Below are 72,089 nucleotides of genomic sequence, written 5' to 3' on the forward strand. Positions count from 1 at the left end.
GTGCCAGCAAGGATCAATCAGTCCTTACAGAATTTTGATTGCCAACCAATTATCAGACGATTGTGTTGTAGTTCTTTCAGCCTCAATGAAGAGGACTTTTACTGGTGGCTTGATTTAGGAGAATTTAAGCACAAGAACAATTAAATAAAGAACAATTGAAGCATTTCATTAGTGTAAAAAACTTACAATGATCCAAACTTAGCCTCGTAGAGGTTTACAGCGACAATCTACTTGAAACTACTCCTATGAATGAAGTGCAGTGCAGGAATTTAAAGTACAGGAATGTAAAGAACAGGAAATATAAAAACTGGAACGAAATATGTAAAGTAAGACTGGTTTCTTGGATCTGAATCTGGGGGCTTTTTCTGGGGTCTTCCCTACTATTTATACTCCTCAAAGATGACCATCGAACTATGCTTCAAACTGTCGAACTGCTCCTCCGTGATCACTGATCATGCTGCCTTACAAGTAGTTCCACTACGCCATCACTTGCAGTTAAGCTTCCCTCCTATATTTGAATTTGAATGTGAGTAACTGCTGAAGCCACGTCACCTTGCATCTCTTTGCTGATCCAATGTTACTCGGACCACACAATAGACAATATCAACTGTCACGTGTACGATCAGGATCGAAGATTTGAACAGTCTTCCTATATTACCCTTACTCTGCCACGTGTCGAATTGTAATTGGTCTTTTACAAAATATGTAGTCAACAGAACATAATTTCAATTTTAGAGAGAGAGAGAGAGAGAGAGAGAGAGAGAAAAGTCATAGCCAAACATAATATAAGGCATAACTAAAGAACCCATGAGTCATAATTAAAAAAGAAAATTAGTCATAACTAAAGAAGAAAATGACATAATTAGGGGTATATATGATACACTATTTTTAAATGGATATATATTAGAATATCCCCAAACGTACTTCTCTCTCTCTCTCTCTCTCTCTCTCTCTCTCTCTCTCCCTCCCTCTATACAGTAGTATGTATGGGGTATTTTGGGAAGATGGTTCAAAGCTAACTTTCTTTTTTTTTTTTTAAATGTATAAAAAATGTAAGAGATGATATGACCAAAAATAGCTTAAAAGTTGGGAAGTGACTTTTAACATACTTCCCAAAAGAGTCCTCTGTATCAGTGTATTATGTATTTATAGATTGAGGAAAATATTTGAGGGATAAGCTCCCTTATACCTCTTCATACCCTTTTAATGGGTTTCAATTCGGACTTGCACTGATAATCTGAACCGTTTATCTCGTAAACCCTGCAATGAAAGTCATCAATCCAAAAAATTAGTTTCATCGGACAACTATAAACATGGGGATAAATCGCATTTTGTTTCATAAAAATGGATGGTTTAAATTTAATTATATTTACCGTTTATTTTATAATAAAAAAAATGCGATTTATTCTTATTTTTATAATTATTCGATGAAGTTAATTTTTTGTATGAATAACCTTTATTACGGGGCCTACAAGATAGACAGTTTAGATCATTAATGAAGGTTTAAATTGAAATCTACAAAAAGAATGTGGAAAGATATGAAGAGATAAGATATAGATAAGAGCTTATCTCTACAATTTTTCGCAATTGATTTCAAGTATAAAGGGAAAAAGTTATCTCACTTGAAATAGTATAGGATAGAAGTAATAAAAATAAAATAAAGATCTTAAATAACAATAATAATAGGACGGAAGAAAAATTAATAATAAGACTGAAAAAAAATAAAAAAAAAAATAAAGGGGTAAGGGTAAATTACACTTTGTCTTTCTATATTTGGCCACTTTCTCATTTAGTTTTTAAAATTTATTTTTTTCCACTTTGGCTTTTCGTATTTCAAAATTTTCCCATTCTACTCCTAAAACTAATTTCTATTCAAAATTAGACAAAAGCTATCATAATAACTGTCACATATTAGAGTTTAAATTTATGTCAGAGGTGTAAATTACATATAATAAAATATTTTTATGCTATGTGATTGTCAATATATCATTTTATATCTAATTTTTAACAAAAATTAATTTTAAGAGTAAAGTAAACAAAAAAAAAATTAAAATATGAATGGTCAAAGTAAAAATAATAATAATAAATTTTAAAATCTAAAATGAAAAATTATCGGGGTTTTTTTTTTTTTGTAAAAGGAAGGGGGCATACATATCTATAAAAAAGAGAAAATAAATAAAATAATAGTAGTTGTCTGGTATAAGTTTAATGGGAGTGAATAAGATCCTTTCCTCCCCCACACAAAAAAAAAAACAAAAATGATTTGGACCCCCAATTTTTCAAACCCCCAATGACCCCCAGTGTTTTCTTATTGGTTGGAATTTTTTTTTTTTTTTTTTTTTTTTTGTTTTCCATCTGCCAATCACAGAGCCCCATGTGAAGTGGGGGTGCTGGGGGTCACCCCCACTGGGGTCCCCAGCACGGTTGAAAAAAAAAATACCATGTTAGTACAAGTGTAATAGGAGTTGTATACTTTAATTTATTTATTTTTTCAATCGGATTACCATATGTGTAACAAAAAAAAAAAATCAAGATGAGCGGGGTGAAAGATGATTGGAAACCTATATATAGGGTTGTGGGGAGTATTGTGAAAAGTGAATTTGTTGTCAAACATCAAGAATTGTACACCATGTGCACATTAAAATTAAAAAGAATGGCATAATTTTAATTTTCTGAATCATAATTGAAAAAAAGAAGAAAAAAAAGTCATAACTAAACATAACCTGAGTCATAACTAAAGAACCCATGAGTCATAATTAAAAAAGAAAATTAGTCATAATTAAAGAAGAAAATGGCATAATTAGGGATACATATGATACGTCATTTTTAAATGGATGTATATTAGAATATCCCCAAACGTACTTGTCTCTCTCTCTCCTCTATACAGTAGTATGTATGGAGTGTTTTGAGAAGATGGTTAAAAGCTTATTTTTTGACCTTTTTTTATACTTTTTTTTTTAAAAATATATATATATATATATATATAAAATGTAAGAGATAAAGTGACCAAAAATGGATTAAAAGTTGGGAAATCACTTTTAACCCACTTCCCAAAAGAAGCCTCTATATCAATGTATTATGCATTTATAGATTGAGGAAAATATTTGAGGGATAAGCTCCCTTCTATACCTTTTCATACCCTTTTAATGGGATTCAATTCAGAGTCGCATTGATGACCCAAACCGTTTATCTCGTAAACCTCACAGTGAAGCTTATCAATCCCAAAAATTAGTTTCATCAGACAACTATAAACACGGGAATAAATCACATTTTGTTTTATAAAATGGATAGTTTAAATTTAATTATATATTACCGTTTATTTTATAATAAAAAAATGTGATTTATTCTTGTATTTATAATTATTTGATGAAATTAATTTTTTGCATGAATAATCTTTATTGCGGAGCCTACAAGATAGACAATTCGGATCATCAATAAAGGTTTAAATTGAAATCTACAAAATGTAAAGTGATATGAAAAGATAAGATATGGTTGGGAGCTTATCCCAACAATTTTTCGCAATTGATTTCAAGTATAAGGGGAAAAAGTTATCTCACTTGAAATGGGATAGGATAGAAGTAATAAAAATAAAATAAAGATCTTAAATAACAATAATAATAGAACGGAAGAAAAATTAATAATGAGATTGAAGGGGAAAAAAAAAGAAAAAGGGTAAGAGTAAATTACACTTTGTCCTTTTATATTTGGCCACTTTTTCATTTAGTCTTTAAAATTTATTTTTTTCCACTTCGGCTTTTTGTAATTCAAATTTTTCCCATTTTATTCCTAAAATTAATTTCTATTCAAAATTAGACAAAAACTATCATAATAACTATCACATAATATAAAAAAATATATTATTATATTAGAATTTAAATTTATGTCAGAGGTGCAAGTTAAATATAATAAAATATTTTTATGTCACGTGACTGTCAATATATCTTTTATGTCTAATTTTTAATAGAAATTAATTTTAAGAGTAAAGTAAACAAAAAAAATTAAAATATGAAAGGTCAAAGTAAAAAAAAAAAATAAATTTTAAAAGCTAAAATGAAAAATTATCGGGGGGAAAAGTGTAAAAGGAAGGGGGCATACGTATATATAAAAAAAGAAAAATAAAAATAATCAGTGTATTTGGTTTGAGTTTTTTGGATTAAATTTTTTGAAAATTGAATTTTTTGATTTTCGTATTTTTTTATTTTTAGTGAATATTTTTAAAATTTTAAACATTTTTTTTACTTTTTTAGATGCACCCTACTTAGATGTATCTAAAAAGTAAAAAATTTGTGAAAAAATATTTTTAAAAATTAATAAATACATAAAAATACAAAAAATATACTGAATTCTTGTATTTTTTTGTATTTTTGGTATTTAGTGAATTTTTAAAATATTTTTTTTACAATTTTTTTACTTTTTAGTTGTATTTATGTTAGGTGTGTCTAAAAAGTAAAAAATTTGCTTAAACTATTAAAAAAATTCAGTAAAAACAAAAAACACGAAAAATAAGAAAGTAGAATTTTCTGAAAAGTATTTTTTGAAAAATAGAAACAAGCAAGGTGAATAGTAGTTGTCTGGTCTAAGTTTAATAGGAGTCTTCTGGAATAAGATCCTTTCCACACACAATGAATAAAATAAAAACATGTTAGTACAAGTGTAATAGGAGTTGTTTAGTTTAATTTTTGCTTTTTTTTTTCAATCGGATTACCATGTGTAACAAAAAAATTCAAGATAAGCGGGTTGAAAGATGATTGGAAACCTATATAGGCTTGTGGGGAGTATTGTGACAAGTGAAGTTATCAAACATCAAGCAAGTAATATGGATGGACAATGTACACAGACAAAATGTATGGGTGACATAGTTACAGATGCACACTTAGGCGCAGAGGTATGCGGACACAACATGGCCTATATAGGTGTGCAAGTGACTAGTGTGCAAGATTTTGGCCAGAAGTGATTGCAACGATTGCTAGATGTTCCCAAAGAAAGCTAGATAGTTGGCGTAACAAGATGATGCGCATTATGGGATGAAGTGGGTCTTTCTCAATCTGGGTTTGGTTAGTAGCTGTTAGGATTAAACACACCCAGAGAATTATCTCACACACACAGAGAACACAATATTTACGTGGTTCGGCCCAATGCCTACATCCACGGACAGAAATGAGAATTATCACTAAAATGGAGCAAAAATACAAATACAGAGGAGGAGATAAAACTCACTCAACTCACAGCTCTCACACTCAATTTCTGATCATTTCAACTCTGCCCTCAACCTCTATTTATACACCAAAGAGGGAGAGCCTCATTGGTCACCACCTACCCTCTTCCACTCTCTAGTGGGGTTGGTAGAGTGGGAGAGCCACTTCCATTGGGTGGAGAAAGTGGGTTCTCCAATGGGAGCTCACATGGGATGATCCAACAAATCACCCCCTCAACTCATGTGAGGTGATCCAGTCCACACACTGCTGCTAATCTTGTCACGCCCAAAAGACCAACAGAATCTTCATCTCCTCACTGAGACATTGCATCCCCTGAAACTAGAGATACAAGAAGAGGAGGGAATCCTACATCCTCAACTCAACTCATACCACTCTCTGATTTGGAGAGAGCCTCTGCTCCTATCTCCCTCAGATCTCTTCTACGCTTCCTGTCTCGGATGTCTTCACTTGCTATGCTTGAACTTGCGCAACCAAGATATCTTGACACCCCCTGATTGGATGTCCTGCACCCCCTGCTCGGGATACCCTTGCATTACCGTGCAACTCCTTGCATGATGAACACTGGAGCAACTAGAAAACTTCAGAGTTTGACACATCAACATCCTCAATTTTCCTTGCTCGGAGCTTATTTCTGAACAACCAGCCTTTGCTTTCTGCACTTCAGAACAACTTCCCAGCGATCTCATACGCCCGTTGTCTGTGCTGCAATCCCTGATGTTCGGTTCTGTCTCACTTGTACGTCCGTACTGATGTTTGACAGTTAGCCCTTCTGCCAAGACAACTTACATCGGTCTGTACAAGTTATCACTATGCAACTCCGTGCATAGTGCTCGCACCCCCTTATTGGAGTGCATTGCAACGCTCACTTTGCGACTCGAGATTGCATCCCTCCTTTCCATGCATCATTTGAGAGGTTGCAAAATGTCTCTAACACGGAAGCAAAAGAAACTCTCTTCTTCACTGGCATAGTCTCTACAGACTTGGTTTCTTTGCTCTGAACTTTCTTCAAGATTGGCTTCACTGGCTCAGCTCTGTGCACCTTTGAACTGCCTCCTTGCGTTCCCGTGCACCGTTTTCGCCATTCCTGATGAAAGCCTTGCTCAATCATACGCTTTGGTTGCGTATGTTCTCTCTTTGTACCCTTCGACTGGCATTTGACAACACTCATCTTTGTCAAAACTTCTCCTTCCAGTCTGTACAGTTTGTTGCACAATTTGCCTTGCAACATTTCTCTATCACCTCTGCGTACATGAAGAACCCCGCCACTAGATGAGAAACAATTTCCTTTTAGATCTAGCATACTCAGGGAGATTAGATTCCTCCGTACTCCTGGCACATGTCGGACCTCAGATAAAATTACTTTTCTTCCATCCTTAGTAAGGAATCGCACTGTCCCTATGCCGACAACTCTGTTCACTGTGTTGTTGGCCATCCGGATAATGCTACCGCTGACTCTTCGGTAAGTGGAGAAAAGCTTCCTATCCGCACATATGTGGAACGTACACCCTGAATCCAAAATCCAACCGGGTGTTTTCAACTCTGACGAGACTGTAAGCATCACATCTTCATCGTCAGAGGAATGCACTGCAACTGCTGTAGTTGAGGGACCTCCGTGTCCCTTAGCCTTCTCTTTGGCTTGTCTGTCCGCCTTCTTCTCCGGGCAATCTCTTATTACGTGATCCTCTTGATCACAGTAAAAACACCTCCTCGTGTTGTCCTGTCTGGACTGTGAACGCCCTCTGCTTTTACTTCTTCCTCTACCTCTGCCCCTTTCTCTATCTCTGCCTCTACTTTCTGTGACAAGGGCATGAGACTGCTCTTCGTCCATCTCTTTCTTCCTTGCCTCCTCGTTGAATAAGGCGTCTGTGACCATCCCCATGGTCAGCTTCCCTTCGGGTGCAGAATTACTGAGAGAAACCACCAACGTCTCCCAGCTGTCTGGTAAGGAACTGAGTAATAATAATGCTTGCATCTCATCCTCCAACTCTATTTTGATAGATGCAAGCTGGTTCACAAGGCTGTGGAATTCACTGGTGTGTTCAGCAACAGACACACCATTCTTCAGCTTCAGGTTTATAAGCCTTCTCATTATCAAGGCTTTGTTCCGTGCGGTCTTGGACTGGTACATGCCCTCCAATTTTATCCATAGGGCATAGGCGTCTGTCTCTTGGGCAACATGGTGGAACACACTGTGGTCAATCCACTGTCTGATTTGACCGACAGTCTTCCGGTTATTTTTTATCCAGTCCACATCCTTGTCTCCATTTGGTTTGACCCCCTTTAGCGCTATAGGATCAAACAAATCTCTACAATACAGGATGTCCTCCATCCGCGGCTTCCATATCGCATAATTAGAAGCGTTCAACCGAATCATCGGCCCTGAAACTGATGTGGATTCCCCCATCATCTAGAAAATAATCTCTGTTTGAAAAACAGGCTTTGCTGTGAAGTCCGGACTACTCAAATTAGCCGGAAAAGCACTTCGGATTGCCAAAATAAAAACTGCAAATTTTTGAAAGTTTATTTGCAAAATCTGACCGTACGGATGTGTCCGAAATATTCCAAATAGTTGGAAAGTACTATTGGATCACCCAAATCCGACCTCAAATGGCTTAGATGTAGCCAAAACAATTTTAACGGTTCAGATCGTCAGAATCTGGTGCGCCTGCGAAGCACCAGATTACTCCTCCGGTTATGCTGACGTCAGGCTGACATCATCGGCTCAGTCAGCGGCTCGGTCAGCGGCTCGAACTCGGTCAACGCGGCTCCGGCTCGAGCGGCTCGGTGCGCGCGCGTGCGGCGCGTGTCGCGCGTGAACTCACGCGTCTTCTTCCTTCGTCCGCGCGTGGGGCGCGTGGGTGAGAGTGGGATCACGCGCCGTCTGCCTGATCGGCGCGTGGTGGCGCGTGGCGAGACTGGGACTCACGCGCCAACTTCCAGGGGCGCGTGAGGGGGCGTCCGGCCTCCGTTGGGTGTGTGCTTTATGTTTCTGGACTCCTCTCGTCGAGCCCTTGCTCCTAGTATGCTCAAAATCTGATTTCGAGCAATACGATTTCTGGGCAGTTTCGAAACAACGCTCTGTTTTTCCGAAAAACGTACAACTTGGCTCTGATACCACTTTGTTAGGATTAAACACACCCAGAGAATTATCTCACACACACAGAGAACACAATATTTACGTGGTTCGGCCCAATGCCTACATCCACGGACAGAAATGAGAATTATCACTAAAATGGAGCAAAAATACAAATACAGAGGAGGAGATAAAACTCACTCAACTCACAGCTCTCACACTCAATTTCTGATCATTTCAACTCTGCCCTCAACCTCTATTTATACACCAAAGAGGGAGAGCCTCATTGGTCACCACCTACCCTCTTCCACTCTCTAGTGGGGTTGGTAGAGTGGGAGAGCCACTTCCATTGGGTGGAGAAAGTGGGTTCTCCAATGGGAGCTCACATGGGATGATCCAACAGTAGCGGTGATTTATCCAGTTGTGTGCTCAAAGGAGCAGAGATAGAGTCACATCAAAATATCGTAAGGAGTGTGGGCATCTCGGTGTGGGGTGTGGGCCGTGATGGTTTGAATGTGGCAGATCTTCATAATTGATATTGATATGGTTATTTTTAAGGTGATTTGCAGAATTCAAGTTAAGGTGAAAATTGATGGATGTGCATCTTATGTAGTTTATGAGTCATATAATTATTCTTGTTTTACATTTATTTGGATTAGGCTGTCGAGTTCCAAATTCACTAGAAATCTAATAAGCATATAGGTTTTGTTAATTTTGTTAATTTTGTTAATTTTATGGGAGATGTGAGATTGAGAGGTTTGTATAGATATAGGAGAGATGGAAATATAAGTGCGATATCGATGTGAGCCGAGAAGCGGGTAGCTTCGGGACTCAATTGAAAAATGAATTGTTTCAATAAGTTTTGGTATTTTTAGTCGCTTGATGGTGCTCTTTGTAAGATTATAGGATCTATATACTAGAAATCAAAATACTATGAATATAAGTAACTACTAAAATATAAACTTAGATACATACCGTTTAATTCCGTTATTGTCTTGAGTTTTACTTCTTTGAAAGAAGATGGTATTCACAATTAGAAAACCTTAGCATCAGCTCTTCCCCTCCTTCTCCTAATCTTTATGTTGTTTTTTCAATGAGACTGACAATCCTGTGATCTACATATATATATATATATATATAGATATATGCAAACCCTAATAAGGATAGGAGAGGGGACTGGGTCTCCTAATCTTTATGTTGTTTTTTCAATGGGGCTGACAACCCTTTGATGTATATATATATATATATATATAGATATATGCAAACCCTAATAAGGATAGGAGAGGGGACTGTACGTAAATAAAACAATTACTGAGCCCTTCCATTAAAAACCCAAGTAACTTAAACAGGCCTTACACCTCCATATCACATATCCACATATAAAATAATATCTACACTAAGATGAACGATAGCCTAAAACTTTATGGATCACAATAATAATTTTGGGCTCATACCAGTTAATTTATCTGAATCACGTTCAACCCGTTTTTCATAAACCAAACAAAATATAGTCAATGACAGCCTAATTAAGAACAAATTCTTACATTCTCCCACTTGGGCAACATTGACTACTAATTTTTTAAAAAATATTTTATTTAAGAAAAATGACTCTCGAGTTAAACAATTATAGTGGCCACATAAATATGATTCAGAATAGAAACATCTCAACACAAAATCCCGTTCAATAAGAAATGTTAATATCGAACTGTAGCGATAATTGTGCTATTGAACAACATAACACCTTCCACAATTACAAACACTAATATCTCACCAACATGGATTCCTATTTGTGATAAAGTGTAGTGTGGAATTTCAGCATAATTGATCCAAAAATTATATAACATGCTAATTCCACATTCAGTCCTCTGTATGGTCTTGACAAGACCCTACAAGGAATTTTATTCCATTTTACGCTTCCAAAAGAAGCCTTTATTCCTCTAAACCGAGGTTTTTCATGCTTTAAACCAAGCATTACACTTTATGGATCCATATACACTTCTAAACTAAAGCATTATACACTTCTAAATTAAAGTGTCAATCTTTATATCTCAAAATTTAAATATAACTGTAAGAGTTCAAATAAGACGAATACATACCTAACAGTTACCATAACTTATAAACAAAATGTGAATAAACACATTAAACTTTATCAACTGAAATACACCATAGATAATATTCATGAGTAAAAAATTTCTTTAACCAAGCACATAAAAAACTGTAAAGTACCAATATGCTCAATATATTTAGCAAACTAAAATTTGGCCTAAGCCCTATATTTAGAGATCAACTAGTATGTATTCTATAACATGTGCTCATAAAGAATATCATCTTTAACAACTCTCTAATACTGAAGTACTTTAAAATTATGTATTTAACACCATCAGAGTTTTTGTTATTCTTCATAGAGAAAATTAATACCATATATCATAATACATCTTTATAGGTATGAAGATGAAATTAACAATTCCAAGCTCTAAAATAAAATTCTTTAATTACATAACTCAAGTCGAACTCTAAAACATGTTGCATAGTGAAAAATTATAAAAGATTTTATGAAACTCTTTCATGAAACAACACCTCATGCAAACATATAACTATAACCAATAATAGATACTATATCATTTGAGCAACTACCAAAGTCGACATAGTATAACCAATAATATTAACATGATTAATTCTTTTATAGACAATTGTATAATCTTTAATTCTCTATAAATATCATAACACTTTATATGTTCTAACCCAATGATCAAGGCTTAAATTAAAATAATAATTGTCTGACAAACTAATTACATATGCACCAAGTTTAATTCAAACTCCATAATTCATTAAACTCTCACAGCGCTAGAATACATTCCTCATGAACTCTTTCTCAAAATCATTTTATGAATACTAAATGTTACTAAATAAGTCTCAATCACTAAGAAGAGCAACGTAAAGCTTTCAATTCTGCATATTAAATTCAGTAAAAATGTGATCTAGGTATGCTCTTTGAGATGAGACAAATAATCTTCTAAGTTATTTTCAAGTATCTTAATGTCAAACACATAAAATACTTTATCAAGATATTTCATATCAAAAATTTATTAACAATAATATCTTCACATCAAGTATTAATTCGAAATTATTACTAGTAAGTAAAATTCCATCGGTATAAAGGATCGGGTAAAAATAAATTGCTCCCACTGACCTTGAGATACATGCATAAAATAATAGTATTATCCATAAAGCCAAGTAATAATATTTGGTGAACCTTTAAATATCATTACTTAGAAATTCATTTAAAACCATAGATAAATTTGTTTAACTTACAAGTCAAATTTATTTTGTTTGGCAAAGCAATAAATAAAAATGTCACAATACCACTATAATCATTATAAACCTATATTTATAACATTGGTAAGAACAATACTCTTTTCAAATCGCAACCTCTTACAATAGCTTTGTATTTATTTATTTATCTTTAAAATACTCATTAGATTTCAATTTTTTTTTTTTTTAAAAAAAGTATACTATGGTCTCATATCCAATTAATAATTTGTATCAATTCATTTACCATATTACAAATTGTCAATATCTTCATCATACGTAACAATCATCTCTTCACTCTCTTGAAATTGCTCATTTAGAAAAATAATATGATCATAAGGATCTTGAACTGTATGAGAATGTCTAGGAGTTGTACGTGTTATGCATGTTCAAGTTATATCAACAGATTGAATAGACACTTCAGGTTCTACCTGCACTCTCACTTTCTCTATATGAGAATGAACAAACAAGTTTATTACAATAGGCACAAGTACACAAGAAGATTTATATATTTGAGCTTTAAATTGCTCATCAATCCAAAAACTTCACATTTTAAGCTTAAAAAAAATTTATGTCAGGACCAAGATAATAGAATCATTGACAACTTACAAAAGTAACAACCTATAGCAATAAGTCCCATTTTAATTTCAAAAGCACAACAATCTTTTACTTCTGTGCAATCCCAAACTCAAAAGTTATTTTAACTAAATTTTCTACTAGTTCACAATTCAAAAGTGTTTTAAAATATTTTTAACTTAATACACCATATGTAAAGTATACACAAGTATACATAGCAATTAAAAATATTTTATCACAAAAGCTTGTATAATTTAAACATGTTAACCTACACCTCATCATTTTATTAGAGTCCAATTACGATGCTCAAGTATTCAACTTTCTTCTGAAGTTACAAGCATGATATATTTAAATTGATTCCACAATTTTGTAAAAATTAATAAGAAGTTACTACATTAACCAAAATTATCATGTTCACTATAATATCTACCTTGAATTAATAATTTTAAAAAACTTTATCAGTGTGTTTTTCAACATAAATGAAATTAGACAAATGCATAACATCAATACTCATTTATGAAATCAATAAAATGATTCCTCCCACACACCTTATGATAAATGAAAATCTATTCCAATTATTATTATTTTTATTTTATTTATTATCAAAATTAAAAATAATAACAATGCTTATTTTGTTGACATTAAAATTGAATTTTATCTCATGGATGATAAAAAAATAGCATTCTTTAAAATAAGATCACTACTAGACTCTAACTTAAATAACTTGACCAGAAAATAAAATTTTGATTAACACAAGCATTTTTTTAAGCAGTTTAAACGACAAATAAGAAGATTTCAAAGGGGGGAAGAGCATCATAGCTCACAAAAAATTCCAAAGAATTTTTCTTACTGGAGTTAATAATATCTAAAGAGATTTGCGGAATATTTTGAAAACGAAAACATATAACACTGAAAAGAAATAACGATTTGCAAATGTCGAAGGTATTATATAGAGCATTGTAAAGTACAATTTAGATTTTCTTGTGAGAATCACCTAGTAGATATTCTAAAACTCTGCTTTGTTAAATAATTAACATTGAATATAATTTCAATCTTTCACACTATATTGAGGTGTTAATATAAATGGTTAAGAAGGTGCATTCTCGAGTATGTCAACATCTAAATTAGTTAGATTTAAAACTAAGTCAATATCCATTTACGAATTCACAATCAAAACTTTAATGGAGTAAATTTGATTTTCATAAAAATATCTCCCTTTATTGCTTTCAATTCAATATAATATCATTCAATTATATATGGACAATAATAATCTCATAATCACAATTAATATTCTCAAATATTTAAAATGTATCACTCTTAAACTGAATATATAGAAAGCATTTTCACAACTCCAACTTTCAATTTTACATAGGCAATTAGTATAATCTCACAAGAATATGCTGCAAATAAACTTTAGCAATATTCTCAGATGTGCCAGAATGTATCACTATATAAACACCTTTGGGTTGAATATATAGAATACAATCAACATCTTTAAATTTCAATATAATCTTAATTAATTATATATGGGCAATAATTATAATCTCACAACAATGGGCTGCAAATAAACTTTAACAATATTGTCAGATGTTTCAGAATGTATCATCATATAAATACCTTTGGGCTAAATATATAAGACACATTCTAACACCTATAAACAAGTCAGCTAGCAAGAATAATTTATCAAGAAATTATCTCATTTGGGTAGATAAATTCTTTCAAAATCAATAAAATTTCCCTTACTAACGACTCACACTACCTCTAAAATTAATACACTCAATTAACCCCCTTTGGGTAGGTAATTGAGTGATATAATATTAGAAGAGCTTTCCAGAATCTTTATTGGAAAATCACTTTAAATCTCAAAGAGTTAACCACTTCGGTAGTATTATCCACATTAAAAAAAAAAAGATTCTTCAACTGGGACTGCAAAAATAAATATTTGTCCACCTTTAAAACTTTATTTATTTATTAATAATATTGCAATCTATAACCCATCATGCAATCTATAATTTAATTATAAAAATAAAAACAATAACATTTTTTTTTGGGTAAGAAATCAAACGCATAATTTATAAATTATACAAATAAATTTTAACATGTAAAGTGGGAGACACACAACAATTAGGTCATATGACTTTCATTAAATTTTCGACATATCCAAGTGCCCATCAAATCATATATAATATCATACTACGAATCACCACTAAACAGTTACTTAAGAATAATATCTCGTATATGAATTTATAAAAATTACACCAAAATGATATACATGATATAGAACTCTTAAACAATCTTAATGTTTATATAAAAGTCATAAAAACGAATATGTTTCATATCTTTTGCAAATATTTGATTAGGTGAGATTTGAAATATATATATATATATATATATATATATATCAATACAGATTCAATATACACACGTCCATATTTCACAATTTTCATAAAACTATCAGATCTAAATTACTATTTTTTATTTTATAAAACAAAATTGGAAGCAAACTATCAATACTTAAACAGTATGTACTCGTTACATTCAAAAAGTTTGCTTGAAATTACTAAAGCACAATTTTGAGATGCAAAAGCATCATTCAGTAAAAGCAATATTAATTTATTTCTTATCATTATATAACATAATTTTACTGAAATAATCTACCATGATTTTGATTCTAGTATAAACTTGCTCTGTTACCACATGTAAGATTATAGGATCTATATTCTAGAAATCAAAACACTATGAATATAAGTAACTACTAAAATATAAACATAGATACATACCATTTAATTTCGTTATTGTCTTGAGTTTTGCTTCCTTGAAAAAACATGGTATTCACAATTGAAAAACCTTAACACCAGCTCTTCCCCTCCTTCTCCTAATCTTTATGTTGTTTTTTCAATGGGACTGACAACCCTTTGATCTACATATGTATATATATATATATAGATATAGATATATGCAAACCCTAATAAGGATAGGAGAGGGGAGTGGGCCTAAATAAAACAATTACTGGGCCCTCCCATTAAGAAACTCAAGTAACTTAAACAGGCCTTACACCTCCATATCACATATCCACATATAAAATAATATATACACTAAGATGGACCATGGCCCAAAACTTTATGGATCACAATAATAATTTTGGGCTCATACCAGTCAATTTATCTGAATCACGTTCAACCCGTTTTTCATAAACCAAACAAAATATAGTCAATGACAACCTAATTAAGAACAAATTCTTACACTCTTTACAGTTTATATTGGATTAATCTCTTTTGTAGATATATGCAAGTTTATACAGAACCACATCAATCTGTTTGTATTATTTTTCTCTTTGATATGTGTGCAGTGTGCTTTCCTTCATGTTCGTGGAATACAGGAAAATTTGAACAGTATGGTTATTCTTCCTTTTAAGTAAACTAGTGGTTAGGCACGTGTGTTGCTCGTGGTATGTGATATTTCATCAACTATTAATACTGTAATGCATGTCTCTTAAATTGGTATGTGATATGTATATAAAGTATGGAGACTTATATGGGTAAATCAATCTGTATCCAAAATACAACTAAGTAAGAAATGAATACGTACTTGGTTGAAGAATTTAAATAAGAAATGAGAAATTTTATAAACATAAACATTAATTTATAACTAGATTGTTGAGATTGCAATCCTATCTTAAACAATAAACAATAAGCAGGTCCTTTAAATATATAGTATTACACAAATCTTTTTATATCAACTTCCCACTTCAATTTTTCATAATCCGTACATGTAATACAATTGAATGTATGAAATTAATTGCACAATAACACAATTTTTTTAATTGTTTATCTCATAATACAAATTTATTAAACCCATTATTTCATATTATTTGCATACTATTAGTGTAAGAATGCATTAATATTAATATGTAATATATTTTTATACATCAAGAGTTGTTGAATCTCATTTTATGTGTCACAAATGTCTTGTATAATGAAAAATATAACATTAGTCATTAATAGGGATGCAAAAATGGCCTGCGGCCCATAAGCAACCCGAAACCCACCTAGGCTCAGGTGGGCCCAGCCCGCTTAAGCCCCGGCAGGAGCCCAGCCTAGGACACTAGGCTTGGGCCTGGGTCGTCATTTTGAAGCTTGGCTTAGCTCATGGGCCTGGCCCGCCCAAGGCCCAATATTATTTTTAGTGAAAAAGAATAAAATTTTAGTAAAAAAAATAGAAAAAAATAATAAAAAATATTTAGGCCCACCCAAGCCCAGGCCAAGCCCGAGCCTAGGCCCAAATAGCCCCTGGACTTGGGTCTAATTTTCTAACTTGCGGCCTAGCTTAGCCCGGCCCAAATTTTAGCGGGAGCCCAAGCGGCCCGACATGGATAGGTCCCAAGCTCAGGTCCAGGTGGGCCGGGTTGAGCCCAATTTACACCCCTGGTCAATAGTATATTTTCATTTATATAAAAATTGTGGAATAAGTTTTCTAAGAAAATGAAATGATATTGTGACTTAATATTTCGATCGATATAGGAATTTCATAATTATTTTTATGATATTTATAAATCCATACTTATAAATGTTTTTAGAGTTACTTTTATAAAACTGTCAAGTTGCATAATTTATTATGGCATTTGTAAGTAATCAGTATATAACAAAATTAATCAAAACTTTTTATTTGATATACTTACTTTCTGTATCATTGAGTTGCTATGATAATGTTTGGGCATTATTTGATTTTTTTTTTTTTTTTTTTTTGTAATTTGATTAAAATATGTGCGTAAACATTGTTTTTCTTAAACCCCACAACAGATAGGATAATTCTTGCTCAGCTCGTCTAACTTTGCTTAGAGAGTATGGTTCAATAGATCTTCTGTAGTTTTTGTTTTGCCATCTTCTTATTTTTCTTCTTGCTCGCCATTATAACTTTTTGTAATAAAAATATTTTGATGAGTAATAGTTTGAGGCAATATCATATTGTTAATTTTAAAATCTATTTTTCCTCAACATGTGATTTTTCTGTAAGGGAAAAAAAGTACAAGTATTGTCGTGATGCACGTGTTTTGTAAAGTCCTGGTTTGTTATTGAAAGTGTTTATTGTTGACACTTGTTTGCATGACATGTATGCATATATGTATTGAATATAAGTTGATAAAAAAATAATACACAATTTTACAATTTTTTCCTAACAAATATAAATATATTACTAAATATATGTTGCAAAATTAAAATATTCGATGGTAATATAACATTACTGATTGACAATACATGAATACAGTAACATATATAAATTTACATTTATATTTTATATATATATATGTAGATATTGACATATATAAGATATCACAAAAACAATATGTGAAATCTTTTGTAACAATATAATACATGTAACAATGATAAGTTAATTATCCATAATTAAATAATTGGTCATAATGTAGATATTTAATGTTACATTTTTGTGTGTATGCACCATTTTTTAATTAAATTATTATATTCACATAAAAATTAAAAGAAACATGTGAATAATTTGTGTAAAATTTAAAATTAGTCAAGAAATATTTTTTAAAAAAAAGAAGTTTATAGTGTTTGGTTTATTTATTTATTTTTAATTTGAATTTTTTGATTTTGATTTTGATTTTGATTTTTTTTTTTTTTTGTGTGTGTCATTGACACTATTTTTTTAACAACCATTTTATTTTCTTTTTAAATTTACTTAATTTAATACTTTTTTATTTTTTTATTTTACTTTTAAATTTTCACTTAATCTAAAAACACTTAGAAAACAATTTATTGTGTATTCTTTTTGAAAAACATTTATTAATATTAAATAATAATAATAATAATAATAATAATAATAATAATAATAATAATAATAATAATAATAATAATAATAATAATAATAATAATAATAACAGAAATATATATATATATATATAACAAAAAATCAATACATGTTTGACTTTATAAATTTTTTTATCAATATTTTACTTTTTAATTCTATTTAAATTATTAGATATTAGATTTTCATGTAAAAGTATCTAAATATAAAATATGAAGAAATTTTAGTATTTTTAATCACCAAAACTGAAAAAATATGAAAAATCAAAAATTAAAAAATAGATTTAAAAAATAAAATAAATGAAAATGCTTCTTAGAATTTTGACATCATACATTGATTATTAAAGTATCATGTAAAATATTACAGTTCATAAAATGTAATTTAAACCAAAAAAAAATGTGTGCGAACATAACTTGTGAATTTTGAGATGCAACAGAAATCTCTGTTTTAAAAACGCATGTACTTTCCTTTATTTAGATTCAAATGAATACATACAACTTTAAGATTCAACCAAAATTATTCATAGTGATTTGATTCATAATGGACAATTGTAAATATTATGTATAACGGTATAAAAGTAGACGTAAGAAATAAGAAACAGTAATTATTTTTATTCTACAATCATCATCAAAGTAAAAAATAGGAAGATAACTTTTTTTTTTCTTTTTTTTTGATAAGAGCGGAAACGATTTATTCATGTCTATATAGGACTCTTAAGTAAATATATCATTTTTGAGTGTTCAACTCTAAAAATAAAGAGATAATTGGTTTATATAAGGCTCTTCAAAACTTTTACAAAATATAGTAGATTTGAAAGGTAAAATTGATATTTAAAAAAAAAAATTAAAAACATGATAAGATTGTCACGGTTATTTTCTAAAATATGGAGTTGGGCTAAATGTTATGTTTATGTAGATTTCCGATGATTTACATGATTGGTCGCATAAATGTCTTAGGCTTTGGCCAAAAAAAAAAAAAAAATAAGAAGAAGAAGAAGAAGAAAGGTTCTGTTTGGTGTAGCTATTAAAACAGATTATAAATTTTGACTTTAATCAGAAGCTGTTAATCTATTTGATATAACTGTTGGATTATAGATTTAAATTGCTGAGTAGTGTTTGTTAAATAAGCTGTGAAGTAACTTTTTTAATTAACTTTTATTTTTTATTATTTATTATTTGTCTACATTTCTCATAAAAAATAATAATAATATTTTATAGTCCATTTGTGTCCTTTTCTATTTTTAAAAAAATAAAAAATAAAGAAATCTAAGAGTATAACCGTGAATTAACATGTCTACAGCAGAAACTGATAATCAGAAGCAAGTGATAAGCAGCTTCTCAGAATCAATTTTTTTGACTTAAAATAAGTTGTTAAAATCAAAAGCTGTTTGAAATAAGTTTAAGTAAACAGTCCAAAATAACTTTTTAAAAACCAGAAGCCATATGTTGGCTCAAAAAAGTCCCACCAAACACCCCCAAAGAAGTCAACTTATTAGTTTATTGGCTTATTTGAGTCACATCACTTCTATATTTTTTTTTTTACATATTTTTCTTAATAAGTCAGTAAGCCAAAAAGAAAAAAGAAAAAGAAAAAAAAAAAAAAAGCCATTCGGTCGAGTTTTCAAAATTTGTATCTTAATTTTTTTATTATAAAATTACAAACTTGTTTAACAGAAATAAACACTAAAAAATTATTTTTAAATTCTCTAAAATTATTTTTTGAGACTACATAGGGCCTTGAATTGTAATGTTTTGAATTGATGTATGTAGGCTCAGACTACGCTCATTAGGCCCATAAGCTAAAAGCCCAGATCTATTCGCAGCCCAAGTTTTCCTTTTCTTTTGCAGTGGCCCAAAAAACAAGGCAAATAGAAATCGAGGGAATGACTGAAATGTCCTATTAGAAAGATGGATACACCAATAAGACTTTTTGACTTTTTAGGTATCAAAAAGTCTTATTCACTTTTAATTGTTATCACAAAATGTTATTTTTTAAAATATTTTTTAGGAGCATTTTTATTGAAAGTGTCAATAATTGTTAGTTTTTATCGACGGTTTAAAAAATTCATCATAGAAAAATGTTACTAATTATTAATTTTTAGCGGCAATTTAAAAAATTTACCAAAGAAAACGTATCGTTACAGAAAAACATCACTAATTGTCTTTTTTTAGCAACAAACTTTTAAAAAGTCACTAATTATTAACTTTAATGATAGATTTTTAAAAAAAAGTCACTAATAGTTATTTTTTAGAAATTTTTAATCTATACAAACACTTGTAAGACTTAATGGTACATAGATCCTTATAACTGGACCTGTATTAACCCATATAAATCAAACGGTTCCTTTGTAGGGCCGAAAACAATTAAGATGTAATTTGTTGAAGTTCAACATTGAAGTTTTAAAAATATTTTATCACTAAATTTATAGTGCTAAAGTTTTTGAAGTACTAGAATTTTATATTAGAAATTTAATTGATTTAATTTATGTATTCAGTGAAATTAAAATAAGTCCATTTGATAATTATAATTTTGTATTATTTAAAAATTTTAAGCACCTACTAATATAAATCAAAATTTTAAGTAACAAACTTCATATTTGATTATAAATGCTGAATTTTTAACAGCGGTCAATTTGATGCAGGAGAGGTATGAGTGCAGCTTGATCTTGTACTGTATTCGTCTGTAGTAAGTAGGATATTTTATAATTATGTTGTGATGTATTGTTATCTCTCTATTCAATGTCACCATTACCACCAACCAGCACTAACTCTTCCATGATTTCACCACTACTATCCCTCCATTGCCACTACGATTGTTATCACAGTTGCCTCTCTATATCATCACCAACACAATCACTATTACCACCATCGTCACCGCTATTCCACCATTACCTCAACTGATTGTCCACAAAAGTGATACTTGACACTTGGCAAGTTGACATGATTACATGCCTGAGCCAATTCCCCACTAGTGTGACATTATACACATATCATGACGGCATTTCAATATTATTAAATAGTTTTTTTTTTATATTCTAATGCACCTTATTTTTTCATCATCAAATTTGATTTTTCTCTCTCTTTCTTATTGATGCCAATACTTATATTGAAGCATCTAGGGGGTCCATAAACAACATTTTTAAAACATGATCCAAAAACCTTTGGTCTGTGGTTCTTAGGCTGCTTTGAAGATCAAATCTTGAGTTATGAAAATCAAGAAAGTGCATGTCATAATCATAAGCTATGCTATACCATTAGCAAAGCCAACAAAGAACTTTATCAAGAGGAATTCAATGACCTCTGTAAGTGGAACCACTTTTTTGAGCAGATTAAGTGGCCATGGAGAAACCTTGGTAGAAGTTTGGAGCACTTTATTATAGAGCTTTGCTTGCTTAAGATCCTCGTTGAAGTAAAGGTTAATTGTATCTTTTAAACAATTTTAATCTTTTATCAATTTATTTATTTGTTCTTATTAACTCAAAAGAAAGAGTGCATTGAGATAAACTAAAAAAGAAACGTTATCTCTCATATCATAATTAAATTGGCACATGTCCTCAGCCAAGTAATGGATATGAATCAAGTAATTAAGGCCAAGTTTGGCATCCTTAAAATAATCCATCTTTTTATCTTTTTTCCATCATATTACTTCTCTACTTTTCTGCACATATTTTCGTAAAAAGATAAAAAGTCCCTAATTTTCATAAGACCAAAAAAAAATCCTTTGACATGGCAGATGACATCCGCGGAGCATATTTTCATCCATCCTCAGATATTCGGATGTTTTGTTTGATTCGATATTTTTGTTTTCATATCCATCTTTAAGGCCTAGTTTGGGAAGACTAAATAAGTGCACTTTTTGACTTTTTATGAAATATGGGTTGAGTTTGGGTTGGGTTTGAAGTGATGTGTTAGAGAGGTGATGTGACTTAAATAAGATGATGTGACTTAAATAGGATAGTGACTTTTTGACTTTTTGTCTTTTTTCAATCTTTCCAAACTAGGCCTAATTCTGATAGGAAAAAAAAGTTTAACATTAACATGACAAATGAAATAACATATAGTGTTAAGATTAACTAAGCAAAACAATCCTCACTCATATCTTAACACTAAGTTGGCAAATGCCCTTAGCCAAGCAATGGATATGGATCAAGTAAATTAACTCTCTAGTTATGATATGGAAAAATGAAAGTCCAACATTGGAATGACAAACTTTTTGTTGCTTTTTTGGCTTATTGATTTTTTGACTTTTTTTTTTTTTTTTTATCTTTTTGTGATTATTTAACCTGGGAAGTTTGCCAAACCAGGACTTATAGAGGGTATTATAAAAATTTATGTAATTACATTTTTCTTTGGTAAAAATATTAATATGAATGTGCTAAAGTTTTCAATTTTTTTTTTTATTTGAGAAATTGAAATTATCATTGTCAAATTATTTGAATTAGACCATCTCCAATGGTTACTTAAAATTGTCATAAAATTTAATGTGATAAAAAGTAGCTTCTTTTCCTGCTCCAACGGTTTCATCACATACGTATCAAATCCAAGATTTCACTTTTCTTTCATCAAACTGAAGACCAATGTGCCTTTCATCAAATCACTGTTCATCGTTGTTGGATTTTCACCACCGGATGTCCCCCCGGATGACCACCTCAAGAAAAAAATTTGTGAAAAAATTATACTGGCCGGTCGATCGGTTGGTCATCCGCTCAGATGACCACCTCAAGGTAAAAAATTATGAAAAATTTACACTGGCTGGTTGACTGGCCAAACATCCGTCCGATCGTTCACCCGGTCGACCAGTGTTCTGATGAAGTTTAAAAAATCTCCGTTTGAACACTTCATATCAAATGGACTTTTTACACAAATTTTTACTCAAATTTGGTAAAAATTTTGATACATCATCAGAGATGCCCTTAAATAAAATATTGATAAAAGTGCTTCACCCTGTGACAGAAAATTCTGAAACCATCACTGGTGGTTGGGTGGTAGTAGATGGTGGTGGAGGTAGAGGTAGTGCACATTTAAACGAGTTTTTACAGATACACATGTTCAATCATTTAAAATCAATTTACTTGAGGTTTTAAGTTATGACTCATTTAAATCTATTCATTCATTTAGAAGGATTTAAACGGATTTTAAATTAGTGCAATTAGGCGTGTTCATGTGTTGGATTAAGTTTACCACCTCAACCATTTAACTGTACTATAATATGGTTGTTCAAAAGAGGAAATCAACAGAAAGATGATTTTTTTTGTGAGGAAATAAGTTATACCCATTAACTGAATCAAAATGGAGCAAATGGTTGGCTTAAACCAACTTTTGGAAAACATTAACATATATGAAGCAAGTGCAATATATATCACAAAATGACACAATAATAGCCTTTAGAATTGACTGTTGCTTTATTTGGACTTTTAAAGTCACAAGGTTCATCCCAGAGTTCACTTAAAAGAACTTTGAAACTTCAGAAATCTGACTGATAACAATATGGTAAAAGATAGATCATTGTAAGCCAAGATCCTAAGATTAAAATGTCTAGCCAGCACTAAAAAATAGACAAATTTATTCAAACTAAGAAAAGACAGTTAGCTGGATCCTGTAATTCCATCACCCAACTCTTCTGCAATCGTTAAGGTTAAATTCGGAGATGCTACGTTATAATACTGTTGCACCACCAAAACTGAAGCCGTTGTCGAAAAATCAGGTGAAGTCAACAGATTTCCTACAGGTCCCAACTCTGGGCATTCACTATTGTTCCGGTTTAATGCTAAAGCTAATTCAGTAAAAGGTGATCGACCCACCAAAAAGAGGCTGCAGCAACTAAATTCACGGACCACGGCAGTGGCCTCTACAGCATTTCTTACAATTTTCTCTTCATATTTGATTGAGCTGTCTTCTGAAATTGTTTCCTTGAACTCGCTAAGATACTCTTCATCTGTTGAACCCAATTTCGTGATAGAATTGCCATCCACATCGACTCTTACAATCTCTCCTACACCCTCCGTTTCCACAGAGAAGCGAATGACTGTTAATCTTATGCCAGGGTGCTCAGCCATTCGAGCCCCGTAAGCAAGGGCTTCACGATCATCACGGCCTCCGAAGAAGAGAACTGTGATGAAGTGAGCAACATTACTTGCAGATACATGGATTGATCCACCAAGCCCACGGTCGAGTAGGATCCCAACTGAGCATGGTGCGTGTTCGAGTACCCTCTTATTAACATACCGAAATTCAATTCGTGTAGTCTCTAGCGTGCCGTCCAATCTCTGGTGCTTGTGAAATGGTAAAATTATGAAAGCTGCTCTTTTCCTCTCAGCAGTAGTGCAAATGTCCTCGTGCATGTCTGACAGTGAAGAGATTGATGTCATTGGCCTTACTGCCACCTGGCTCAGCCTCCGGAAAGCCTCAAAAGCCACAACAACATGGTTTGAATTTGATCGCTGACCCATATTCCAAAACGGTTGTCTGTTCTTTCTTGCCTTGTGGGCCATTAGTATGGCTGATGACCTTTCAGAGAGCTCCATGAGGTGCAATGCGTACACACAAAGACCTTCACGCTTCTCAACTCCTCGTGAGGCCTCGACGAGATTTATCACCGATGGAATGTTTCTAGAACTACGAAAACAGGCCAGGATTCGAAGCTGAGTATTCGGATTTTTCCTCTCTATTGTTCTATGCTTGTAATCAGCTTTACTTGCCCTTTTTGCAGGCTTATACATGGCCATTACTAGGGGTGTGGTGATGAAGGTAGTGAAGAGGGCCATGACAACCATGATGGCGAATGTTTGATCATTTAATACCTGCATTTTCAATACGATAACACCTGTTAATCAAATGATGAAGAACTATTAAAAGAATTCAAAGTTATTTTGCAATGACAATAACAATACTGGAATTACCTTTCTATCCTTTCCGATGTTGAGGACTATAAGTTCCACCAAGCCCTTGCTGTTCATTAGGAAGCCCAATGCAAGAGCTTCACGAAAAGGTACTCTGTAAAGTGCAGAAACTACAACCGTACCAACGATTTTTCCAAAACAGGCTGTAAATATGACCAAAACAAGGACACCCCACGACTGAAGCCCTTGGATTGTGGCTACATTTGTTTTCAGTCCACTTGAGACAAAAAACAGAGGGAGAAAGAGACCAGATACGAGATCTTCAACTTTTTCTACAAGAGCACCAGCAAATGGCCCTTCCTTTGGGACAAGAACTCCAATCACAAAAGCACCAAACATAGCATGAATTCCAATGGCATCAGTCATAAACCCAGCTGCAAGTACAGCGGCTAAGGTAGCACATACGTACATCTCTTCCACTGGCTCGCCCTCGTGGCATCTCCGAGCCATCCATTTGAAGATTGGAGGCACAATAAGAATCGAACAAATAACAAAAACACAGCCACACAAGAAGACCCAAACTGAGACAAGTGGGGAAAGATTTTTTCCTGATAGGGCAATTGCAAGAGCAAGTAGAATCCATGCAGCCACATCATTGACCGCTGCAGCTGACATGGCCATTTGCCCGACATTGGTGGTTAAAAGTTTCAGCTCTGCCAATATACGAGCTAAGACAGGGAAGGCAGTTATGGAAAGGGCTACACCCATGAATATGAGAAATGAAGTCCCGCCTACACCTTTTGCTATAGTTTCTCGGATGACAAATGAAGAACCAATTCCTAAGATAAATGGGAGGCTAACTCCAGCTATGGCAATGCTAAGGGCTTTTTTCCCTGTCCGACGTAGGGATTTAGGATCCAATTCTATGCCTACGAGAAATAAAAAGAACAGTAGACCAAGGTTTGCTAATGTATCTAACAACGTGATGCTCTTGGGTGGGAAAATGGCCTGCAAATAGTTTTTGTTTCGACCAAGCGCTGATGGCCCAAGTAATATTCCTCCCTGCCAAACAAGCAACGCAAGGTAAAACTCTCACCCAATGTCAAATTGAGGATATGACAGCTTTCATTGCTATTAAAAACAAGATTGAATATGTAAAAATGTCAATTTCATAGAACTCATGCAGGAATTCCCATGACTCCTAGCAGAACTATTCTATTCATTCCCAAATCCAAGAACTGTCCTTTTCTTTTCGTCAAAGATGTCTGTAGAATTTTGAATGGCAAAGGAAATTGCAGGATCACACAGGTTAACCACCCATAAAAGGTTAGAAGAAAAAAACCCTATCGAAAAATATAAATAAGAATGGATTTTGTAGGTCGGAGAACAGTAAAGAAAATCCAGGATCAAAAAGTTTTGGTGGAACTTAATACACACACCAGCTATAAAAAAAAATCAACGAAGATAGCAAAGGCAAAATATACAATAAGACATCATTTTGTGGTTCAGACAAGTAAAACCTTGTGAAGGATGAGATGAATGCATGGTCACAATTTCCTCATTGCAATGGGGTAGTGGAGTTTTAGCGTAGAGCCAGAAATGAAATCACTATAGGGTAACAGAAACAAGGCAACTAACACAAATTATTGGTATGTTAATAAGATGTTTCGGAGCATAATGAGTTGCTAAAGTTGTTCAGATAGATTAACGACAGATCACTTTACATCGCTTTAACTAAATAATAACAGTTTGGTCTACTAATTGCTTTACAAAACCAGATGTGAAAAAAAGGAGAAATAGTAAACTGAATCTGTCATTTTTAAGCTTCATTAATAAATGAAAGCTGAAAATGAGTATGAACTCAAGCTCATATCAGATATATTTTTCTTTTTCTCTTTTTCTTTTTCACCAATGCACAATAAAAAGATTTTACTGCTCAGAACAATAAAAATATTTTAGCATGGAAGGAACACTCAGCTAAAGAACAATAAAAAGAAATTCAAAAAAAAAATGGGAAAAAAAAAAAAAAATTGAACAAGGAGAGAAAAAAAATAATAATAAAGAAGCAGGAAGATTTTACATTTGCCCAGCCTGCATGGAACAATTGGAATCAAGTTACCAATAAAAATCAAACGAACTGCACACCAATCAAATTTACATGTGTATAGAAACAAGAAAGAAGCTTACAATAATCTCTGCAATCACACGTGGCTGTCTTAATGGCCTCAGCAGAAGAGCAAGGCCGCGTGTGACTACAACCACCAGGCATATCTGCAAAATGGCGAGAGGGAGTGCAAAATCAAGAGGATTATCCCCCTGAAATACTCCATTCGATGTAGCTTTCATCGGAAGTGGACATGTATGCCCTGTGGTACCATTGGAAGCCATTGGACTAGAAATATATATATATACACCAGAAATAGCAATTCTCACTTCACTGCAAGATAAAACATCAAAAATCAAACTTAAACAAAATTCCTGAGTGACAACAAAAAACAACAACTCTCTCAAAACCAATAACAGTGTACTCTAGATATAGACTATGCTAGGTGAGAACATAAGAGAAAAAGAAAAGAAGTATCTCATGTTCTTTCTACCAAAATAATTTTCCATATTAAATTACATATTCTGTACAAAGTTGTCTTTTTTTTTCTTTTATCATGGGCGATTTTGGCATTATAAATTTATTTGGTGAGAAATGGAACAAAATGGTTCTTTTTTCTCACAATTTCTCTTCCTTTCTCACCATTTTTTTCGCCTCCTTACTCATCTCTCCATTTCTTTTAGTTTCTCACAAATCCCAGAACAAAATGATTCTTTTTTCTCACAAATTCTCTTCCTTTCTCACCATTTTTTCACCTCTTACCCATCGCTCTGCATTTCTTTTAGTTTCTCACAAATCCCATCAATCCAAATAGGCCAGACAAGAATTAAAAAAAGCTCAGCCAATTTTTTTTTATTTTTTATTTTTTATTTTTTTAATATAGTTAGCTAAAGAAAAGTAGCATAGCAAACCTCAATTTGACCATTCCAAAAAGAGTGTGGATCCTGTTTTTACAACAAAAGGGACATATATATCACCTTGCAAACTTACATCACCAAAACAGAATCTTAAGCAAGATCAAGCTAGCTAGGTGAAAATTTTAACATATAGCCTTAGAAGCACGGGCACAGCAATAAAAAAAAAAAAAATTAAATTATATATATCATTTTATTTTTAATGTAGATTAATATTACATCCATAAACAATCAAAATTAACAAAAAAACATAAAAAAAAAATAAAACAACACTATTTGAATATATATGGCCAAAAAAAAAAACTCTTAAATTAAGTATTGTTGTTTGTGTCTTTTTTTGTGTGATATATTAATTATTTAAATCAAAGCAAAAAATAATAAACATTCCACATCTAACATCCATTAAAAGCACTGAAGACGAGGAAAAAAAATTAGTTAGGGCGTCCCCAGATGACTTGGATCGTCTTCATAGCATATATACCAGTTAACAGTTATATAATCAAACTAGAAGAAGAGAGTTTTAAGATTGAATGAAAAAAATTAAAAAGGAAAATTATTAAAAGGTCAGAGCTCAACAATAACACAAATTACAAGTTCCTTAACTCTGTGTTTGATTGGGAGATTTTGAGAGGAATTTGAAAAAGAAAAAAGAAAATGCGTGTGAAACTAGACGAAATATAGATATGTTTTATTCACATTTCAGCTACATTTTCTATTTCTATTTCTCTTTCCAAATCACTTCTCAAATCCCCCAACCAAACACACCATAAATAATTTCTGTCTTGGTGTTTTCAGCCAATTAATTATGTAGCTTATAGAAAAATCAACAAATTACACAAACTTAAAAAAAACCAAAACAAAAAAAACATAGCATACGAAAAAACAATTTGAACCTTGACAGTAAAGAAAGGCATCAACACTGGACTGAATGGATATTGCCCTAATTGAGTGAGTAACTGGTTGGTTCAATTTATGTGAACTTGTATATATCAAATATTAGTATTAAAATAATACACAATCAGACAAAAAGAATGAAATATGAAAGTGTCGTGTACTTAATTTATTCTCCGTCATCATCAAGAGTGTGTGTATGTGAGAGAGAAGAGAGAGAGGCCCTTTCTGTGTGAGTAGTTATTTTTGTACATACAGACCTTGTTGTTGAAGTTGGGAAGCTCATTCCGCAGCCATTCGCGCCTATGGAACGGCCTGAGTCTTCCGGAGGTTGTAACTTCCACACACTCCCATCACAAATATCACACGCCTCCTTCCTTCCATTCTTTATTGTTTGTTTGTTTGTTTGGTTCTTTTCTTTTCTTTTTATTTATTTATTTTTTAAATGAAGAAGAAAATCTTTATGATAAAATCGATAAAAAAAAAATAGATCAATTTCGCATAGTGTTAGCAAAATATCTCATAAAAAATAACAAACTTCTATCGGAGGAAGAATCCTACCCTCTATAGAATAGGAGAAAAAAATCTACACAAATGAGGGGCATAACCTTTACAGAGAGGGTGTGTTTATTTGGACGGATTGTTAGTCCCGGGATATATTGTTCCTGGACTATTTAGTTAGATTGGATTTGTATCCTATGTTTTTTTAGTCATGAAATTAGATGTCTAGATTGGACTATTTTTAAGGAATTCAATGTTTGGTTAGACGGATTGGATAAGGATAAATGTTCAAAAGACTATTTTACCCTTGTAATTTATAATTTTTATTTAATATATAACTTTAAATTTGTAATATATAATTTATAATTTAACAACACTAAAAAATTTTATTTATAAGGCCATAATTTTTAATTTATTATTTTCAATTAAATTAAATTTATAATTTATATTTTTTATTTAATATATAATTTTAAATTAAAGACAATAAAAAATAATTTTATTTAATATATAAATTAAATTTTCAACAGCACTAAAAAAATTTAATTTATAAGGCCATAATTTATAATTTATTATTTTTAAATAAATTTAATTTATAATTTATAATTTTTATTTAATATATAATTTTAAATTAACAACACTAAAAAATAATTTAATTTAATATGTAAATTTAATTTTTTAACAACACCAAAACAATTTAACATATAAGGCCATAATTTATAATTTATTATTTTTAATTAAATTTAATTTATAATTTATAATTTAAACTTTAAATTTTTTATTTAATATATAATTTTAAATTGACAACACTAAAAAAATAATTTATAAATGTTCAAATGACTATTTTACCATTTTCTAATTGTTTGCTAAGTAATAGCATAGGGGCAAAATGGACATTTCAAAGCCTAATCCCATGGGATATCAATCCTATGGAAACAATCCCCCCATGGGATAGGATAGTCCCACTCCGGAGCAAAAAAAATGAAACAAACAATGGACTATTAGTCTGATGAAACTAATAGTCCAATCTCACACCATAATCCTTTAAAACAAACACACCTAGAGAGGATTATTACAGTATATAATAAAAAAATAAAAAAGTAAATCGAAAACAACCATATCTAACGCATCCAAAGCTCTATTACAACGCAACCTTCAACTTGAAATCTAAAAACTCCACCTCTGCTAGTCAAGATGGAACATTAAAGTTGAGGGTTACCTAACGTGAAACTAACCCGTTAAACAGCGTTGGTATTCGGATTGTGAGAAGATCCAAAAGCATATCTTAAAGTTTAGGACGCGAAAGTGAAAGTTTGGGCACAAGCCAAATATCATATTTGAAAAATCAAAATGAGGGTGAGGGGACACCAACACCGATAGCCAGAGGCAGATTTGAAAGAGATCAGACAAGGGAAGGTGTCGGTGTGATGGCGACAGTAGCGTTAAAAAGGATTGGAATGATAAACTTCTAATATTATTAAGCAAAAAGACAAATAAAAGGATAAAAATGAGTGGAAAGAGAAGAGATGAGGTTGGAACCCCTTCTCATTCCCAGCGACATGCCCAACAAAAGGCTTAGGGAGGGAAGGTTAGAGAGAGATGCTCTGAGTATAGAGTTAGTTGTTTTTAAAATGCAAAATGTTTCTTTATGGAAAACTCTATGGCACAGAAATTGTGGTCTTTGGTTGTTATCTATTAAAGTGTTGGTCATGACTTTTGAGTTGTTTTATGCGTTGTGATTTTTTTCTTCTGATGTGGAACTCGTATCCTCCATGTGTAGAGATTTTTTTTTATCATTTTAGGATTTATTTTTCTTTTTGATATACTTTATAGAATCACTTATTATCAGATATGTAATATATTAAATTTTATATTTTTTCATAATAAATTTTATATTTTTTCATAAAAAAATCATTACGTTTACTTTTGATATTTAATTAAATTAGATGATAATTTTAGCGCAAAAAATTTATATTTCTACGAAAGGATTTTATTAAAGAGCCCAAACAATAGTAAACTTGTTTGGTCAAGAAGTGCTAGGGGCTAGGTTAATGTAACTGAAATAATAACAATATATGAGTCTCTTTTTAAATTAGAGTTTAGGGTGGGAGAGGATGGATAGTGGATTAAGGGAGATAATTAATTGAAGGTTTATAAAATATATTTTGGAATCTACTAAGGTTTCGTTTGGGAAGCAAGTTGACTTTTTAATATTTTGGTTATTTTAGTTTAGGACTAAAAATCTTGTTTGGGTTAGATTTTTTGGCTTTTTAATTTTTATGAGAAAAAAAGTGAAATGATTATAATTTGGATAAGATATTTTGTCTTATTAATTTTTTAGTTTATTTTGTCTTTTTATGATTATTTTAATTGATGCAATTAACTACATTTTCTTTGAACCATATCAATACCACAAATGTATTTGAACTACATAGTCAATGACTATCATGATTTTTTCCCTCTTTTTTGCTTTCCCTTCTTGAAATTTGGAGGTCAAAAGATACCAAAATATTCTTGTGCAAAAATCACTTTGAACGGACAAAATTTTTCCAGTTCACTTATCACAAATTAGGATGTTAAATTGAAGTAAACTCAAAATGAATATTTAAAAAAAATAAAAATAAAAAGGTCGAAAATATATATATATATATATATATATATATCACAAACACAACATAATAATCAAAACAGAGTAGGTGCAAGTTACCTCAAAATTGAGCGAAACGTTATGGAGCACATACTTAAAAAATTGTGCACCATATGCACATTAGAATTAAAAAGAAGGACATAATTTCAATTTTCTGAGTTGTAACTGAAAAAAAAAAGAAGTCATAACTAAACATAATATAAGGCATAACTAAAGAACCCATGAGTCATAATTAAAAAAGAAAATTAGTCGTAACTAAAGAAAAAAATGACATAATTAGGAGTATATATGATACACTATTTTTAAATGGATATTTATTAGAATATCCCCAAACGTACTTCTCTCTCTCTCTCTCCCCCCTCTATACAGTAGTATGTATGGGGTATTTTGGAAAGATGGTTCAAAGCTAACTTTTTTTTTTTTTTTTATAGAAAAAATGTATAAAAAATGTGAGAGATGATGTGATCAAAAGTAGGTTAAAAGTTAGGAAGTGACTTTTAACACAGTTCCCAAAAGAGGCCTCTGTATTAGTGTATTATGTATTTACAGATTGAGGAAAATATTTGAGGGATAAGCTCTCTTATACCTCTTCATACCCTTTTAATGGGTTTTAATTTGGACTCGCACTAATAATCCGAACCGTTTATCTCGTAAATTCTGCAATAAAAGTCATCAATCCAAAAAATTAGTTTCATCGGACAACTATAAACATGGGAATAAATCGCATTTAGTTTTATAAAAATGGATGGTTTAAATTTAATTATATTTACCGTTTATTTTATAATAAAAAAATGCGATTTATTCTTATGTTTATAATTATTCGATGAAGTTAATTTTTTGCATGAATAACCTTTATTACGGGACTTACAAGATAGACAGTTTGGATCATCAATGAAGTTTTAAATTGAAGTCTACAAAAAGAATGTGAAGAGATAAGATATAGATGGGAGCTTATCTCTACAATTTTTTGCAATTGATTTCAAGTATAAAGGGAAAAAGTTATCTCGCTTGAAATAGGATAGGATAGAAGTAATAAAAATAAAATAAAGATCTTAAATAACAATAATAATAGGACGGAAGAAAAATTAATAATAGGACTGAAAAAAAAAAGGTAAGGGTAAATTACACTGTCTTTTTATATTTAGCCACTTTCTCATTTAGGCCTCATTTGGGAACTCTCTTTTTTAGTCAAAAAATTAAAAAGTTACTAAATTAGCCAAAAAGCCAACAACCTATACCAAAAAGTCAAAGATTCTCTTTTCTCTCTACTTTTTGCACATCTTTTCGTAAAAAGTCAAAAATTCATCTCAAACATACTAGTTTTTTTTAGCTCATATTTTAGCCAAATAGCTAAAAAATTACTAAATTAGCATGTTCTCAAACGTTAAAATTTATTTTTTTTCACTTCGGCTTTTCGTATTTCAAAATTTTCCCATTCTACTCCTAAAACTAATTTCTATTCAAAATTAGACAAAAACTATCATAATAACTGTCACATATTAGAGTTTAAATTTATGTCAGAGGTATAAGTTACATATAATAAAATATTTTTATGTTATGTGATTGTCAATATATCATTTTATGTCTAATTTTTAACAAAAATTAATTTTAAGAGTAAAGTAAACAAAAAAAAATTAAAATATGAAAGGTCAAAGTAAAAAAAATAATAATAAATTTTAAAATCTAAAATGAAAAATTATCGGGGTTTTTTTTGTAAAAGAAAGGGGGCATACGTATATATAAAAAAGAGAAAATCAATAAAATAATAGTAGTTGTCTGGTATAAGTTTAATGGGAGTGAATAAGATCCTTCCCCCCGAGCAAGGATCCTCTCCTTGAATCATTTCCTTGACTCCCTCCTTGCAGGACCTTCGGGTTCACTTTTAGGCCCAATTTTAATAATTCGAACCGTTCATATTTTAAGATTTATTCAGTATACCATACTTGTAAAAAATCAAATTGATCGGATATCAGAAAGTATGTGTTCAGAAAAATCGAACTACAAACTATTTTTTAATAAATAGTTTTCCGAGCACATACTTTCTGATATCCGATCAACTTGATTTTTTACAGGTATGATATACTGAATAAATCTTAAAATATAAACGGTTCGGATTATCAAAATTGGGCCTAAAAGTGGGCCCGAAGGTCCTGCAAGGAGGGAGTCAATGAGAAGATTCAAGGAGAGGATCCCAAGTCCCCCCACCCCCCCCCCCCCACACACACAACAAAAAAACAAAAAAAAAACATGTTAGTACAAGTGTAATAGGAGTTATTTACTTTTAAAAAAAAAAATTTCCAATCGGATTATCATATGTGTAACAAAAAAAAAAAATTCAAGATGAGCGGGTTGAAAGATGATTGGAAACCTATATATAGGGTTGTGGGGAGTATTGTGGCAAGGGAATTTGTTGTCAAACATCAAGAATTGTACACCATGTGCACATTAAAATTAAAATGAATGGCATAATTTTAATTTTTTGAATCATAACTGAAAAAAGAAAAAAAAAATTCATAACTAAACATAACCTGAGGCATAACTAAAGAACCCATGAGTCATAATTAAAAAAGAAAATTAGTCATAACTAAAGAAGAAAATGACATAATTAGGGATATATATGATACACTCTTTTTAAATGGATGTATATTAGAATATCCCCAAACCTACTTGTCTCTCTCTCTCTCTCTCTCTCTCCTCTCTCTATACAGTAGTATGTATGGAGTGTTTTGAGAAGATGGTTAAAAGCTGATTTTTTGCCCTTTTTTATACTTTTTTCAATCCCGCTACAGACCCCCAGTGACATGGCGACCCCCAGTGACATGGTGATGAGGTGGCAGCTGATGTGTAAACATAGCTGGAAAAAAAAAATGGAAAAAGTGGGAATTTCTGTCTTCCCTCGTCTGTCCTCAACTCTCGCCGCCATCGTCGTCTATCCTCATCTGTCTTCCCTCGCCTATCCTCACCTCTCGTCGTCATTCTCCTCCTCCTCCACCATAGCTCGCCGGGAATTTCTGCAAAAACTAGTGGCTAGTCTTTCTCCAGAAGGATTGAAATTCTCCGTATGGGTTGTGGAAGTGGGTCTCAGATGTTAACTCATTTCCTCAGAAGAATGTGAAATTTCCTCCTCCTCCACCATATCAGATTACTCGCTCTCATCTATCCTCAGAAGTCCTGTAATTTTGCCCTGTCTGGTTTTGCTCTGCTCTGTCTCTGTCCATCAATCTAGTTTATGAGGTAAAAAATCAATTTCATATGGTAATCTAACTTGAGTTCTCTTTCAGTTATATGCTAATTCTGAATTCTGAAATATAATCTGTAAACTGTAATCAATTTGTCATTTTGGACAAGAGTTGTGTTTTTTAGGTAAATTACTGAAATTAATTCTAATAAATTTGTCATTCTGTGTTTTTTAGGTAAATTACTGAAATTAATTCTAATAAATTTGTCATTCCTTATGTGTAAACATATTATGCATTTGTCATTCCTTGTGTGTAAACACAGTTACTGGTAATAAGTAGAAGTAAACATATTATCAATTTGTCATTCCTTGTGTGTAAACACAGTTACTGGTAATTGTAAATTCGGTACAAGGAAGGAAATCTGAAATTAATTCTAATCAATTTGTCATTTTGGACCTATGAAATCTGAAATATAATCTGTAAACATAATATGAAATATAATGTAACAACCCTCACTTCAATGTAGCCATACTTGCATACATTTATGTATGATCTTGCTTTGTTATGTGCATTTGCAAATCTTGCCTTGTTTTGCTCGAATATTGCTTGCATGCTTTTGTTCTTGCCTGGTGTGTTGCCGAGGTTATCTTGAGCCTAGACACCTTAGAACCTTTCCACACTTAGAACTATCTTGGAATCCCTTCGGTTGGCCTCCATCTTCACCCTGGCATATTGGCCGAGATGTCACCATCTAGGCCGAGGTGCGCGTCGTCTAGGCCGAGATGTGCTTCATCTAGGTCGAGATGTTATTATCTAGGCGTCCTAGATCCTTGATCCTTGCACTAGTGATTTTTTTCCTGGAATGGTATGACTTAGACCGAGGTGTGGCACATCTAGGCCAAGGTGTGGCACGGCTTAGTCAAGTGTTGTCCTTCCAAGCCGATGTCCTTGCCACTTGCTTACCGGAGTCTTGTTGTTAGCCGATGTCGTTACTTGCTGGAGTGCTCTTGCTGTCTAGCTTGTTGAACACACTTTGTCATTGTCTTCTCTAATCAGTCAGTCACCTTTTTGGGTAGAGCCTATCAGCCGATGCCACGTGTCCCAGCAGAGGGATTAAGTCAATGACTGTCGAGAGAACATATCATTTTTGTAACAAATCTTGCTTTTAGAGAGAGAAACTCTAGGAAGAAGGAGGAGAAGTTTTGAGTAAGAAAGAGAGAACTTCCAAGCTTGATCGTAGGAGCTTGAAGCGTTAGATTCGAGTTTTGAGGTTAGAATCTTAACATACTCTTGTTGTTCTTATTGATCATCTAACTGCATTGCGCGATCAAACTTGTTCTGCACGTCATACATTGATTTAAAGTTGGTTTTAGGAAGAGAAAATGGTTTTCATGTGTTCTTGAAGAAAAGCCTCGTTTGATCCGAAAGTTTGCATTAAGGCTCATGTTTTTGTGTTTTCTCTCACAAGATCTTTGAGTATGGGTACCCAGGTCCATGTTTTCAAACTCATAGCATGAAATCCCAGTTCTTTTTGTAATAAACAAGTTATGATTTTAGCATCCTTGTTCTTTATGTTCTTCATGTTCTTCATGCTCATGTTCTTCATGTTTATCAAGAAGGAAACCCAGATTTTTCCGACTTCGCTTTTGAATATGGCCATTGAGGCCACACCTCAGCAAGGAGGTGTGAGACATCGGCCAAGACCTGGTAGTTACCCAGCATGTTTTCCAGAGATAAGAAACTGTGTTTTGATTTGATTTGACTTAGTTTTAAAGAATGCCGAGGTCATTTGCATGCATGCAAGACTTGTTTTGAGAAGTGCATTCAATAGACTTTGCCATGTGTTTATAGGACTTGGACTTGCCTTGACCCCGACGTTTGAAGAACTATGTGAGTGGTATTTTTAATAAAGCTATGTTATCAATGTTTTGATGAGCTTTGCTTTGCTTTGTTTTGAAAAGTATTTGTTAAGCATGAATGATTGTCCTTAGTTTTGTATCTTGTATTATACTTGCTTTGATGACCTCCTCGGAAAGTCCTTAGTGCCAGGGGACGATAATGCAACTGTACATCTTGTTTTGAAAGTCCCTTGTGCTGGAGGAACCTAAACTTTCACAGCATATCTTGTTTTGAAAGTCCCTTGTGCTGGAGGACTCTAAACTTTCGCAGCACATCTTGTTTTGAAAGTCCCTTGTGCTGGAGGATCCTAAACTTTCGCAGCACATCTTGTTTTGAAAGTCCCTTGTGCTCGAGGACTCTAAACTTTCGCAGCACATCTTGTTTTGAAAGTCCCTTGTGCTGGAGTACTCTAAACTTTCGCAGTACTCTCGTGTTAAAGGGCTACGGGCCTTTGTAACATAAGGCCTTTGTGCTAGAGGACTCTAAACTTTTGTCGCACCCTTGTTTGAGATATCTCCCTTGCTTTGTCTTGTTTTGCCACTGACGGTTTACCGCGTGGATTTGTTTGCCGGAATGTTATCATTTGTAATATGTTGATGCTAGTAAACATCCCTTGGAGCTTTGAAGATTTGTTAGATAGACGAGGTCCATCCCTTGTCATATAAAGTTTTGACATGTATTGTTTTGAAAGGACTTCGGCTATTATTCATGCAAACCCTTTATTATTTATACCATTCACTGAGTATCCAAGCTCACCTTCTCTATATATATGTAGGTGATGAGCAAGAAGGCGGTGACGCCTAAATGTGATTCGCGAGCTTATTTTGGATTTTTGTCATGCCGGCTTGACTTGTAATTATGTCGGCAGTCTTGAAAATCATGCTTCTCGACTTGTAATATTTGTATTTCGTACACGTCGGCTTGAGAAGCCTTTTGATCAAGATGTGTGTTTTGTATGTATGTTATGTCGGCAACGAGGATGTCGGCAATCTAGCCGACTATGTTCCTTGACCTGTAGTTCGTGCATTTTGTTTATGTCGGCTTCTGAAGCCCTTTGTTAAAATGTAATATGTATTTTGGGCCTTACTTTAATTGTATTCAAGTTGTAAAGCTGTGTAAGGTTGTATGCCATTCCATTTGACTTATGCACTGCTCTTGTGGACCACTTGTATTTTAAATTATTGCTTCCGCACATGTTAGCCCCATATATTTATACTCTGATTATGTGTGAATTTTGAAAGTTGGCCTTCGGTAATCTCGGATTACTGGCCATCACGGCACCAAACTACTAGGGGCGATTTGGGGTCGTGACAGAATGGTATCAGAGCACAAATTCCTTAGTATACGTTATTCACACACTTTGAGTCCTAAAGAGCATAGGATTTCCCCTTAGAAGGATGTTAGGATTGCATCATATTGCTTGCTATGTGGACAAGGTGTGCATCATCTCAGCATGCTTAATTGTTACTTGCCTACGTGTTTATTTGTTCATTTTGTTTTAAAGTCACATTTTGCATACTCATAGCATCATGAGGAGAGGTAGACCTGCAGTTGGCCGAGATCAGTCCGAGGACAGATTAGACAGACTGAAAAGGTTAGTTGAAGGTTTGGCCCGCGAGTTAAGGCAGACAAGACAGCAGTACGCTAGTGCTACATCGACTCAGGCCGAGCAGATAAACGGCCGAAATGCAGTTCCACCTCCACCTCCTCCAGTACCACAAGTACCCCCACAACCAGCTTTATATGGGGACGGCACGATAGCTTTGATTAGGGAGTTCAAGAAAATGAAGCCACCAAGATTCCAAGGGGGTATAGAGCCGATGAAAGTCGAAGCGTGGGTTTTAGAAATGGAGAAGCTGTTCGAGATCTTTCCCAGCACCGACACCCAGAAGGTGACATTAGCAGCTTTTACACTAGATGACGACGCCTACAGATGGTGGTTGATGGTTCGAGAAGGCAATCCAGACTTGACCTGAACCCGATTTTTGGAGTTGTTTTACACTAAGCATTTTCCCTTATGTGTTTGAAATCGCAAGGCTACTGAATTTCAGACTTTGACGCAAGGCAATAGAACAGTAGCTGAATATGACTGTGCCTTTACTGAGTTGGCGAGGTATGCACCCCACATGGTCAATGATGAATATATGAAGGCTAGAAAGTTTGAAAGTGGGCTGCGTGGACCGATACAAGACCGAGTTAACATGCTCAACATGCCGACTTACGCCGGAGTATTGGACAAAGCCATTCTGGCCGAAGCTAACTTAAGCAGATACCAGAGTTCGGGAGAGAGCCAGAGGAAGAGGCAGAGTTATGACAATCACCGACCACAGTTTGGTGCCAAGAAGAAAGCGAATGTTGGCAGTTCGAGCAACCCAAGACAGGAAAGTGGTACTAAGTCGACATGTTCCAGTTGTGGGAAGCCACATTTCGGGGTCTGTCGTCAGGCGTCTGGAGCTTGTTACGAATGTGGGGAAATAGGTCATTTTGTGAGGGACTGTCCAAAGACAAGGGCTGATGAAGGTAAGAAAGATGAGATTACCTCGGGTTCCGTACAGAAGGGTAACGTTGGGAAAGGACAGATGAGGCAAGGCAGAGTTTTTGCACTGCTACCAGGAGACACTCAGAATGCTGAGACAGTGGTGTCAGGTATACTTCCAATTTGCTCTCAAAATGCATATGTATTGATTAATTCGGGTTCTACGCATTCATTCATTTCTGCTAAGTTTGCAGAGAAGATTAATAGGAAACTAGAACCCCTTGATTATGTGTTATCTGTATCTACTCCATCTGGGAGATCTATGAATGTTGCATCCATCTATCGAGCATGTGTTGTTGTGATTGGGAATGTTGAATTGTTAGCTGATTTAATGCCATTGGACATAACTCATTTTAATGTTATATTGGGGATGGATTGGTTAGTGTCAAATCACGCATCCATAAATTGTGTTTCTAAGAGTGTCACGTTAAAACCCCCAAACCTAGCCAAGGTCACGTTTCAGGGAAAAGGAGTAGTATCCCCACCTTACTTAATTTCATCTATGAAAGCCTATAGGTAGATCCAAAAAGGGTGTCAAAGTTATCTGTGTAGCATATTAAGTAATTTGAATGAAAGTATTGAGTTAGCCGACGTCCCAGTTGTTAATGAATTCCCCGACGTCTTTCCAAATGATTTGCCTGGTCACTTAGTTGATAGAGAGGTAGAGTTTACTGTTAACATCATATCGGGAACCCAGCCCATCTCTAAAATACCCTATAGGATGGCTCCCGCCGAGCTTAAGGAATTGAAACTTCAACTGCAAGAGTTGCTAGATAAGGGTTTTATTAGGCCGAGCACTTCACCTTGGGGAGCACCCGTCTTGTTTGTTAAGAAAAAGGATGGAACACTTCGTCTTTGTATTGATTATCGGGAACTGAATAAGGTAACCTTAATAAGTACCCGTTGCCGAGGATAGATGATTTGTTTGATCAGTTACAAGGGGCACGAGTTTTTTCCAAAATTGACTTTAGGTCGGGCTACCATCAGCTTAAAGTCAAAGCCGAGGATGTTGAGAAGACCGCTTTTCGGACGAGGTATGGCCACTACGAGTTTTTAGTAATGCCTTTTGGAGTGACCAATGCCCCTGCAACATTTATGGATTTGATGAACAGAGTCTTTAAATCATATCTAGATGAGTTTGTGGTCGTCTTCATCCATGATATATTGATCTACTCTAAGAGCAAAGCTGAACACGAGGATCATTTGAGACTTACCTTACAGACTTTGAGGGATCGGAAATTGTATGCTAAATTTAACAAGTGTGAGTTTTGGCTTACCACTATTTCATTTTTGGGTCATGTGATTGATGAAGATGGTATTTCGGTCGATCCTAGTAAAATTGAAGCCGTTGTAAATTGGCCGAGGCCGACTAATGTGTCCGAGGTTCGTAGTTTTCTGGGGTTGGCAGGTTATTACAGGAAGTTCGTGAAGGATTTCTCAAGAATTGCAATTCCGTTGACACAACTGACAAAGAAGGGAGCGGCTTACGAATGGACTAAGGATAGGAAAGCAGCCTTCTAGGAGTTGAAGACGAGGTTAGTCGCAGCACCAGTTCTTGTACTACCATCAGGTAATGAAGAGTTTCATGTTTATAGTGACGCTTCGCATAAGGGTCTGGGTTGTGTATTAATGCAAGGGGGCAAGGTCATAGCATATGCCTCTCGTCAATTGAAGCCACATGAAAAGAATTATCCCACCCATGATTTAGAATTAGCAGCCGTGGTATTTGCTTTGAAGATTTGGCGCCACTACTTGTATGGAACTTCTTGTCAGGTTTTTACAGATCACAAAAGTTTAAAGTACTTGTTCACTCAGAAGGAATTGAATATGAGGCAGAGAAGATGGCTTGAGTTGTTGAACGATTACGACATGCAAATTCAATATCACCCAAGTAAAGCTAACACCGTGGCCGACGCTTTGAGCAGAAAGATGGTTGGAAATTTGGCATGTCTAACCACAATCTCAGTGGAGCCGACTATTGTTGAGGAAGCAAAGACAAGACAAATGGAGGATGAATTCTTCAAGAAGGTAGCCGATGAGATTATCACAAAGCCGAGATCAGGATACACCATAGAAAATCAAGTGCTCAAGTTTGAAGGAAGATTGTGTGTGGCCGACATCCCAGAGTTGAAAAGAAAAATTTTGCAGGAAGCTCATGATTCCAAGTTTGCTGTTCACCCTGGGAACACCAAGATGTATCAGGATGTGAAGCAGATGTTTTTGTGGCCGAATATGAAGGGAGAGATAGCCGAGTTCGTGTCCCAGTGTCTGTATTGTCAACAAGTGAAAGCAGAATATCAAAGGCCAGCAGGACTTCTTCAACCTTTACCGATTCCTGAGTGGAAATGGGAGTACATCTCCATGGACTTTGTGGTTGGTTTGCCGAAGACACAAAAGGGTATGGATTCGATTTGGGTTATCGTGGATAGACTAAGTAAGCACACTTCTTGCCTGTTAAGACCACCTTCAACGCCGATAAACTTGTTTTGTTGTAAGTGAATGAGATTGTCAGACTTCATGGAGTGCCGATGTCAATTGTGTCAGACCGAGATCCGAAGTTGGTTTCCAGATTTTGGCAGAGCCTACAAAGAGCTTTCGGAGCCGAGTTGAGGTTTAGCACAGTTTTTCATCCCCAGACTGATGGGCAAATAGAGAGGACGATTCAGACACTTGAAGATATGCTTAGACTATATGTATTGGACCTCCAAGGAAGTTGGGGAGTGCATTTGCCACTGGTGGAGTTTACCTACAACAACAGTTATCAAGCTAGCATTGGCATGGCGCCGTATGAAGCACTATATGGAAGGAAGTGCAGGTCGCCGATATGTTGGACCGAGGTAGGAGACAAAGCTCTGCTTGGTCCCGAGTTAATTCAAGTAACAACCGAGAAAATTAAGCTCGTCCAGCAAAGAATCAAAACCGCACAGAGTTGACAGAAGAGTTATGCCGACCAGAGAAGAAGAGAGATGGAATTTGAAGTCGGGGACCATGTGTTCCTAAAGATTTCGCTGATGAAAGGAGTTACAAGATTTGGGAAGAAGGGTAAGTTAGCACCCCATTACATCGGACCTTTTGAAATTCTTGAGAAGGTTAACCTCGCTGCCTACAGACTTGACTTGCCGCCAGGATTGAGCCAAATCCATAATGTGTTCCATGTTTCGATGCTGAGGAAGTATATTCGAGATCCACTACATGTGATCGACTATATCGGAATTGTAATTAACGTAGACTTGGGCTACGAAGAGAAGCCGATACGGATTGTCGATAGGCAGGTGAAACAGTTGAGAAGTAAATCGATACCAATGGTGAAAGTTGAATGGAAGGAGCATTACAGTGAGGATGCTACATGAGAAATGGAAGAGGAAATGAAAGTCTGACATCCATAATTGTTTTTGGAACAAGGTAACTCAAGTTTGGGGACCAAACTTCTTTAAGGGGGGTAAGATCTAACAACCCTCACTTCAACATAGTCATACTTGCATACATTTATGTATGATCTTGCTTTGTTATGTGCATTTGCAAATCTTGCCTTGTTTTGCTCGAATGTTGCTTGCATGCTTTTGTTCTTGCCCGGTGTGTTGCCGAGGTTATCTTGAGCCTAGACACCTTAGAACCTTTCTATACTTAGAACTATCTTGGAATCCCTTCGGTTGACATCCATCTTCACCCTGGCATATTGGCCGAGATGTCACCATCTAGGCCGAGGTGCGCGTCGCCTAGGCCGAGATGTTATTATCTAGGCGTCCTAGTTCCTTGATCCTTGCACTAGTGATTTTGTTCCTGGAATGGTATGACCTAGACCGAGGTGTGGCACATCTAGGCCAAGGTGTGGCACGGCTTAGTCAAGTGTTGTCCTTCCAAGCCGATGTCCTTGCCACTTGCTTGCCAGAGTCTTGTTGTTAGCCGATGTCGTTACTTGTCGGAGTGCTCTTGCTGTCTAGCTTGTTGAACACACTTTGTCATGGTCTTGTCTAATCAGTCAGTCACCTTTTTGGGTAGAGCCTATCAGTCGATGCCACGTGTCCTAGCAGAGGGATTAAGTCAGTGACTGTCGAGAGAACATATCATTTTGTATCAAATCATGTTTTTAGAGAAAGAAACTCTAGGAAGAAGGAGGAGAAGTTTTGAGTAAGAAAGAGAGAACTTTCAAGCTTGATCGTAGGAGCTTGAACCGTTAGATTCGAGTTTTGAGGTTAGAATCTTAACCTACTCTTGTTGTTCTTATTGATCATCTAACTGCATTGCGCGATCAAACCTGTTCTGCACGTCATACATTGATTTAAAGTTGGTTTTAGGAAGAGAAAATGGTTTTCATGTGTTCTTGAAGAAAAGCCTCGTTTGATCCGAAAGTTTGCATTAAGGCTCATGTTTTTGTATTTGTTCTCATAAGATCTTTGAGTATGGGTACCCAGGTCCATGTTTTCGAACTCATAGCATGAAATCCCAGTTCTTTTTGTAATAAACAAGTTATGATTTTAGCATTCTTGTTCTTTATGTTCTTCATGTTCTTCATGCTCATGTTCTTCATGTTTATCAAGAGGGAAACCCAGATTTTTCCGACTTCGCTTTTGAATGTGGCCATCGAGGCCACACCTCGGCAAGGAGGTGTGAGACCTCGGCCAAGACCTGGTAGTTACCCAGCATGTTTTCCAGAGATAAGAAACTGTGTTTTGATTTGATTTGACTTAGTTTTGAAGAATGCCAAGGTCATTTGCATGCATGCAAGACTTGTTTTGAGAAGTGCATTCAATAGACTTTGCCATGTGTTTGTAGGACTTGGACTTGCCTTGACCCCGACGTTTGAAGAACTATGTGAGTGGTATTTTTAATAAAGCTATGTTATCAATGTTTTGATGAGCTTTGCTTTGCTTTGTTTTGAAAAGTATTTGTTAAGCATGAATGATTGTCCTTAGTTTTGTATCTTGTATTATACTTGCTTTGATGACCTCCTCGGAAAGTCCTTAGTGCCAGGGGAAGATAATGCAACTGCACATCTTGTTTTGAAAGTCCCTTGTGCTGGAGGACCCTAAACTTTCGCAGCACATCTTGTTTTGAAAGTCCCTTGTGCTGGAGGACTTTAAACTTTCGCAGCACATCTTGTTTTGAAAGTCCCTTGTGCTGGAGGATCCTAAACTTTCGCAGCACATCTTGTTTTGAAAGTCTTTTGTGCTGGAGGATTCTAAACTTTCGCAGCACATCTTGTTTTGAAAGTCCCTTGTGCTAGAGGACTCTAAACTTTTGCAGTACTCTCGTGTTAAAGGGCTACGGGCCTTTGTAACATAGGTCCTTTGTGCTAGAGGACTCTAAACTTTTGTAGCACCCTTATTTGAGATATCTCCCTTGCTTTGTCTTGTTTTGCCACTGACGGTTTACGGCGTGGATTTGTTTGTCGGAATGTTATCATTTGTAATATGTTGATGCTAGTAAGCATCCCTTGGAGCTTTGAAGATTTGTTAGATGGACGAGGTCCATCCCTTGTCATATAAAGTTTTGACATGTATTGTTTTGAAAGGACTTCGGCTATTATTCATGCAAACCCTTTATTATTTATACCATTCACTGAGTATCCAAGCTCACCCTCTTAATATATATGTAGGTGATGAGCAAGAAGGCGGTGACGCCTAGATGTGATTCGCGAGCTTGTTTTGGATTTTTGTCATGCCGGCTTGACTTGTAATTATGTCGGCAGTCTTGAAAATCATGTTTCTCGACTTGTAATATTTGTATTTCGTACACGTCGGCTTGAGAAGCCTTTTGATCAAGATGTGTGTTTTGTATGTATGTTATGTCGGCAACGAGGATGTCGGCAATCTGGCAGACTATGTTCCTTGACCTGTAGTTCGTGCATTTTGTTTATGTCGGCTTCTGAAGCCCTTTGTTAAAATATAATATGTATTTTGGGCCTTACTTTAATTGTATTCAAGTTGTAAAGCTGTATAAGGTTGTATGCCATTCCATTTGACTTATGCACTGCTCTTATGGACCACTTGTATTTTAAATTATTGCTTCTGCACATGTTAGGCCCATATATTTATACTCTGATTGTGTGTGAATTTTGAAAGTTGGCCTTCGGTAATCTCGGATTACTGGCCGTCACGGCACCAAACTACTAGAGGCAGTTTGGGGTCGTGACATATAATCTGTCATTTTGTACCTATGATTAACTGTGGTTATTTTATGAGTAATTGTTATATAATATGAAATATGAAATTTGGGCAGTGTTAGATAATCTGTAATCTGAATATGAGTAATTTGTAGACATTTTTGTGAGATAAGTAAACAGTGTAGTTCCATAATCTGTAAACAGTGTAGTTCCAATTTTGAAAAGTAATGTGAGATAAGTAATTTTGTGAGATAAGTAATGTGAGATATGAAATTTGGTTCACAATTATGAATAGTTCCATAATCTGTAAACTGTGTAGTTCCATAATCTGTAAACAGTTTATATAAAATCTGAAATATGAAGTTTAGTTCCATAATCTCTAAACAGTATTTTTGTTTGGGCATTGTTACGGAAATGATATTTGTTTAATTGTTATTTCAGTACGCAAAGTGGAGAAGTGGAGGTTGATTCAAATGTTGGTGAGAATCCTTTAATAAATGAAGGCGAACACGTTGAAGAACCTAAAAAGGGTATGTGTTTTAGCTTAAGGGAAGAGGTGTACACATTTTATGGCAAATATGCTAAGCGTGTTGGATTTTCTATAGCTCATGGAGCACAATATTTTAGAGATGATGGGCAATTGCTAAACTTTGCAATTGAATGTTCTCGAGCGAGGCAGAGAAAAAAGACATCTAAAGTCAACCCTCTGAAGCCATGTTTGTCCACAAAAATTGGTTGCACAGCAAGGGTACGAGGTAGTGTACAAAAGGATGGGAGATATAAACTAACCACAGTTAACCTTGAGCATAATCATAATTTGATTCCCACCGACTCACGTCATTTTGCAATGAATAAGAAAATTCTTACTCCTGTGAAAAGAAGATTAGAAATTAATGATCAAGCAGGGATTGGGGTGCCTAGGAACTTTCATTCAATGGTTGTTGAGGCGGGGGGATACGAGTCATTGACATTTGACGAGCGAGATGCAAGAAATTACATTGAGAGAGCTAGAAGGTTGAGGCTTGGGGAAGGTGATGCCGAATCACTTCAAAGTTATTTTATGAGGATGCAAGCACATAGTGAAAGATTCTTTTATGTGATTGATGTTGATGAGGAGTTTCGCATTAGAAACTTGTTTTGGGCTGATGCAAGGAGTCGGGCGACTTATGAAGCATTTGGAGATGTCGTTTCATTTGACACAACTTATTTGACGAACAAATATGACATGCCATTTGCTCCATTTGTTGGAGTTAATCACCATAGACAGTCTATTTTGCTTGGTTGTGGATTGTTGTCTAGTGAAGACACTAACACATTTGTTTGGCTATTCAAGTCATGGTTAAGTTGCATGTCAAATCATCCGCCAAAAGCTATCATAACTGATCAGTGTAGAGCTATGCAAAATGCTATACAAATTGTGTTTCCACAAGCTTGACATCGGTGGTGCTTGTGGCATATCATGAAGAAAATTTTGGAGAAGTTGAAAGGATATGCTCAATATGAAACCATAAAGTTGGCTATGCAAAATGCAGTATATGACTGTTTGACAAGAGCTGAATTTGAGAGTAAATGGAAAGAGATGCTTGCAACATTCAATCTTTATGATAATGAGTGGTTGGAGGTACTATATGATGAGCGGAATCGATGGGTACCTATCTATGTTAAAGACATTTTTTGGGCTGGCATGTCAACTACACAACGTAGTGAAAGTATGAATGCGTTTTTTTGATGGATATGTAAATCCAAAAACTACATTGAAGCTATTCGTTGAACAATATGACAATGCCTTGAGAAATAAGGTAGAGAAAGAGAAGAAAGCAGACTTCAAGTCTCGACACAAATTGTTTGATTGCCTACCTATATACGGGTTTGAGAAGTAATTTCAGCAAACCTACACCAATGCGAAATTCAAAGAAGTTCAAGGAGAGTTGAAGAGATTAGTTTACTGTCAGGCGGTGATTGTGAAAGATGAGGGATCAATTTCTACATATAATGTCCAAGAAGCGATGGTAGTTTATGAGAAGATGAAGCATGTGGACTTTGTTGTCTATTTTAATTCAACTGAATGTGAAGTTCAATGCATATGTCGGTTGTTTGAGTTTAGAGGCATTATGTGTGCTCCTCGCTGTGCTTGTTAGAAGATGCATAAATGAGGTGCCAAGTAAATACATTTTGCCCCGGTGGAGAAAAGATGTGGATAGAGAATACGTATGCATCAAAACCACATGCACCGGCTTTGGGAATGATTTCAATGCAAGTACCTATGAAAGGATGAACAAAAAATTGATTGCCATTGTACAACTTGCTGGTAACTTTGAAGGCAAAACTACAATTGTAGACCTTGGGTTGGATGAAATCAAGGAGAGAGTCATGAAAGAAGAATCCGGTGATGGGAGTAATTTACCATGTTCAATAAGAAGTCCAATTCACACTGGTTCTACACAAGGAGGTACTAGTAAGAAGGTGATTAGTCCTCTGGTTGCTCGGCGAAGAGGTCGTCCAGTTATGAAACGGAAGGTTGCCAAAGTAGATCAAATTGTTAATCAGTTCAAGGCAACGGCAAAAAACAAACAAAAGCAAAGGTAAATTGTGTATTCAAATGTTTTTTTTTGACAAAGTCTATTAAAGTATGTAAAAGCAATTCATAAATTTCAATCTGTAATTATTCTTCAAAACATACAGGCTGCTAAGTTGCTCCGATTTTAACCAGAAGCTCAAGCTCAAGCTCAAGCTCAAACACCGTATTATCCTTATATGGTTGGCACAAAAAATAGTATGTATGTACCGGTACGTGTTCCAAATAGGCCTTCATGTACTTTTACAAAGTGTATTCGAAAGAATACTTCATGTACTTTTGCAAAGTGTATTGTTCTAACATGTACTTTTTGCAATGAATTGTCATAGGTGGCCCATGGTATTGGAGGCATATCTCTTACTCCATCGGACTTCATAAGTGGCGCACAGGGAAGTTTGATGAGTGCTCCAACCCAGATTTATGGTTCTGTATCGGGAAGCTTGGATATTACAGACTTGTTTGACTAGTTTCTATGTATTCCAACTGTTTGTTTTTTAGATTGGAAATTATGTAGTCTACTAATCTGAGTTGTTTACTTTGATGTTGAGAAGATTGAAAATTATGTAGTCTATTATCATGAGTTTCAAACTTTGATGTTGAGAAGATTGGATAGTTACCTTGTATTCAACAGTTCCCTGTATTCAACAATAGTTACCTTGTATTCAACAGTTTCCTGTATTTAACAATGTCCATTCAATGAGTATTGAAGGAAGTGTACAAATTTGAACAAGCCATTTTCCATTCCAGTAACCATAAAAGAGGTACAATAAGTAGGTTTCAATACACAACAAAACATAACTTCCTCCAAAACATCACAAAAGTATTAAGTCTACTTGAACTTGTACATTGACATCTACGTCTACTTATTACATATTCATAAGTTTAAAGGCACCAATTACAAACAATACGGACAACATATATATCAACTTTTGCATCTTTGTGTTCTGAATTCGAAGTTGTTCCGTCATCTGTATTTGTTGTTCGATCATAGCTCGAAGTTGTTCGATCATAACTTGTTCGCCGACAGTTGGGACTTCGTCTCTTTGAATTTGATAACCTCCATATTCTGGATTCGTAGGTAAACACCATCCGATAAAACCACAAACATTACAATAGTAGAATAACTTGTTCTTGTTTTGATCGGTTTGTGATATTTTGATGGTGGCCTTTTTATTACATGTATGACAATTTCTGTTGACATATGTCAACCAACCTGAGCTACTGCCACTAACACTTGAACTTGACATCTGCAAAGAAGGACAAATAGCAAGTTAAGTAAAGTTAATAAGTTAAGTTAAGGAAGAAATAGCAACACTGGTTATGAACTATTTTAGTGTAAGTTAATAAGTTAAGTTAAGTTAAGTTAAGTAAACTATTTTAGTGTGAATGAACTTCTAACACCCAACTCTTCTTAGTCATTATGTAGTAGAAATACCCTTTAATTGAATGTAGTTTGGTCTTGTTGTACAATGCTGGAATTATTGCCTTAAAAGTATTTCTGATGAAAAATAATTAGGAAAATGGTATGAAGTCGACAAATCTGATTCAGCTTCACAACTCCTCTATTTCAGCTTCACAAGGCTGAAAGTGATAGAGGAGTCCTGTAGCTGATCCATTATCCAAGTAGAAAAAGTTCTTATACAATCCTTCATTTTCCCCTTGATGGTTTCATCCTTATAATGAATTTTACAGTTATAAGGAGTCTTGTAGCAACCAAAATATAAGCTTATCAACCAAAATCCACTTAGAGTAAGGCCCATTCTATAACTACAGGAGTTCAGTTGGTGTTGATACCAACATAATACTTCAAGTTGAGGAAACCATTTAACATTCTGAAGTTCAGTTTTCCTTTATGTACTATTTAGTCACTGATAAAATAAAAATTTCAAATATATATATTCAAATGATCTTAATACATCTTTAGAAAAGATAACAGAATGTGATCATGGAAATTCATGCAGAAAATCATAAAATAAAAGGAAAACCTCATATTAGAGATAGCAGGGGCAATCTAAAACATAAACACATGCCCAATACACATTTCCATCCTTACATGTGTGTTTGTGTGTTTAGAACATGTACCTTAGAGTTTTGCTAACATATCCATATTAAGGGTAGTTAGCAATGTCATTAAACCTACTGGCTATGGGGAAGAAAAAGGCCCTTCTATTTATTTCTTTGAGCATCACAGCAATTTTAGTTTTTTGTAGCCTACCTCCACCAACCAAACTAATAAAATTCATATTGCTTACTCTAAATGATAAATCTCCTGAAAGTGATAGAGGAATTGTAGCAATTTTTTTATGTTTTTAGTTACCAATTGCTTATAATTTAATTCAATTTAGTTCACTCAGATATTATAATTATAAGCAATATAGGTAGTTCACTCAGATATTGAACTAAATTGCTAATACAGGTAGTTCAATTTTTTTGGTTCCTTGCCTAATCAGTTACCAATTGCTTATAAATTTCAGGTTTTCATAATTGCTTATAAGCAATTACAAACCTGTTGACCTGTATCTATCTTGGTTTTCATAATTGATTATAAGCAATTGCTTATAATCAAGAGTGCTTTAAACCTGAAATTGATTTAATCAAGAAATTATACACTGGAGAAATTGAACCAATTCAAAAAGGTAAATGATTAGATTAAACATTTCGTTGGGGAATTTCATCAAACACATTTAAGGCAATGTAAGACTCCAACTGAAAAGGCCACAATTCGTAAATGAAAATGCCACAATTCCCAAATCAAAAGGAAATTTCACAGATAATAGATAGAAATTTCACAGATAATAAATGAAATTTCACAAATTTCCCAAATGCCACAATTCATCGAACAGGAAATATATATATATATATATACGGAGATATACATACAGTTGAAGTGAAGGGAAGGAGAGACAGAGAGATTCGTGAGTGAAGGGAACCAGCTGTCAGTGTCGGAGTGAAGGGAAGGAGTGGTCGCCGGCGTCGGAGTGGGGGGTCAGTAGCTGTTACCGTTGTTTGAGGGCAGAGGGGGGAAAATTTCAAAATGAAATGTGAACCTATTGTTGTTTGGGTCTTACAGTCACAGTCACGTGACTATCACGTGAGTGCCACCTCACTGGGGGTCACTGGGGGTCGGGATAACTGGGAGTGGGAAGCATTTTTGTACTTTTTTTTAAAAAATATATATATATATAATGTGAGAGATGATGTGAATGGATTAAAAGCTGGGAAGTGACTTTTAACCCACTTTCCAAAAGAGGCCTCTGTATCAATGTATTATGTATTTATAGATTGAGGAAAATATTTGAGGGATAAGCTCCCTTCTATACCTTTTCATACCCTTTTAATGGGTTTCAATTCAGACTCGCATTGATGATCCAAACCGTTTATCTCGTAAACCCTGTAGTGAAGGTTATCAATCCCAAAAATTAGTTTCATTAGATAACTATAAACATGAGAATAAATCACATTTTGTTTTATAAAATGGATAGTTTAAATTTAATTATATTTACCGCTTATTTTATAATAAAAAAATGTGATTTATTCTTGTGTTTATAATTATTTGATGAAATTAATTTTTTACATGAATAACCTTTATTGCAGGGCCTACAAGATAGACAATTTGGATCATCAATAAAAGTTTAAATTGAAATCTACAAAAAGAATGTAAAGAGATATGAAAAGATAAGATATGGTTGGGAGCTTATCCCATCAATTTTTCGCAATTGATTTCAAGTATAAGGGGAAAAAGTTATCTCACTTGAAATATGATAGGATAGAAGTAATAAAAATAAAATAAAGATCTTAAATAACAATAATAATAGGACGGAAGAAAAATTAATAATAAGATTGAAGGGAAAAAAAAAAAAGAAAAAGGGTAAGAGTAAATTACACTTTGTCCTTTTATATTTGGCCACATTTTCATTTAGTCTTTAAAATTTATTTTTTTCCACTTCGGCTTTTTGTATTTCAAATTTTTTTCATTTTATTCCTAAAATTAATTTCTATTCAAAATTAGACAAAAACTATCATAATAACTGTCACATAATATAAAAAAATATATTATTATATTAGAATTTAAATTTATATCAGAGGTGCAAGTTACATATAATAAAATATTTTTATGCCACGTGACTGTTAATATATTTTTTATGTCTAATTTTTAATAAAAATTAATTTTAAGAGTAAAGTAAACAAAAAAAATTAAAATATAAAAGGTCAAAGTAAAAAAAAAAATAATAAATTTTAAAAGCTAAAATGAAAAATTATCGAGGGGAAAAGTGTAAAAGGAAGGGGGCATACGTATATATAAAAAAGGGAAAATAAATAAAATAATAGTAGTCATCTAGTATAAGTTTAATAGGAGTCTTCTGGAATAAGATCCTTTCCACACACAATAAATAAAATAAAAACATGTTAGTACAAGTGCACTAGGAGTTGTTTACTTTAATTTTTGTTTTTTTTTTTCAATCGGATTACCATGTGTAACAAAAAAATTCAAGATAAGCGGGTTGAAAGATGATTGGAAACCTATATAGGCTTGTGGGGAGTATTGTGACAAGTGAAGTTGTTGTCAAACATCAAGCAAGTAATATGGATGTGTACACAGACAGAATGTATGGATGACATAGTTACAGATGCACACTTAGGCGCAGAGGTATGCGGACACAACCTGGCCTATATAGGTGTGCAAGTGACTAGTGTGCAAGATTTTGGCCAGAAGCGATAGCAACGATTGCTAGATGTTCACAAAGAAAGCTCCATATAGATTGATTGAGAGAGTTGGTGTAACAAGACGATGCGCGACGAAGTGGGTCTTTCTCAATCTGGGTTTGGTTAGTAGCGGTGATTTATCCAGTTGTGTGCTCAAAGGAGCAGAGATAGAGTCACATCAAAATATCATAAGGGGTGTGGGCATCTCGGTGTGGGATGTGGGCCGTGATGGTTTGAATGTGGCCGATTTCCATAGTTGATATTGATATGGTTATTTTTAAGGTGATTTGCAGAATTCAAGTTAAGGTGAAAATTGATGGATGTGCGTCTTATGTAGTTTATGAGTCATATAATTATTCTTGTTTTACATTTATTTGGGTTAGGCTGTCGAGTTCCAAATTTACTAGAAATCTAATAAGCATAGGTTTTGTTAATTTTGTTAATTTTATGGGAGATGTGAGATTGAGAGGTTTGTATAGATATAGGAGAGATGGAAATATAAGTGAGATATCGCTGTGAGCCGAGAAACGGGTAGCTTGAGGACTTAATTGAAAAATGAATTGTTTCAATAAGTTTTGGTATTTTTAGTCTCTTGATGGTGCTCTTTGTAAGATTATAGGATCTATATATTAGAAATCAAAACGCTATGAATATAAGTAACTATTAAAATATAAACTTAGATACATACCATTTAATTTTGTTATTGTCTTGAGTTTTGCTTCCTTGAAAGAAGATGGTATTCACAATTGGAAAACCTTAGCATCAGCTATTCCCCTCCTTCTCCTAATCTTTATGTTAATTTTTCAATGGGGTTGACAACCTTTGATCTACATATATATATATATATATGCAAACCCTAATAAGGATAGGGGAGGGGATTGGGCCTAAATAAAACAATTACTGGGTCCTCCCATTAAGGAACCCAAGTAACTTAAACAGGCCTTACACCTCCATATCACATATCCACATATAAAATAATATATACACTAAGATGGACCATGGCCCAAAACTTTATGGATCACAATAATAATTTTGGGCTCATATCAGTCAATTTATCTGAATCACGTTCAACTCGTTTTTCATAAACCAAACAAAATATAGTCGATGACAGCCTAATTAAGAACAAATTCTTACATTCTCCCACTTAGGCAACATTGACTACTAATTTTTTTTAAAATATTTTATTTAAGAAAAATGACTCTCGAGTTAAACAATTATAGTGGCCACATAAATATGATTCAGAATAGAAACATCTCAGCACAGAATCCCGTTCAATGAGAAATGTTAATATCGAACTGTAGCAATAATTATGCTATTGAACAACATAACACCTTCCACAATTACAAACACTAATATCTCACAAACATGGATTCCTATATGTGATAAAGCGTAGTGTGGAATTTCAGCATAATTGATCCAAAAATTATATAACATGCTAATTCCACATTCAATCCTTTGTATGGTCTTGACAAGACCCTGCAAGGAATTTTATTCCATTTTACACTTCCAAAAGAAGCCTTTATTCCTCTAAACCGAGATCTTTCATGCTTTAAACCAAGCATCATACTTTATGGATCCATATGCACTTCTAAACCAAAGCATTATACACTTCTAAATTAAAGTGTCAATCTTTATATCTCAAAATTTAAATATAATTGTAAGAGTTCATATAAGACGAATACATACATAACAGTTACCATAGCTTATAAACAAAATGTGAATAAACACATTAAACTTTATTAATTGAAATACACCATAGATAATATTTATGGCTAAGAAATTTCTTTAACCAAGCACATAAAAAACTGTAAAGTACCCATATGCTCCATATATTTAGCAAACTAAAACTTGGCCTAAGCCCTATATTTAGAGGATAAACTAGTATGTATTCTATAACATGTGCTCATAAAGAATATCATCTTTAACAACTCTCTAATTCTGAAGTACTTTAAAATTATGTATTTAACACCATCAGAGTTTTTGTTATTCTTCATAGAGAAAATTAAAACCATATATCACAATACATCTTTATAGGTTTGAAGATGAAATTAACAATTCCAAGCTCTGAAATAAAATTCTTTAATTACATAACTCATGTCGAACTCTAAAACATGTTGCATAGTGAAAAATTATACGAGATTTTATGAAACTCTTTCATGAAACAACACCTCATGCAAACATAAAACTATAACCAATAATAGATACTATATCATTTGAGCAACTACCAAAGTCGACACAGTACAACCAATAATATTAACATGATTAATTCTTTTATAGACAATTGTATAATCTTTGATTCTCTATAAATATCATAACACTTTATATGTTCCAACCCAATGGTCAAGGCTTAAATTAAAATAATAATTGTCTAATAAACTAATTACATATGCACTAAGTTTAATTCAAACTTCATAATTCATTAAACTCTCACAATGCTAGAATACGAGACATTCCTCATGAACTCTTTCTCAAAATCATTTTATGAATACTGAATGTTACTTAATAAGTCTCGATCACTAAGAAGAGCAACGTAAAGCTTTCAATTCTGCATATTAAATTCAGTAAAAATGTGATCTAGGTATGCTCTTTCAGATGAGACAAATAATCCTCTAAGTTATTTTCAAGTATCTTAATGCCAAACACATAAAATACTTTATCAAGATATTTCATATAAAAAATTTATTAGCAATAAATCTTCACATCAAGTATTAATTCGAAATAATTTCTAGTAAGTAAAATTCCATTGGTATAAAGGATCAAGTAAAAATCAATTGCTCCCACTGACCTTGAGATACATGCATAAATTAACAGTATTATCCATAAAGCCAAGTAATAATATTTGGTGAATCTTTAAATATCATTGCTTAGAAATTCATTTAAAACCATAGATAAATTTGTTTAACTTACAAATCGAATTTATTTTGTTTGGCGAAGCAATAGATAAAAATGTCACAATACCACTATAATCATTATAAACCTATATTTATAACATTGGTAAGAACAATACTCTTTTCAAATCGCAACCTCTTACAATAGCTTTGTATTTATTTATTTATCTTTAAAAAACTCATTAGATTTCAATTTTTTTTTAAAAAAAAAGTATACTATGGTCTCATATCCAATTAATAATTTGTATCAATTCATTTACCATATTACAAATTGTCAATATCTTCATCATACGTAACAATCATCTCTTCACTCTCTTGATATTACTCATTTAAAAAAATAATATGATCACAAGGATCTTGAACTGTATGAGAATGTCTAGGAGTTGTATGTGTTATGCAAGTTCAAGTTATATTAACAGATTGAATAGACACTTCAGGTTCTACCTGCACTCTCACTTTCTCTATATGAGAATGAACAAACTAGTTGTTGGAACAATCTTCTGTGTAAATAAAATAAATTGAAACTAAATCAAACAAAATAAATAAATAACATACCGAATTTATTTATCGAACCGAATTTAAAAACAAAAGACCAAGTCGAGTGTGTGACACTCTGTCCTTAAGACAGATTTGCCCCGTTACGGTGCTTACGGTTGAGTGGCGTCTATCTCCCAGGGTACAATGATCTTCACAAATTTGTAGTTGCACTTCAAACAAATTTGTCCGGCGAACTAGAACCTTGTGTTCTATAACTCTCTGAAATTTTTCCTAAAATAATATGAAGAATAAAGAACGCAAGAGAGCAAAATGAAGGCAAGGAAAATGAATTTTTGGAATTAAGCAAAATTGGAATGGGGCTGCTTTTATATAGGCTTTGTTGGCACCTATTCAATTTGAATAGAAAAGGTATGAAGAAGGGACATAACCCTTCCTTTAAAATAAAGAGACACCATGAAAGGTTTGCACCTTTTCATTCAAATGGAGGTTTGACCCTTTCTATAAAACAAAAAGACACCATGAAAGTTTACACCCTTTCATTCAAAATGGAGTCTATTTCAATTCACAACTACCTCTTTATAAATTTTTCAACAATCCCCCACATGAATGAAATTGACAGAGAGAAAATTCAACAACATGATGTAAATACAGAGAGTACATAAATTGGAAATATTTTGCAAAGGATAGGTAGCTTTTGGCTTTGAACCTTCCCTTGTGAGACACTATCGGATTTACTAGCTAACCAGTGAACATGATGTCTTGAACTGTTCATCCGTTTGTGTAAACCAAGACAATAGAACTCACAAAGTATATTCCTAGACACAGTTTAGTTCTCACTATTGTGTTCATTTTGGCCCTGAACAACCTGGTCTTTCATGAGTGCTTTAGAGAATTGTAGTCCTGCACAAATCTTATAGAACCGGCCCAGTTCACACTCACATAGGCGATTCTTATGAAGAGTATCCTGCTATACTCCACTAGGTTAACTTAGATATAAGACTCATTAAAAGTTTTACTTAACCTAAAACGCTGCACACATCACTATTTCAGCATAAAAATGGGTAGGAGTTAGACTCCCCAGTGATCCTTCTGAGTCATTCACAACTCGGTTGTCCCTTTGAACCTAGATCTTGGGATCTCCAGTCAACTAGGTTGGGTTGTCGTTGTGGTAACTCTTATTTAATATGCTTAAGTCCCATTCCCCTCGATGAATTCTCAACTAACTCTCTTGCTAACCCTTTGGTTAGTGGATCCGCTATGTTGTCTTTAGACTTAACATATTCTATGGAAATAATTCCATTAGAGAGTAGTTGTCTTATGGTGTTATGTCGACGACGAATATGTCGAGACTTACCGTTATACATATGACTCTGTGCTCTACCTATTGCAGATTGACTATCGCAATGTATGCATATAGCAGGCACCGATTTTGGCCATATTGGAATATCTTCATGGGAGTGGCAAAGCCATTCTGCTTCTTCCCCAGCTCTGTCTAATGCTATGAATTCTGATTCCATAGTAGACCTAGCAATGCAAGTCTGGCTGGAAGATTTCCAAGATACAGCCGCCCTACCAAGAGTAAAGACATACCCACTGGTGGACTTCGAGTCTCTAGTATCTGATATCCAATTTGCATCACAGTATCCTTCAAGTACTGCTGGATATCTAGTATAATTAAGCCCAATGTTACGAGTAAATCGGAGATATCTTAGAACCCTTATAATTTCTTTCTAGTGTTCTACTCCCGGATTACTCGTATATCTACTTAATTTACTTACTACATAAGCTATATCCGGGCGAGTGCAATTCATCAAGTATATTAAGCTTCCAATAATTTGGGCATACTCTAATTAAGAAATATTTTCCTATACATTCTTAGAAAGATACAAATTAACATCTACAGGTGTTCTAGCAAGATGATCATCATCTTTGCTGAATTTGTCAAGTATTTTCTCAATGTAATGAGATTGTGACAAAGCATAACCTTCTGATGTTTTGGTAATTTTCATACCAAGAATTACATTAGCAATGCCCATGTCCTTCATGTCAAAATGTTTATTCAACATTTTCTTGGTAGTTTTAATCATATCATTATTACTACCTATGATGAGCATATCATCCACATAAAGACATACAATGACATAGCCTTTGTTTGTGTTTTTAATATAAACACATTTGTCACACTCATTAATTTTAAATCCATTTGACATCATTGCTTTGTCAAATTTCTCATGCCATTGCTTTGGTGCTTGTTTTAAACCATATAATGATTTAACCAATTTACACACTTTCTTTTCTTTCTCTGGAACAGAAAACCCTTCTGCTTGTTCCATGTAAATTTCTTCCTCTAACTCACCATTTAAGAAAGCGGTTTTAACATCCATTTGATGAATTTCTAGATTGTATAGAGATGCAATGGCAATTAGCATTCTAATGGATGTTATTCTAGTAACCGGTGAGTATGTGTCAAAGTAATCAAGACCTTCTTTTTGTCTAAAACCTTTCACCACAAGTCTTGCCTTGTATTTGTCAATTGATCAATCTACTTTCATTTTCCTTTTGAAAATCCACTTGTACCCAAGAGGTTTACAACCTGGTGGCAAGTCCACTAATTCCCAAGTGTGATTTTGCAAAATGGATTCAACTTCACTGTTGACAGTTTCTTTCCATAAAGGAGCTTCAGGACTGGACATAGTTTCTTTAAAAGTTAAAGGCACATTTTCTAACAAATATGTTAGAAAATCTGGACCAAAAGATTTTGAGGTTCTAGCACGTTTACTATGCCTAGGTTCCTCTTCCTTATTTTGATCTAACTCTTGTTCTTGATCATGTTCTTGATCCTGACTAATAATAGCATCATGAGATCTTTTATTGTTACTAATCTCTTGTCCAGTCTTATTTGGAAATACATGTTCAAAGAAAGATGCATTTCGAGATTCAATAATAGTATTTACAAGCATTTCGGAATGTTCTGATTTATGAATCAAAAACCGATATGCACTACTATTCTTGGCATAACCAATGAAAATGAAATCAATGGTTTTATGACCTATCTTAGTCTTTTTAGGACTAGGAATAGCCACTTTCGCCAAACACCCCCACACTTTTAAGTATTTGTAGGATGGTACTCTTCTATGCCACAATTCATAAGGTGTTTGATTCACTTTCTTTCGGGGTACTTTATTAAGTATATAATTAGTAAAAAGTATTGCTTCCCCCTACAAGTTCTGAGGTAATCCAGAACTAATTAACATGGCATTCATCATTTCTTTTAAAGTCCTATTTTTCCTTTCAGCAATTCCATTTTGCTAAGGTGAGTAAGGAGCGGTGGTTTGATGAATTATTCCATGTTCTTTACAAAATTCACCAAAAGATTATTCATATTCACCACCTCTATCACTTCTTATTTTCTTGATTTTCTTACCAAGTTGATTTTCAACTTCATTCTTATATTGAATGAAAGTTTCCAAAGCTTCATCCTTGGTTCGGATTAAATAAACATAACTATATCTAGTATAGTCATCTATAAAAGTGATAAAATACTTTTTCCCACCTCTGGTTTGAATTGATTTAAAATCACAAATGTCACTATGAATTAGTTCAAGTGATTCCGTACTTCTTTCAATTGAATGAAAAGGAGTTTTAGATAATTTTGTCTCAACACAAATTTCACATTTATGATTTGAATCAATGTCAAATTTAGGTAAACATTTCATATTAATTAATCTACGCAAAGATTCATAATTAACATGTCCTAGTCTACCATGCCATAAATTTGAAGACTCAAGCAAGTAAGAAGAAGATGTATTATTATTAATAATTGAGGGTACAACGGTCATTACATTTAACTTAAAAAGGCCATCAGACATATAACATTTTCCTACATACATCTCGTTTTTGGTAAGTACAAACTTGTCACTTTCAAAAACTAGCCTAAACCCATTCTTACTCAACAAATATCTGGAAACTAAATTCTTGCGAATGTCCGGTACATGCAGCACATTATTGAGAGTGAGTTCCTTTCCTGATGTCATCTTTAGTACAATCTTTCCTCATCTTTCAACTTTAGAAGTTGAGGAGTTGCCCATAAAAGTTGTTCACCATTGTCCACTGTAGAATAAGATGTGAACATCTTTTTGTCGACACAGATATGGCGAGTAGCACCAATGTCCACCCACCATTCTTTAGGATTTCCGACAAGATTTGCCTCAGAAACAACTGCAGAAAGATTTATGATATCTACACCATTAGAAATTTCATCCATTTCGGTCATATCGGCTTTAGTAACCTTCTTACTTGTTCTTCCTTTGCCTTTGCAAAAATCAGTTCTTAAGAACTTCTCTGGTTTTTCACCATTATTCACTGGCACAGTCCCAACATAAGGAGAGGTTGGCATAATGGCAATCACCATACCAATACTGGTTTGAACATTAGTTTGACCAGTTTTAGTAGCCATAAATTCTAAATTATAAAATAAGATTATAATTAGAATTTTATACTACATAGAAAATTAAACCAAATTCACAAAATTGAATTCTGTAAAAATAAAAGAAACAAAAATGTAAATTTTATTTTCCAATTAATTTGAAAACAAAATAAAATTTTATTTAACCAAAATTAATTCCACACAGAAAATTAAATTTCTGTAACACTTCAATAATTAAAATACTGAAACAGAATTTTAATTAATGAAAACTCAGAAAATAATTTCTAAAAACCAAAATTAATTTCTGAAAAATTTCCACAAAAATATATTCTGAATTGTTAATGACACCAGTATATTACTACTAGTTGTCAAAGAAAATAGACAGTATATTACTACTATCTGTCAAATAGCATATAATCACTATTTATTTTTCCAACCAGAATATTATTTTGTAAATCCACAGAAAATAATTTTCTTAAAAGAAGAAAGAGAAAAGGAAATAAACGAAAAATTCTGTAAACAAAATAATTCGAATCTGTCTTAAGATTGTTGGAACAATCTTCTGTGTAAATAAAATAAATTGAAACTAAATCAAACAAAATAAATAAATAACATACTGAATTTATTTATCGAACCGAATTTAAAAATAAAAAACCAAGTCGAGTATGTGACACTCTGTCCTTAAGACGGATTCGCCCCGCTACGGTGCTTACGGTTGAGTGGCGTCCATCTCCCAGGATACAATGATCTTCACAAATTTGTAGTAGCACTTCAAACAAATTTGTCCGGCGAACTAAAACCTTGTGTTCTATAACTCTCTGAAATTTTTCCTAAAATAATATGAAGAATAAAGGACGCAAGAGAGCAAAATGAAGGCAAGGAAAATGAATTTTCGGAATTAAGCAAAATTGGAATGGGGCTGCCTTTATATAGGCTTTGTTGGCACCTATTCAATTTGAATAGAAAAGGTATGAAGAAGGGACATATTGTTAGATAATGTCTCAATGGGACCACATAATTAAATGTGGTGTTATCATTTATAAGAAGCCTACAATTTAAGTGATTCAATTTAGTTAATAGGCTTAAGGGTATATGTGTTATGGACCTAATGTATAGATACTAGTTGTATAATTTCTATTTCTATGAGGGGCAGAAATAGAAATTAAAACATATTGGTTAAAGTTGGTTTTCATTCCTTTTGAACTTCCACAACCTTTCAGTTTTGAAAACCAATAAATAGAAATTAAAACCAATAATGGTTAAAGTTGGTTTTCATTCCTTTTGAACTTCCACAACCTTTCAGTTTTGAAAACCAATTACAACCTTTAAAAGGTTATGGTCCCTATTCCTTCCCAGGTGGAAATAAGAACACTGCCATTTTTTCCTAAATCCTCTCAAGGAGAAACATAAGGCACCAAAGGGGAAAGGATTAGAAGGCAATAACATAATCAATAACAAAGAGTTCATTGATAATCACGCTTCCGTTTAACCGTTCATCAATGGATTCAGGTATGTCATTTTGTCTTGATTTCTTGATAATACACATGATAAATGATCCAAAGTGTAAGGTTTATGTTCTGAAATTTATGTTAACAATTGGTATCAGAGCATGCATATCATGTGTCTTATCAGAATTGATATGCTTTATTCATTCTATTTAGTTCCCTGGAATCAGATTCTGAATTTTCTTATGGATGTAAATTCTGTTTTTTCTTGTTTTGTTCTGTGAAAATGGCAATCTGTTTTCTGGAATTGTAAAATGATTTGGTGGGCAGTTTTTTTTTTTTTTCTCTCTCAAATGGATGAACATCATGTATTTATATATATAGATATATCTTGCGATTTGATCGGTTTAATTTTGAACATCATAAAAAAAAAACTATTTGTTTTTGGACCCGTCAATTCTATTTATATATGTATATATATAATTGGAATTGCTGCAGATTATATAACATATACGGGGTCACAAATTTAGAAATCTTTAAATTTAATGTAATTTCATACAACGTCTACAGAAATTTAATTTTCTAACACTCTCAATATAAGTCAATTCAAACAAGATGTCACAAAAGTGATCTCTCTTGTCTAGATTGTTTTATATGGAATGTTTTGAAGTTCATGTCTGTTTATCTCATGCGGGTATTTATCGGTCCAAAGACATGATTAAGACTTGGCAGAATTACACACATATTTTGTGGTGATAAACATGTTCCAATTGTCAAGAAAACCTAATGTGAATAATAAATCCATCAAAAGATAGATTTTTTATTTGACATAACTTATTGTCAATGTTTGATCATTACAACAAGAATTCCACTTACAGTTAATATCACTACCCAAAGGCTTGGTATTAATGTTGTGCTAGGTATCTTGAGATGTTGTCATTAAATTAATTTATTTAGAGATTATCTGTTTGGTAACTTAATGTGAACATGAGGTAATTGCAACATTTTTTTTAGGATGTTGAGTTTGGGGGGAGAAATCCAGTTAGAGACATTGTCTTTGAGGAGGAAGCAGGAGTAATCCCACTTCCTACTACTACTTTTGACCAATCACAGGTTCCTATACCTGTCATTGCTCGAGAAGTAATTTTGGATCCTCAACCAAACAATGTTGTTCAAGATAATATAGTTCAAACCCCCATTCAAGATGAGGTAATTGTTCCTGAGGAACAAACTCTACAACCTCAACCTCAAGAATCTGTGCCATTAACGCGATCCACCAGAGAAAGGAGATTTGCATTTTCAGATGATTATATTGTATATCTCCAGGAACATGAGGTAGAAAATGGAATGTCGAAAGATGATCCAATCAACTTTCGTCAAGCCATGGAAAGTTCCAACTCTCATAAGTGCAGAGTGGACAGATTTCCATAGAGCACATTGGGACAAACTCCATGATAGCGGATCCACTTACGAAGGGACTACCACCCTTTCATGAGCACACTGCTCAGATGGGTGTTGTTCTATTTGAGAACATTCTGGTTTAGTGGGAGTTTGTATTTATATTACTGCTTTATGTCAGCCTTGAGTTTTATCTATGTAATTAGATTAATTTCTGCAGAAATGAAATATTCAGTTTATTACGCTCTGTTACGTATTGTGAAGTATTAATCTCAATAAAGTTAAGTAGGACCAGTTGGAAATAGGCATGTATGGATCACATCACATGTAATTTTCATGCTACGCATCCATGATTGATCTATGTCATTTAGCTGTATTAGTATACGTGACCATTGGTGGGTCGAGTTACGATTGATGTAACGATGACCGCTTTGATCCTATATTAATATAGTTAATGGACAAGATTGTTTGGATACCCTCAAGTTATGATAACAAATTTCTGAGCTCACTAAAGTTAAGCACATTTTTCAGGATACATATGTGGTCCAGTGGGAGATTGTTAGATAATGTCTCAATGGGACCACATAATTAAATGTGGTGTTATCATTTATAAGAAGCCTACAATTTAGAAATTAAAACATATTGGTTAAAGTTGGTTTTCATTCCTTTTGAACTTCCACAACCTTTCAGTTTTGAAAACCAATAAATAGAAATTAAAACCAATAATGGTTAAAGTTGGTTTTCATTCCTTTTGAACTTCCACAACCTTTCAGTTTTGAAAAGCAATTACAACCTTTAAAAGGTTATGGTCCCTATTCCTTCCCAGGTGGAAATAAGAACACTGCCATTTTTTCCTAAATCCTCTCAAGGAGAAACATAAGGCACCAAAGGGGAAAGGATTAGAAGGCAATAACATAATCAATAACAAAGAGTTCATTGATAATCACGCTTCCGTTTAACCGTTCATCAATGGATTCAGGTATGTCATTTTGTCTTGATTTCTTGATAATACACATGGTAAATGATCCAAAGTGTAAGGTTTATGTTCTGAAATTTATGTTAACACATAACCCTTCCTTTAAAATAAAGAGACACCATGAAAGATTTGCACCCTTTCATTCAAATGGAGGTTTGACCCTTTCTATAAAACAAAAAGACACCATGAAAGTTTACACCCTTTCATTCAAAATGGAGTTAATTTCAATTCACAACTACCTCTTTATAAATTTTCCAACACCAGTTTATTACATTAGGCACAAGTACACAAGAAGATTTATATATTTGAGCTTTAAATTGTTCATCGATCCAAAAACTTCACATTTTAAGCTTAAAAGATTTTATGTCAGAACCAAGATAATAGAATCATTAACAACTTACAAAAGTAACAACAAATAGCAATAAGTCCCATTTTAATTTCAAAAGCACAACAAACTTTTACTTCTGTACAATCCCAAACTCAAAAGTTATTTTAACTAAATTTTCTACTAGTTCACAATTCAAAAGCGTTTTAAAATATTTTTAACTTAGTACACCATATGTAAAGTATACACAAGTATACATAGCAATTAAAAATATTTTATCACAAAAGCTTGTATAATTTAAATATGTTAACCCACACCTCATCATTTTATTATAGTCTAATTACGATGCTCAAGTATTCAACTTTCTTCTGAAGTTACAAGCATGATATATTTAAATTGATTCCACAATTTTGTAAAAATTAATAAGAGGTTACTACATTAACCAAAATTATCATGTTCACTATAATATCCACCTTGAATTAATAATTTTAAAAAACTTTATCAGTGTTTTTTTTCAACATAAATGAAATTAGACAAATGCATAACATCAATACTCATTTATGAAATCAATAAAATAATTTCTCCCGCACCTTATGATAAATGAAAATCTATTCCAATTATTATTATTTTTATTTTATTTATTACCAAAATTAAAAATAATAACAATGCTTATTTTGTTGACATTAAAATTGAATTTTATCTCATGGATGATATAAAAATAGCATTCTTTAAAATAAGATCACTACTAGACTCTAACTTAAATAACTTGACCAGAAAATAAAAATAGCATAGGCAATTAGTATAATCTCACAACTCCAACTTTCAATTATACATAGGCAATTAGTATAATCTCACAAGAATATGCTGTGAACAAACTTTAGCAATATTCTCAGATGTGCCAGATTGTATCACTATATAAACACCTTTGGGTTGAATATATAGAATACAATCAACATCTTTAAACTTCAATATAATCTTAATTAATTATATATCGGCAATAATTATAATCTCACAACAATGAGCTACAAATAAACTTTAACAATATTGACAGATGTTTCGGAATGTATCATCATATAAATACATTTGGGCTAAATATATAAGACGCATTCTAACATCTATAAACAAGTCAACTAGCAAGAATGATTGATCAAGAAATTATCTCCTTTGGGTAGATAAATTCTTTCAAAATCAATAAAATTTCCCTTACTAGCGGCTAACAGTACCTCTAAAATTAATACACTCAATTAACCCCCTTTGGGTAGGTAATTGAGTGATATAATATTAGAAGAGCTTTCCAGAATCTTTATTGGAAAATCAGTTTAAATCTCAAAGAGTTAACCACTTCGGTAGTATCATCCACATTAAAAAAAAAGATTCTCCAACTGGGACTACAAAAATAAATATTTTTCCACCTTTAAAACTTTATTTATTTATTAATAATATTGCAATTTGTAACCCATCATGCAATCTATAATTTAATTATAAAAATAAAAACAATAACATTTTTTTTTGGGGGTAAGAAATCAAACTCATAATTTATAAATTATACAAATTAATTTTAACATGTAAAGTGCACTACAACAAAATACACATTCGGGGACCAAAATTAGCGACTAAAAAAAATTTCGTCGCCAAAAGTTATGAAATTGGCGACCAACCAATTTTTTTAGTCGGGGTATATTGGTTTTTGACGACTAAAAAAAAATTTCGTCGCTAAAAATGCTAGAATTGGCGACTAAAAAATTTTTTAGTTGCTGTACATTAAGTTTTGGCTACTAAAATCATTTTGTCGCCAAAAGAAAAATAAAAAATTAATTTTTTAGCTTTTTGGTCGCCAAACGTTTATTTTCAGGGACAAAAAAGAATCTTGGTCGCTATATGTTGACTTTTTGCTACTAAACCATTTAGTCGCCGATTAAAAATTAAAAAATTATTTTTTTACCTTTGGCGACCAAAATTTTGGTTGCCAAAAAAGAATTTCATTGTTATTTAGCGACCAAAAATATATTTAGTCACGAAAGGTTGAAAATTTTGTTTGAGAGGGAAACAAATTATTTTTGGCGCCTGATCTATTTAGACTCTGTTCTGTCTCTCACACACACAGACACACGATATCATATACACTTCTGTTTCAAACACTAGCAAACCTCACCCTCACCATCCCTGCTAACAGTTACCATCGAACTTCCACCACCGACATCGCGGCTCTCGCTACCACCGCTCACCATCACGGCTCTCCCCACCGTTGCTCACCATCGCGGCCCCCCTCCCAACCACATTCAGGTTTCTCTCTCTCTCTCTCTCTCTCTCTCTCTCTCTCTCTCTCTTCTTCTATTTTCCCATTTCACCATCTCGGATCTAGGGTTTTATTAGGTAGATAGCAATTGATTTAAGGTACTGAGCAATTTAAGAATATTATTAGTAGGTAAGTTAATGGAAAATTTTAGGACTCAATTCGGTGATGTCCTCTTCGCTTAATAGGATTGAAATTTGCTCTGTATTCTACATATGGGTCATATGACTTTCATTAAATTTTCGACATATCCAAATGCCCATCAAATCATATATAATATCATACTACGAATCACCACTAAACAGTTACTTAAGAATGATATCTCGTATATAAATTTACAAAAATTACACCAAAGTGATATATATAATATAGAACTCTTAAACAATCTTAATATTTATGTAAAAGTCATAAAAACGAATATGTTTCATATCTTTTGCAATTATTTGATTAGGTGAGATTTGAAATATATATATATATATATATATCAGTACAGATTCAATATACACACGTCCATATTTCACAATTTTCATAAAACTATCAGATCTAAATTACTATTTTTTATTTTATAAAACAAAATTGGAAGCAAACTATCAATACTCAAACAGTATGTACTCGTTACATTGAAAAAGTTTGCTTGAAATTACTAAAGCACAATTTTGAGATGCAAAAGCATCATTCAGTAAAAGCAATATTAATTTTTTCCTTATCATTATATAAAATAATTTTACTGAAATAATCTACCATGATTTTGATTCTAGTATAAACTTGCTCTGATACCACATGTAAGATTATAGGATCTATATACTAGAAATCAAAACATTATGAATAAAAGTAACTACTAAAATATAAACTTAGATACATACCGTTTAATTCCGTTATTGTCTTGAGTTTTGCTTCCATGAAAGAAGATGGTATTCACAATTGAAAAATCTTAGCACCAGCTCTTCCCTTCCTTCTCTTAATCTTTATGTTGTTTTTTCAATGGGGTTGACAACCCTTTGATCTACATATATATCTATTCTATTATTAAAAGCCAACACCAATTTTGGTGTCATGAAGCCTAGCTTAGAAATTTTTTTCAATTTTTCCTTAAATGACCATAACTTCTTGAATAATTATATTATCTTTACACTTATACCAGTTTGTAGTTGAGGGTAACATGGGAAATTTAAACCAATCAATTTCACTACCCACATTTTTCACTCCCCCACGTTTCTAAACTGCACAGCAGTTTCAAATCAGGTTCAACATCTTCCAAAAAATGCTGAACATCTTCGTTGCATTTTTCATTTGTTTTGATTTCATCTGATGGTTCTCACCAACTCATCTTCTTCAACTCTCGCCAAACCCCTCTCTCCTCTTCCAAAACCCCTTCCCCCATCTCTCTCTCTCCCAATTTCAACAAAACCTTCGATCTCAACTCCCTCATCAACAACACTACCCAAACCCAACCCCTCTCCGATTCAACCCTACCTTCAATTCCACCCACATCCCATCCAAAACCACTTCCTCCGCCGCCACATGAGAGGTTCGGGATCGTGGACGAGAACGGAACGACGGCGAGAGTGAGAATTTTTTTTATTTTTTCCCCTTTTTTATTGCCATTAAATCCGTGCTTAAATTTGGTTCTAGATATATCAGTTTGAGGTTGAAATTTAAAGTGAGTAAAAAAAATTATATTTTTGCATGAGTACTCTCTCTCTTATCTATTCTTACTCTCTGTATCTCTCTTTCTCTCTCTATATATATTGATCTATTTCTGATTGAAGATCAGAAAATTTTGAACAATTTCACATTTTTCATACATTTTTGTGTCTATACAATGTTTATTGAATTGTATCTATTTGTTAAATATTGTTAAATTACTTCATCGTTACTGTGATTTTATTTGATTTTGATGATCAAGCGTTTTGTTTTTTCAAATAGGGAGATTGAGGCAGTTGGTTTTGTGCTGATACAATCCAGACAGTAAATATGGCATGTTCTGTAATTGTGATTTCTTGATAATGGGTTTGTTGGTTTGAAGAGTATTTCATTGGTTTCACTGAGGTTTTTGCTTTTGTCTTTGCTTTTTAAATTTTGGAAGTACTTATTAGTATATTGAGGACAAATTTAGAAAATGTTTGGTTCACTATAATGAAACGGAATGAAAATGATCATTCCATCAAAATGTTCATTCACATGTTTGGTTGACTAAAAAAAGTAATGACATAATGTATTACAAATAGAATCATCATTATCATTTCAAGGGAATGGTGATTCCAAATGAAAAAATTATCATTCCATTCCAACTCATTCCATTGAACCACATAGAGCATTAGAGCAATTGTTGGTTGCGAAAGTGAGAATTTTTTTTTTTATTTTTTTCTCTTTTTTATTGCCATCAAATCGGTGCTTAAATTTGGTTCTAAATATATTAGTTTGAGGTTGAAATTTAAAGTGAGTAGAAATTTTTTTTTGCATGAGTCGTTGATTTTCAATTTTTCTACATACACAGTATTAGTATTAGACCTAAATTATATCCCATCCAAAACCTCTTCCTCCGCCGCCGCACGAGAGGTTTGGGATCGTGGATGAGAACGGAACGATGGCGGATGATTTCGAGGCCGGAGACTTCAATCCGGGTGTTGTGGATAATTAGGGAAGTGATATCGTAGCGGAGGTGGTCGAAGATGGTGGTGGTGGGTCTAGGGTTGTTGTTAAGAGGTTTGGGCTTTGTACGGAGAGTATGAGAGAGTATATACCGTGCTTGGACAATACCGAAGTGATTCAACGTTTTAATTCGACGAAGAAAGGTGAGAGATTCGAGCAGCATTGTAATAACCCTCACGCTATCCTAACCATATTCATATGAATTCATGTGATTCCGTCTTGTAAACTTGCATTTCGAGCCTTGTCCTTGTTCGTTTAAGTGTTACAACATGTTTTGTATCTCGCTTGGTGTGAGTTTAGCCGAGGTCATTTTCAGTTTAGAATTATCTTGGAACCACTTTGTTTGACCTCCACCTTCGCCCTGACATATTGGCCGAGATGTCATTATATAGGCCGAGGTGTTCATCACTAAGGCCGAGGTGTGTATCATCTAGGCCGAAATGTTACCTTTGCACCCAAGTGACCTTGTCCCGGAGTGGTATGACCTAGACCGAGGTGTGGCACATCTAGGCTAAGGTATGGCACAGCTTAGTCAAGTGTTGTCCTTCCTAGCCGAGGTCATTATTCCCTACTTGCCGATGTCTTGTTCTTAGCCGAGATCATTACTCGCCAGAGTGCCCATGCCGTCTTGCTTGTTGAACACACTTTGTCATAGTTTTGTCTTGTCACTTAGCCACCTTTCTGTGTAGCACCAACCAGCCGCTGCCACGTGCCTCTGTAGAGGGTTAAGTCAGCCAGCAGACTTAGAAATGTATCATTTTGCTATATGTCTTTGTTTGTGAGGAGAGAGAAGCTCTAGAAGAAGAAGAAGTTTAGAGTGAGAGAGTGGGTTTCGAGCTTGATTCCTAGAGATCAAACCATTAGATTCGCGTATTGAGGTTAGATTCTTGATTTACTCTTGTCATTCTTATTGATCATCTAGCTGCATTGCATGATTGAACCCGTTTTACATGTCATGCATCGATTTAAAGTTGGTTTTGGAAAGAGAAAATAGTGTTCATGTGTTCTTGAAAGAAAGGTCTTGTTTGATCTGAAAGTTTGCATTAAGTTTCATGTTTTTGTGTTTGTTCTCACTAGATCCTTGAATATGGGTACCCAGGTCCATGTTTTTGAACTCATAGCATGAAATCTCAGATTTTGTAATAGCAAATCACGATCTTTGCATTCATCTTCCTCATGTACATGTTCTTCATGTTCTTCAAGAAAGGGAAACCCAGATTTTTCCCAACTTCATTCCTTTGAATGTGGCCATCGAGGCCACACCTCGGCAAGGGGGTGTGGAACCTCGGCCTAGACCTGGTAGTTGCCCAGCATATTTCCCTGAGATAAAGAACTGTATTTGTTTTGATTCGACTTAGTCTTGAGGAATGCCGAGATCATCCGCATGCATGTGAAACTTGTTTGAAAGTGCATTCAACAGACTTTGCCATGTGTTTGTAGGGTTTGGACTTGCCTTGACCCCGACGTTCGAAGAATTAAGTGAGTGGTATTTTTAATAAAGCTATGTTATAATGCTTTGATAAAGTCTTGTTTTGCTTCGTTTTGGAAAGTATTTGTAAGCATGAGTGGTTATTCCTAATTGGAAAATTTATATATACCTTGTTTTGATGACATTCTTGGGAAGTCCGTACGTGCTAAGGGACTATAAGCATTTGTAGCACAAAGTTTGGAAGTCCGTACGTGCTAAGGGACTATAAGCATTTGTAGCACAAAGTTTGGAAGTCCGTACGTGCTAGGGGACTCTAAGCATTAGTAGCACAAGTCCTTAGTGTCAGGGGACTATAATGCAACAACACCATTGAATTGAGATATCTCCTTTGTCTTGCCTTGTCTTGTCTTGTTTGCCACTGACGGTTTACCGAGTGGGTTTTGTTTGCCGAGATGTCATTACTTGTATTATAATGATGTTAGTAAGCATCCTTTGAAACTTGACAGATTTGGAAGATGGACTTGGTTCATCCCTTGACTTACACTAATTATGTTATGTATTGTTTGATAAAGATTTTGAATACCAGTCATGCAAACCCCTTTATTTCTTATACCATTCACTGAGTATCCAAGCTCACCCTCTCTATATATATATGTAGGTGATGAGCAGGAAGGCGGTGACGCCTAGGTGTGACTCACAAGCTTGTTTTGGTTTTTTATCATGTCGGCTTAACTTGTATATACATGTCGGCAGTCTTGAAAACTATGCTTCTCGGCTTATAATGTCTGCAATTTACACATGTCGGCTGGAGAAGCCTTTTGATCAAGATGAAAAATGTATTTTGTATTTCATTGTATTTGTATTCAAGTTG

General features: G+C 33.6%; 2 protein-coding genes across 3 annotated transcripts; one reads left to right on the forward strand and one right to left on the reverse strand.

Moving 5' to 3' along the window:
* Nucleotides 1-23,369: 23,369 nt before the first annotated feature.
* LOC114284803 (cation/H(+) antiporter 18-like) lies at nt 23,370-29,158 on the reverse strand. Of its 2 annotated transcripts, XM_082902566.1 has the most exons (5): nt 29,008-29,109; nt 27,854-27,886; nt 27,026-27,275; nt 24,899-25,900; nt 23,370-24,799 (listed from the first exon to the last, which is right to left on the reverse strand). In XM_082902566.1, the coding sequence occupies exons 1-5, from the start codon at nt 29,031-29,033 to the stop codon at nt 23,585-23,587; spliced, it is 2,526 nt and encodes an 841-aa protein (XP_082758692.1). In that variant the 5' UTR covers nt 29,034-29,109; the 3' UTR covers nt 23,370-23,584. The 2 variants fall into 2 exon arrangements, with proteins under 2 accessions (XP_082758692.1, XP_082758693.1); XM_082902567.1 differs by lacking the exon at nt 27,854-27,886 and having other exon boundaries at nt 29,008-29,158.
* Nucleotides 29,159-34,759: 5,601 nt separating this feature from the next.
* Nucleotides 34,760-47,044, forward strand: LOC145805499 (protein FAR1-RELATED SEQUENCE 5-like). Its single transcript, XM_082900645.1, has 3 exons — nt 34,760-34,951; nt 34,998-35,065; nt 46,051-47,044. The coding sequence occupies exons 1-3, from the start codon at nt 34,760-34,762 to the stop codon at nt 47,042-47,044; spliced, it is 1,254 nt and encodes a 417-aa protein (XP_082756771.1).
* The last annotated feature ends 25,045 nt before the right edge of the window (nt 47,045-72,089 follow it).

This window comes from Camellia sinensis, chromosome 13 (genome assembly GCF_055761805.1).
Source record: "Camellia sinensis isolate YWXY chromosome 13, ASM5576180v1, whole genome shotgun sequence".
Classification (NCBI taxonomy): Eukaryota; Viridiplantae; Streptophyta; class Magnoliopsida; order Ericales; family Theaceae; genus Camellia; species Camellia sinensis.

What these genes read in the sequence shown, in the direction of transcription:
- LOC145805499 (XM_082900645.1), top strand. Translation starts at nt 34,760, where the DNA reads ATGGAAAAAGTGGGAATTTCTGTCTTCCCTCGTCTGTCCTCAACTCTC. An exon ending in CAGAAGGATTGAAATTCTCC is followed by an intron (nt 34,952 to 34,997) that starts GTATGGGTTGTG and finishes TCATTTCCTCAG; the next exon opens with AAGAATGTGAAATTTCCTCC. An exon ending in CATCTATCCTCAGAAGTCCT is followed by an intron (nt 35,066 to 46,050) that starts GTAATTTTGCCC and finishes TTGTTATTTCAG; the next exon opens with TACGCAAAGTGGAGAAGTGG.
- LOC114284803 (XM_082902566.1), bottom strand. Translation starts at nt 29,033, where the DNA reads ATGAGCTTCCCAACTTCAACAACAAG. An exon ending in GTGTGATTGCAGAGATTATT is followed by an intron (nt 25,901 to 27,025) that starts GTAAGCTTCTTT and finishes CTTGTTTGGCAG; the next exon opens with GGAGGAATATTACTTGGGCC. An exon ending in ACATCGGAAAGGATAGAAAG is followed by an intron (nt 24,800 to 24,898) that starts GTAATTCCAGTA and finishes TTGAAAATGCAG; the next exon opens with GTATTAAATGATCAAACATT.